Here is a 72089-nt window from a genome sequence, read left to right as displayed (position 1 = left end):
TGTCCACCCTCAGTTCCCTCTCCTTCCATCACCCCCCACCCCGCACATCTCTCTCCTCCACTGCCACCCTTCTCTCTCTCTTTTTTTACGATCAGTGGAAACAAGAAGATGCTCGGTGTATTCGGCACTTTGCTTCGTTCATCATTTCGTTGTTTTTTTTAAACTTAGCTTCATGTAAAACCCCCACCTCTCGCTCACTCTCTCGCTCACTCTCTCGCTCAATCTCTCGCTCACTCTCTCGGTCACTCTCTCGCTCACTCTCTCGGTCACTCTCTCGCTCACTCTCTCGCTCACTCTCTCGCTCAATCTCTCGGTCACTCTCTCGCTCACTCTCTCGGTCACTCTCTCGCTCACTCTCTCGCTCACTCTCTCGCTCACTCTCTCGGTCACTCTCTCGGTCACTCTCTCGCTCACTCTCTCGCTCAATCTCTCGCTCACTCTCTCGCTCACTCTCTCGCTCACTCTCTCGGTCACTCTCTCGCTCAATCTCTCGCTCACTCTCTCGCTCACTCTCTCGCTCACTCTCTCGGTCACTCTCTCGCTCACTCTCTCGCTCACTCTCTCGCTCACTCTCTCGCTCACTCTCTCGCTCACTCTCTCGGTCACTCTCTCGCTCACTCTCTCGCTCACTCTCTCGCTCAATCTCTCGCTCAATCTCTCGCTCACTCTCTCGCTCACTCTCTCGCTCACTCTCTCGGTCACTCTCTCGCTCAATCTCTCGCTCACTCTCTCGCTCACTCTCTCGCTCACTCTCTCGGTCACTCTCTCGCTCACTCTCTCGCTCACTCTCTCGCTCACTCTCTCGGTCACTCTCTCGCTCACTCTGTCGCTCACTCTCTCCCTCCCTCTTCCCTTCCCCACCCTTCACCGACCCTCTCCATCTCCCCTCTCCCTATGTCCCTAGACATTTACATAATCTGGCAAAATACCTCCCTCCCCTCCCTCCCTCCCTCCCTCCCCTCCCTCCTCCTGCTGCTGCTGCTGCTGCTCCCGGCTCGCTGTCGCCTGACTCGCAGCGCGAGTCCCCCTGTCACTCACGCAGCCACGTCCCAGGATTGTTGTTGTTGTTGGCCAAAGTAGGGGAGGGAGGGAGGGAGGGAGGGGAGGGAGGGAGGGGAGGGAGGGGAGGGGCCTGTGGATCGTGACGAGGGGGCCCCGCTACTCCCCAGCACCATCCCACCCCGGGAGAGAGATGCAGATGGGATGGGGGTAGGAAGGGGACGGAGAGAATGAGAGGATGTTCCATTTGCTGTTCTTCCCCGCACCTCCAATTAACACGAGTGGCTACGTACCGTGCAAAAGAAGTTCAACATTGATACACAGAGACACATAAACTCACACAGAGACCCATAGACTCACACAGAGACACATAGACTCACACAGAGACCCATAGACTCACACAGAGACCCATAGACTCACACAGAGACACATAGACTCACACAGAGACCCATAGACTCACACAGAGACCCATAGACTCACACAGAGACCCATAGACTCACACAGAGACCTATAGACTCACACAGAGACCCATAGACTCACACAGAGACACATAAACTCACACAGAGACCCATAGACCCACACAGAGACCCATAGACTCACACAGAGACCCATAGACCCACACAGAGACCCATAGACTCACACAGAGACCGATAGACTCACACAGAGACCCATAGACTCACACAGAGACCCACACTCACACAGAGACCCATAGACTCATACAGAGACCCATAGACTCACACAGAGACCCATAGACTCACACAGAGACCCACACTCACACAGAGACCCACAGACTCACACAGAGACCCATAGACTCACACAGAGACCCATAGACTCACACAGAGACCCACACTCACACAGAGACCCATAGACTCACACAGAGACCCATAGACTCACACAGAGACCCATAGACTCACACAGAGACCCACAGACTCACACAGAGACCCACACTCACACAGAGACCCATAGACTCACACAGAGACCCATAGACTCACACAGAGACCCATATTCTCACAGAGACCCATATTCTCACACAGAGACCCATAGACTCACACAGAGACCCACAGACTCACACAGAGACCCACAGACTCTTTCGCCCGCACCTCCGATTAGCACGGTTTGCTACGTACGGAGTGAAATAAATGCAACATGCAACATGCATGTCCATAGGGAAGGATGAGATTAGACAGCTTGGAGCAGCGCACGTAAGTGCGTTCGTGTGAGCATCGCCACTGGGGAGACAAAGGCGGCCGGGCGTGATGCTGGCCACCCACCCCCTCGTGTGCCACAGTGCCGGTAGCCTTCATAGGTGCTGCTGCTACTCGCTAACAGCACTTGCCCCAACAGTCTGTTGAGGCTACACGGGTGATCCTTGTCTTTGTCTGATGTGTGCGTGTGAGTGTTTAGATGTATGTGTGTGTGAGTGTTTGTGTGTGTGTGTGTTTGCATGTTTGTTTGTGTGTGTGAGTGTTTGTATGTGTGAGTGTTTGTATGTTTGTGCGTGTGAGTGAATGTTTGCCAATGACTGGTACCAGCGGTGTCAAGATCGGCCTCTGTGGAGGAGGCTCGTGAAGGACGCTACTGGGCAGTTGGAGGTAGTCGCCTTCCAACAACAACGGAGGGCGGAGGAGCGACGCTCACAACAACGAGTGGAGCGCCGGGTGGCTAAAGCACAGCAAGTTGGCACAGTAGGGGGCACAGGTGGTGCATCAGCCAGTCATCTCGGTCATCTCGCACCTGGGTTTGCCCCGTGACCTCCTGCCAGCGGGCGTTCGACACTTCGCGTGGCCTCAAGGTGCACATGGCCTGGCACAAGCGTCGTGGTGACGTCACCGCCACTTAGTGGCGAATGGCAGTTGTTGTTGTTGTGTGTGTATGTCTGTGTGTATGTGTGTATGTGTGCACGTGTGTATGTATATGTGTGTATATGTGTATGTATATGTGTGTATGTGTGTATATGTGTGTTTGTATGTGTGTATGTGTATGTATATGTGTATGTATGTGTGTATATGTGTATGCGTGTATGTATATGTGTATGTGTGTATGTATGTGTGTATTTGTGTATGTGTGTATGTATGTGTGTATGTGTGTGTATGTGTGTATGTATATGTGTATGTGTGTATGTATGTGTGTATTTGTGTATGTGTGTATGTATGTGTGTGTATGTGTGTGTATGTGTGTATGTATATGTGTATGTGTGTATGTATGTGTGTATTTGTGTATGTGTGTATGTATGTGTGTGTATGTGTGTATGTATATGTGTATGTGTGTATGTATGTGTGTATTTGTGTATGTGTGTATGTATGTGTGTGTATGTGTGTGTATGTGTGTATGTATATGTGTATGTGTGTATGTATGTGTGTATTTGTGTATGTGTGTATGTATGTGTGTATGTATGTGTGCGTATGTACATGTGTATATGTGTGTATTTGTGTATGTGTGTGTATGTGTGTATGTATGTGTGTGTATGTACATGTGTATGTGTGTGTATGTGTGTATGTGTGTGTATGTGTGTATGTATGTGTGTGTGTATGTGTGTATGTATGTGTGTGTGTATGTGTATGTATGTGTGTGTATGTACATGTGTATATGTGTATGTGTATATGTGTGTGTATGTATATGTGTGTATGTGTGTGTATGTACATGTGTATATGTGTATGTGTATGTATGTGTATGTATGTGTGTGTGTATGTACATGTGTATATGTGTATGTATATGTGTATGTATGTGTGTATATGTGTATGCGTGTATGTATATGTGTGTGTATATGTGTGTGTATGTGTGTGTGTATGTATGTGTGTGTATGCGTGTATGTATATGTGTATGTGTGTGTGTGTGTATGTGTGTTGAACTTCTTTCGCGCGGTACATTGCCAACCGCGCTAATCAAACATCAGCCCTGGGGAGACAAAGGTGGCCGGGCGTGGTGGTAGCCATCCATCCCCATCCTCGTCACGATTCATCCGCTCATCCGTCTGTCCAACCATCGCATAGTCCCACCTATTAATCTTTAAAAACAAATTTTAAAAAATCCACGTCACTCCTTCTCTCCCTCTCTCTCTCTCTCCTCCCATATCCCTAACTTCTCCAATTATCTCACCCCACCCCCCCACTCTCTCTCTCCACCTCTCTCCCCTCTCTCTCTCTCTGTTGTCTCTCTTTGAACCCTAGACTTATCATGTCCAACTCAATTACAGTGACTGATTAAATAGATCCAACGGAGGGAGCGGCCTTCAAAATAACAATAACGCGAACTGCTGCTGCTGCTGCTGCCAGAGTGAACGGTGATGCAAAGCGACTGACAGACGACGCTTATCCGAATCGGAATTGTTCGCATCTTCAAAGTAATCGCAAGAGAATCTCCCCCCCCCCATGCCCCCGCCATCTCTTGGCCCAGTCACGAATTATCTCCAAAACGTAAAAAAAAATGTTTAAAGAAAAAGCATTAATTTTTTGGGAAGAAATAAAAAAATGATAATCACAACCTCAGAATATTTCTTTCTAACAGGAGAATTCGTCAGGGACGTTGTTTGAAACTCCGCGGAATTTCGCAACGTGGAGGAAGGGTAAACACATAATTTAAAAGTTCACACGACGAAAACTAAACACAATTTTTGTTTTATCTTAACAGGCAAAGCCCACTTGAGGCATGGACTTATTTCTCGGGAGCGGCTCGCGCAAATGGTAGGTCAGCAAAGTGGCTTATCGCGTGGATATTTACAGCGACAACTTCAACTTAATAATCTGGAGACCACCCACCCCTCCCGCCCCTCCTCCTCGTCCCACACACAGACACACACAGACACACACACAGATACACACACAGATACACACAGACACACACAGACACACACACATACACACACAGACACACAGACACACAGACACACAGATACACACAGACACACACAGATACACACAGACACACACAGACACACAAACAGATACACACAGACACACACACAGACACACACAGACACACACACACAGACACACATACATACACACACAGACACACACACAGACACACACAGATACACACAGACACACACAGACACACACAGACACACATACATACACACACAGACACACACACAGACACACACACAGACACACACAGATACACACAGACACACACAGATACACCCAGACACACACAGACACACACAGATACACACAGACACACACAGACACACACAGACACACACACAGACACACACAGATACACACAGACACACACAGATACACACAGACACACACAGACACACACACACAGACACACACATACACACACATACATACACACACATACACATACAGACACACACAGACACACACACACACACACAGACACACACATACATACACACACACATACAGACACACACAGACACACACAGACACACACAGATACACACAGACACACACACAGACACACACACAGATACACACAGACAGACACACACACACGCGCCCGCGCACGCAAAACTGAAAATCATAACTCAGCCGTGTGAGTGACATTCTCAAATGCTACGCTCTCTCTCTAATCATACTCCTAAAACCCTCAACAAATTCGCGGTGATTTTTTTTTTTTACACTCACTCGGTCTTCATCACTATAATTTGCCCTCGGCAAATGGCTCAATTGGATAAAAACGAACGCCGCTTACGGACTTGAAGGACTGGCTCTGTTAATTTTATCTGAGTATCTGCTGCGGTGATTTATGAGCTAATGTTAACAATATTGCTCTTGGAGATGCGTTTCATTAATATACTGCTGGTGATGCTGCTGCTGCTGCTGATGATGCTGCGTGTTGCAGTGCAGTGCGTGCATAGCGCTCGCTCACCCACCCCCTCGTGTGCCGTGCCGGCCTTCATAGGTGCTCAATAACAGCACTTGCCCCAACAGTCTGTTAAGGCTACACGGGGGATATTTGTCTTTGTGACTGTGTGTGTGTGTGGGGGGAGCGGTAGTGTAGTGTTAAAAAAAAAACGGCGACTCCGGTTCGATTCCCGCTCACGGCCAACACCGGTGACGATTATCTGAACCGGTCTTGGGCCTCCTCTCCTAGGTCGACTCAGCCTCAAATGAGCGCCCGGTGCGGTGTGTAGTAAACATCGTCACTGGGGAGACAAAGGCGGTCCGGGCGTTGTGCTGGCCACCCACCCCTCGTGTACCGTGCCGGCCTTCATAGATGCTGCTTGCGAACAGCACTTGCCCTAACAGTCTAGAGAAGGCTATACGGGGGATCTTTGTCTTTGTGTCTGTGTGTGTATTGTCTGGTTAAGCAGGGTTGGTTAGTTGATCGATGTGAATTTAAATTACGCGGAACATAAAGTTCGCATGTTTTTTTTTATTTCCATACGCGGTGCCTGTGTGTATCTGCCTGGTACGCATCAGTAAAACAAACTCAGAAATAGAATTATCACCGCCATCAATCATCATCACATCATTATCAATCATCACCGCACCATCATGGCAACTTGCACATTCATCATCATCATCACCCACTTCATTGTAGCCATCATTATTAGCACCACCACCACCACCACCAATCATCATCGGTATCATTATCATCAATTGCATGATAATCATTATCACCACCCATTCCATTATTGACAGTCATCATAATGTCACCATCATCACCATCATCATCCACACCAATCATAAACAGCACCACTGTCAAGAATCAGCATCATCATCACTATCATCATCATCACTGTCATCATCATTATCATCACTGTCATCATCATCATCACTGTCACCAGTCATCATCAGCACCATCACCATCAACAATTCCATGATCAGCACCACCACGACTACCATCATTAACAGTGATCGGCATGTCTCGATCGTCATCATCATCATCATCTCCACCAATCATCATCAGCGTTTTATTAAATAATAAATATTTCAATTACAATTCCTTATAGGGGAAACACATACTAATTAACTGATTACTACGTAGTACATAATTACAATAACCTCACCTCCGCCACCTCTGATTTCTGCACCTGATTGGGTATGGTGATTGGGTGGTTCAGTTATTAAATAATACACTGATTGCTAATCTACAATTGATTTATAATCATCACAATTAACTCATTACTCATCTCCGCCTTGATCTCTGCACGTGATTGGGTTAAATGATGATGATGTCACCCTACTGCTGCTCTATTTAAGACCGGAAGCAAGTAGATTGCTTTACGATTCTGGCAAATTGCCTGATGATGCTGGATGTATTTACCAGCGAAACGTCGTACTACTCAAAAAATGCAAATGTTGTGCATTCACTCATCAACACACCGGTGGGCTAAAGTAGTGAACTATTTTGTCTTTTGTCAACGTGACGCATTTTTGTACTGCTTGGTCGTGTCGGGTGGTGGAGGGTTACGACACATTTATTAATATCGTGATCTAACCCAAACATACTTTACTATGGATCATCATCATGATCATCATAATCATCATGATCATCATAATCATAATCACCATCATCACCATCATCATCATAATCACCATCATCATCATAATCACCATCATCATCATAATCACCATTATCATCATAATCACCATCATCATCATAATCACCATCATCATCATGATCAGCATCATCATCACCATCATCATCATAATCATCATCATCATAATCACCATCATCATCATAATCACCATCATCATCATAATCACCATCATCATCATAATCACCATCATCATCATCATGATCATCATCGTCGTGATTTAATTGAGTTATTTTTCATGTTTTATTATTTTATTTTATTTTTATTATTATTTTACCTCCGTAACTTTACCGAAACAACCTAAGAGTATAATCACCATCATCACCATCACCACCATCATGATCCCTGTGGTCACAGTGCAATGAGTAGAACCACCATAGACACAAACGCACACAACGCGTCGGTCAGGAACCACGGCGTGCGTCACCTTCGAGAGCAAAAGCGTTTTTAGTCGGCGACGTTTCGGGCAATGGGCCTCTTCGCCATCCGTCCTGAATGTTGCAAGCGTTGGGATTCGAGGATGATCCTTCCCGCAATGTTTCATTCCTTCACTTCGGAGAACATCGGATTGTGTTTGTCAATCGCTCGCCGCTTTTGCGGCAAACGCCTCGCGCGTTCAACAACAACAAACAAATCACGCGGGATAGACGTAGAATGTGAATTGTTATTATATGTATATCAAATATGCTTATATATTTGAATCGGACAAAGATCCCACCCCATATAGCCTTCGGAAGACTGTAGGGGCAAGTGCTGTTTGCGATTCTAGATTTGAAGTTTTCGTGACTGCAAGGATTCATACTCTGGTATTTTCGGTAAAGTCACGTAGGTAAAAAAATAAAAAAAATAAAAATCACGACGTTTCGGAGGCAACACAAGCGTCCGTCTTCAGGTGGAACCGTCACAGCAAAATTAATGTATCACTTGATAGAGTAATTTAATCTAAATTTCGATTCAAAGCTTTCGTGACTGCAGGGATTCATCTTCTTGGTTCTTTCGGTAAAGTCACGTAGAAGGGAAGTAATAAAATAATGAAAAATAAAACATAATAAAACAATTCTCACGACGTTTCGGCTGCTTGCGTTGTGGCCGAAACGTCGTGAGAATTGTTTAATTATCTTTTATTTTTATTATTTTATTACTTCCCTTCTACGTGACTTTACCCAAAGAACCAAGAAGATGAATCCCTGCAGTCACGAAAGCTTTAAATCGAAATGTATTTTATTATGTTTTATTTTTATTATTTTATTACTTCCCTTCTACGTGACTTTACCCAAAGAACCAAGAAGATGAATCCCTGCAGTCACGAAAGCTTTGAATCGAAATTTGAGCGAGTAGCACTTGTGAAGGTCCGGATCGGCACACGAGGGTGAATGGTGGCCAGCACCACTCGCCCGCCCGGCTGCCTTTGTCTCCCCAACGCTGATGTTTAAGCATCGTCCTGATTAAAGGCTGAGTCGACCTTGGCGAGGCCCGGATAATCGTCGCAGGTGTTGGTGGTGGCCGTGAGTGGGAATCGAACTCGGGTCGGTGAATGTATCTATACATCTATATATATATACACCGTACACACACGCACACACGCAAACCTCTCGATACGTGTGCATACACTTCCCACACTCATGGGTGAGTGTGTGCGAGTTTGTGCGGGGAGCGGTGGTGCAGCGGTTAGCGCGCTGCGCTACGAACCCGGCGACCCGAGTTCGATTCCCGCTCACGACCAACACCGGTGACGATTATCTGAACCGGTGCTGGACCTCCCCTAGGTCGACTCAGCCCCCAAATGAGTAGCTGGTGCGGTGTGTAAACATCGCCACTAGGGAGACAAAGGCGGTCGGGCGTGGTGCTGGCCACCCACCCCCTCGTGTGCCGTTCTGGTCTTCATAGGTGCTCGCTAACAGCACTTGCCCCTACAGTCTGTTAAGGCTATACGGGGGATCTTTATGTGCGCGTCACTGCGGGGAGTGGTGGTGCAGTGGTTAGCGCTACGCTGCGCTACGAACCCGGCGACCCGGGTTCGATTCCCGCTCACGACCAACACCGGTGACGATTATCTGAACCGGTGCTGGGCCTCCCCTAGGTCGACTCAGCCCCCAAATGAGTAGCTGGTGCGGTGTGTAAACATCGCCACTAGGGAGACAAAGGCGGCCGAGCGTGGTGCTGGCCACCCACACCCCCTCGTGTACCTTGCCGGCCTTCATCGGTGCTACTCTTGCCCCGAAAAGCCTGTCAAGGCTATACGGGACCATCTTTGTCTTTGTGTGTCACTGCAATCAGCGGCCGGGCAGCACCAAACAATTGGGCCGATCACATTTTTTACAATCACAGCGCCGCATAATCTAACAACAGCATGCGGCCAATCTGGTGCGTAACGTCACAATACCCGCTTCTCAGCCTTCTACCCACCCTTCATTCACTCACTGCCGCGTCTCGCTTCCTTCCTTCCTTCCCGCCTTTCCTTCTCTTCGTTGGAATGATCACGCATTCAATTCACTCGTTCACTCAACAATTCACCCATTCCTCCCCCTTTCGAAGCGGCTCGCTCGCGTACCGTGTTCACGAATGGACACTCGTCCATATATTTATTCGCTCTTTCCAACATCGCACGCACGCATTCACTTATTCCATCAACCGATCGCTCTTGCATTCATGCGGGCATTCAAATGTTCATTTATTCAGTGAGTCACTCAGTCGCACGCTCGCTCATTCAATTAATTCAGTAAGCCATTCATTCAAACACCCATGAAATAATTCAGTAAGCCATTCATTCAAACACCCATTCATTAATTCAGTAAGCCGTTAATTCAAACACTCGTTCATTAATGCAGTAAGCTATTCTGTCAAACACTCATTCATTGATTCAGTAAGCTATTCATTTAAAGACTCATTCATTAATTCAGTCAGCTATTCATTCAAACACTCATTCATTAATTCAGTACGCTCTTCAGTCAAACGCTCATTAATTCAGTAATCCATTAATTCAAACACTCGTTCATTAATTCAGTAAGCTATTCTGTCAAACACTCATTAATTAATTCAGTAAGCCATTCATTCAAACACCCATGAATTAATCCAGCAAGCAATTCATTCAAACACTCATTCATTAATTTAGTCAGCCATTCATTCAAACACTCATTCATTCAGTCAGCTATTCCGTCAATCACTCACTCACGCACTCATTCATTTATTCAAATGACTAATCATGCATTCATTCAAGTGCTCGCTAACGCATTCCTTCCTCCAAGATGCTCAATCATTTCGTAATGAATTCCTTCAAACGTTCATTCACATGTTCATTAACTCCTTCGAATACTCCACTACTCACTCATTCGTATCGTCAAACGCTCATTCGCACACTAAGTCCTTCAAACACTGATTCACTAATTCAATAACTCCAATCGCTTGCTCGTTCAGTAATTTATGAAAACGTCCACATCATCCGTGGCCATTGTTGACAAAAATGGTAATAATCACATTTCATTTATAGAAAATTGCGATTTAAAACCCATCCACCTTCTTGCTTTGTTTACTTTTTTTCAATGACAGCCACGCCGAGTCGTATGGCTGTTTTTCAGCAGGATCCTGCCACTATACATTGAAAAATCGGCAGGAATTCATGGACCTTCGACTTTAGATACATATGCAAATTGCATAATTTGGACTTACAATCTTCATTTACGTTTATTTATTTACATTTTCTTTACGTATTTACCTGTTCTCGCACGCCAATCGGTTTTTGATTGTACTGTTTGTTTCTGTTGTAAATCGCTGATCAGCCCTTTACTGGACATCTTTGAAAAAAATAACTTTAAATCTTAACGGATTCCTCCTCCTCCATTCTAAATAAAGATTCTAATTCTGACATTGGCTGTTTGCTTTGCGATGTTGTCAGCCCAATTAACGATGGGTGTTTATGATTGTTTAGTTATGTCGGGAGCTAGAATCCAGAAAAAAACACACACATGCGAGGGAGCAACGCTCGATCTCACATTATCTTATCGGAACAACAGCGACCGCGAAATCTGTAGAGTTTCAAACAGTTTCGGTAAAGTCACATCATTACGGTTGCGAGGAGATGTTAACTACCTCGCCTGGTACACAGGAGGTCGTGGGTTCGATCCCGACCCTGATGCCTGTTGTATATTTGGAGTTTGCGTGTCTCTCTCTCTCATCATCATCACGGTGGCTAGGAGATGTTAACTACCTCGCCTGGTACACAGGAGGTCGTGGGTTCGATCCCGACCCTGATGCCTGCTGCTGTATATTTTGAGTTTGCGTGTCTCTCTCTCTCTCATCATCATCATCACGGTGGCTAGGAGATGTTAACTACCTCGCCTGGTACACAGGAGGTCGTGGGTTCGATCCCGACCCTGATGCCTGCTGCTGTATATTTGGAGTTTGCGTGTCTCTCTCTCTCTCATCATCATCATCACGGTGGCTAGGAGATGTTAACTACCTCGCCTGGTACACAGGAGGTCGTGGGTTCGATCCCGACCCTGATGCCTGCTGCTGTATATTTGGAGTTTGCGTGTCTCTCTCTCTCTCATCATCATCATGGTGGCTAGGAGATGTTAACTACCTCGCCTGGTACACAGGAGGACGTGGGTTCGATCCCGACCCTGACGCCTGCTGCTGTATATTTGGAGTTTGCGTGTCTCTCTTCATCATCACGGTGGCTAGGAGATGTTAACTACCTCGCCTGGTATACAGGAGGACGTGGGTTCGATCCCGACCCTGATGCCTGCTGCTGTATATTTGGAGTTTGCGTGTCTCTCTCATCATCACCACGGTGGCTAGGAGATGTTAACTACCTCGCCTGGTATACAGGAGGTCGTGGGTTCGATCCCGACCCTGATGCCTGCTGCTGTATATTTGGAGTTTGCGTGTTTTCTCCCCGTGGTCTCGTGGATATGTCTCCAGTATAGTTCATTGGGCCTAACCTGATAAAATTAATATTTTTTTTATTTAAAGCTTTTGTGACTGCAGGGATTCATATTCGTGGTTCTTCACCTGAGGACGGCTGCTTGCGTTGTGGCCGAAACGTCGTGAGAATTATTTTATTATGTTTTATTTTTTTTATTTCATTATTTCCCTTCTACGTGACTTTACCGAAAGAACCAAGAAGATGAATCCCTGCAGTGACGAAAGCTTTAAATCCATATTTACCCATTTTACTTGTCGGAAATGCTTTAATAATATAATTTACTTTTAGTGCATTGGTCGAGAATAAGCCTTTACTTACCTACATTCCACGCCAGTAGGAGTGGGGGAAGATCTAGGCGAGAGGGGGGGCGCGCCGGGGTCGGTCCTCCAGGCCTCTGCCGCACAGACACACAAGTAGATATGGTATATTACGATAATATTACGATGATACTACGATACGATATGAGATCCACAATGAATGTACCGTACATTTGTTTTGTTTTTCAAGCGCGATAATCGCTGCTCGTATAATTATTTTTCATGTTTTAATTCCTGAAAAATACGATTATTAAAGTGCACAATAATAATTAAGATGAAAAAACCCATGACTATTACTCATTCAATTCATGCTTTGTAAAAAAAACAATTACGGAGTAATTGATTGCATGTTGGTTATAGTAAGTCATTATTCCCATTGTGTATTCGATTGCCGTAATTATTTATCGTATAACGAACAGCATGTGCGTTATAAGCGTGATGCAACTGATGGAGTTGCAATGATAGAGCAACTTTTTCTACCCATGGCACATACTACGGGAAGTGAATTTGACGTGAAGGATGGAGAGAGAGAAGGAACGAACGAGAGAGGAAGGAGAGAAGAGAGAACGAATGAGGAATGAGAAGAAAAGGATGCTTCATGGAGCAGCGTCTGTTTTCAGAGTGGGCGGAGAGATGGGAGGGATCTCAGAGTGGGCGTTGCCGCACACACACAGGTCACGTGATTTACTGGAGGCTTGAGCTGGCTTAGATAAAGAGCTAGGGATCTAAGAACCAAGACTATGAATAGGGATCTACAGATGAAAGGGGAGGGACTCAGAGTGCATGGGGGTGGCGACACACACACAAGGCATACGATTAACTGGAGGCTTTAGTTGGTTTGTCTATCCCAGGGGTCAGCAAACAAAATAACACGAAGTGCCGTTTTGTTCATGGAATTCGGTAAAAAACACTAAATATTTCAAGAACCGCAATGCATCATTAGACCTCCTTTGCCAGTACCAAAATATAGTAATAGGGTTTTTCCATTTTTTCTGGCAAAAAACTGAAACCTTTTTAAAAGGAATCATGTGTGCATTAACCACAATACTTGTGGTCAAAATGCAAACAAAAAACACACTCTGATCATTTATGCATTGTCCTTGAAACTGATTGGTCCACACCAGAGACGACCAGAGGACCAATCAGTTTCAAGGACAATGTATATATTATCAGAGTATGTTTTTTCTTTGCATTCTGACCACAAGTATTGTGGTTAATGCAGTAACATGATTCCTTGTGAAAAGGTTTCAGTTTTGCTGCCAGAAAAAGGGGGAAAACCCCTATTATTAATAACCGCAATGCACTGTAGGTGAATACGAGATGGTGGTCTTGAACAAACAACGTCACGAAGCAGCGGTCCTTAAAGAGCCGCACTGCAAAGTTCTTGACCGCCCTGGTCTATCCCATAGAGAGAGAGAACTCAACGTTTAGTCCACATTTTTTATTTTATTTTACTTTTATTAATTTTAATTTTAAAAAAATGTACCTACGTTACTTTACTATGCACGACAGACAAATAATCCTTGGTCAACAACAAAAAAAGCATTTTTTTCTGGCCTGGACTTTTGCAGCTGTTCTAGACTAATTTCAGGGTGCTGATTACAAATCTGATCTCAGATTTGCTCTATCACATCTCATTTTTATGCTATCGGCATACCCCATTTTCATTGATTTTACCCGAAATTAACTCTGTCACTTATGATTGCAAGTTGTTGCGAGTCAGTGACTGCTTTAGTGTTAAAATATGGTGCTGTATTTTTAGGATAGTGTGTTTATAATATCATTTTATGTAGATATCCAAATTTATTTAACATTTTTCTTCTGCAGTTTGTATTGAAAATGCAATATTTGATATCTCAAAAACCTGATGTGATAGACACAAACTGATGCCAGATTTGGAGTCAGCACCCTTGATCCCTGGTGGGCAGTGTGGAACTGTTGTTTCTACCTGTATAAAAGTGTCATTAAACCCGCCACCACCCGACAGCCAATCAGTGAGGGGTCTGTCACGTTAACAGAACGTGGCCAATTCGTCACTAGTGCAGCACACCGTGTGTCGGAGAGCCAAGCCACAACATTTACAATCTGAGTACGACGTTTCGCCAGCATTTACAACTAGCTTCATCAGGCAACGGCCAGATTTGTGAAGAAGTCCACCTGTTTCGTTCCTTAAATAGAGGGGTAGATCATTGGAACCTCATTTTCCAGTAGAAAAATATGATAATTGGTTTTTTACCATTTTATCTGGCAACAAAACTGACGCCTTTTTGTTTTTTAACAAAGAGTCATGTTTGCATAGACCACAATACCTGCAGTCGGAATGCCTTTTGGCGTCATCTGGTCCAACACCATGTGAGACTAGGCTCTGAGGAAAGCTGTCTCGGGTGTGGACCAATCAACTTCAAGGACAGTGCATACGTTATCAGAGTTATGTTTTTCGTTTGCATTCCGACTGCAGGTATTGTGGTCTATGCAAACATGACTCCTTGTAAAAAAAAAAGGTGTCAGTTTTGTTGCCAGATAAAAGGGTAAAAAAAACAATTATCATAGAGGGGTAGATGTTATGACGTAACTTGTGCGCTCTTCGTGAGCAAAGTAGGGGAAGGGGGTTAATGAATGCATATAAATGACTATGGGTATCCATTGCCTTTTGGGTTATTAACGCAAAACCCATATATTAACCCACCCAATCCAAAAAACCTGTTTCATGGATGATTTTGGTCGCGAGAGCCTATCGGCAAAATCCAATATGGCGTGCATCGTCTCCGCTTGCGTCTAAAAAGTATATATTTTGTATCTTCCTAAAAGTATCGTCTGGTGTTGCTGCACGGTCTTGGTCCCTCCCGAACTAACAAACCCAACCGGTCAAACCCCACCGTGTTATTGGTCCCATCCGTAACAAACCCCCCAAATATATATATATAAATATCTATATATATAATATATAAATATCACGTCATATTTTTTGTCCCTTTCTTCCGAGCGCTCATAATCTGCCACCATTTTAAAATTTTCTGGGGTGATTCTGGCCCATGACTTTCCTCCCCTCTCCACCCCCCCAACCACCACCACCACCACCACCACCCTTTCCTTCCTTTCTTGCCAACGTTTTTATGTCATTAGGGTGGTTCTTTGTGTGTCGGTGCCTGGTGGCGGTGTGGTGTTGTTCCGTTGATGTAAAACATAGACCACATAGGGAGAGATCTGCTGCCACTGCCGCCACTGCCGCAGCATCCGCCGCACAAATTCCCTTTCAACCATCACGCAATTTTCTCCGGATAATGTCCTTAATTTCACCCGCGATTACCACCGATGTCATAATTCAGCCTCCACATGTGTGTGAGTGAGGGTGTGGGCGCACGTGGGGAGCGGTGGCGCAGCGGTTAGCGCGCTGCGCTACGAACCTGGCGACCCGAGTTCAATTCCCGCTCATGGCCAACACCCAGTGACGATTATCTAAACCGGTTCTAGGCATCCTCTAGGTCGACTCAGCCTCAAGTGAGTACCTGGTGCGATGTGAAAACATCGCCGCTAGGGAGACAAAGGCGGCCGGGCGTGGTGTTGGCCACCCGCCGTGCCGGCCTTTATAGGTGCTCGCTAACAGCACTTGCCCCTACAGTCTGTTAAGGCTATACGGGGATCTTTGTTTGTGCGCTCGTGTGGGGTTGGGGTGAGTGTTTGCGTGCGTGCGGGTTGTGTGGGTGTTGAAGTTGTCTTTCTGCTTGTGGGCGAAAGTAAATATGCATGTTGAACTTCTTTCGCAAAGTACGTAGTCTACCGTCCTAATCGGAGGTGTGTGGGTGTGTGTGGGTGTGTGTGTGTGTGAGGATGGTTGCGTGTATGTCTTTGCGTGCGTTTCTGTGTCTGTATGTGGGTTTATGTGTTGTGTGTGTGTGTGTGTGGGTTTATGTGTGTGTGTGAGGATGGTTGCGTGTATGTCTTTGCGTGCGTTTCTGTGTGTGTATGTGGGTTTATGTGTGTGTGTGTGTGTGGGTTTTTGTGTGGGTGTGTGTGTGGGTGTGTGTGTGTGTGAGGATGGTTGCGTGTATGTCTTTGCGTGCGTTTCTGTGTGTGTATGTGGGTTTATGTGTTGTGTGTGTGGAGTTTCTGTGTGTGTGTGTGTGGGTTTTTGTGTGGGTTTCTCTGTGTGTGTGGGTTTATGTGTGTGTGTGAGGATGGTTGCGTGTATGTCTTTGCGTGAGTTTCTGTGTGTGTATGTGGGTTTATGTGTGTGTGTGTGGGTTTCTGTGTGTGTGTGTGGGGAGTTTCTGTGTGTGTGTGTGTGTGGGTTTCTGTGTGTGTGTGTTGGTTTCTGTGTGTGGGGGAGTTTCTGTGTGTGTATGTGGGTTTATGTGTGTGTGTGTGGGGAGTTTCTGTGTGTGTGTGTGGGTTTCTGTGTGTGTGTGTTGGTTTCTGTGTGTGTGGGGGAGTTTCTGTGTGTGTGGGGGTTTCTGTGTGTGTTTGTTGGTTTCTGTGTGTGTGGGGGAGTTTCTGTGTGTGTATGTGGGTTTATGTGTGTGTGGGGAGTTTCTGTGTGTGTGTGTGGGTTTCTGTGTGTGTGTGTTGGTTTCTGTGTGTGTGGGGGAGTTTCTGTGTGTGTGGGGGTTTCTGTGTGTGTGTGTTGGTTTCTGTGTGTGTGGGGGAGTTTCTGTGTGTGTGTGTGGGTTTCTGTGTGTGTGGGGGAGTTTCTGTGTGTGTGTGGGTTTCTGTGTGTGTGTGTTGGTTTCTGTGTGTGTGGGGGAGTTTGTGTGTGTGGGTTTCTGTGTGTGTGTGTGGGTTTCTGTGTGTGTGTGTGGGTTTCTGTGTGTGTGGGGGGGAGTTTCTGTGTGTGTGTGTGTGTGGATTTGTGTGTCGGTGTGGGGGGGGGTGGTGTTGGCTGGGTCCACTCAGCCTCAAATGAGTACCTGGTGCGGTGTGTAGTAAACATCGCCACTGGGGAGACAAAGGCGGTCGGGCGTGGTGCTGGCCACCCACCCCCTCGTGTGCCGTTTTGACCTTCATAGGTGCTGCTACTCGCTAACAGCACTTGCCACAACAGTCTGTGTAGGCTACACGGGGGATCTTTGTTTGCTGTTGGCATGTATGTGGTTTTGCGTGGGTGTGTGTATGTAATATGGGTCTCTATATGAGACTGTGGATCTCCATGTGTCTCTGTGTATGTCCATGTGTCTCTCTATGCGCCCGTGTTACTGTGAATGTTGAACTTATTTTGTTGCGTAAGTAGCCAACGGTGGTCAGGAGAGGTGCGGAATAGCGTCTCGATATATGGGTCACCTTGCGAGTCTGTGGGTTTTGATGTATGTACACGGGTCTCTATATGAGTCTATGTGTATGCATGTTGCTGGGTCTCTATATGAGTCTATGGCTCTCTGTGTGTGTATATTGATGGGTCTCTATATGAGTCTATGGCTCTCTGTGTGTGTATATTGATGGGTCTCTATATGAGTCTATGTTTCTCTGTGTATGCATGTTGATGGGTCTCTATATGAGTCTATGTGTATGTATGATGATTGGTCTCTATATGAGTCTATGGGTCTCTGTGTATGTATGTGGATGGGTCTCTATATGAGTCTATGGGTCTCTGTGCATGTATGTTGATGGGTCTCTATATGAGTCTGTTTCTCTGTGTACGTATGTTGATGGGTCTCTATATGAGTCAAGTGTTTCTCTGTGTATGCATGTTGATGGGTCTCTATATGAGTCTATGTGTATGTATGATGATTGGTCTCTATATGAGTCTATGGGTCTCTGTGTGTGTATGTTGATGGGTCTCTATATGAGTCTATGTGTATGCATGTTGATGGTCTCTATATGAGTCTATGGGTCTCTGTGTATGCATGTTGATGGTATCTATATGAGTCTATGTGTATGCATGTTGATGGTCTCTATATGAGTCTATGGGTCTCTGTGTATGTATGTTGTTGGTCTCTATATGAGTCTATGTGTATGCATGTTGATGGTATCTATATGAGTCTATGTGTATGCATGTTGATGGTCTCTATATGAGTCTATGGGTCTCTGTGTGTGTATGTTGATGGGTCTCTATATGAGTCTATGTGTATGCATGTTGATGGTCTCTATATGAGTCTATGTGTATGCATGTTGATGGTCTCTATATGAGTCTATGGGTCTCTGTGTATGTATGTTGTTGGCCTCTATATGAGTCTATGTGTATGCATGATGATTGGTCTCTATATGAGTCTATGGGTCTCTGTGTGTGTATGTTGATGGGTCTCTATATGAGTCTATGGGTCTCTGTGTGTGTATGTTGATGGGTCTCTATATGAGTCTATGTGTATGCATGTTGATGGTCTCTATATGAGTCTATGGGTCTCTGTGTATGCATGTTGATGGTATCTATATGAGTCTATGTGTATGCATGTTGATGGTCTCTATATGAGTCTATGGGTCTCTGTGTATGTATGTTGTTGGTCTCTATATGAGTCTATGTGTATGCATGTTGATGGTATCTATATGAGTCTATGTGTATGCATGTTGATGGTCTCTATATGAGTCTATGGGTCTCTGTGTGTGTATGTTGATGGGTCTCTATATGAGTCTATGTGTATGCATGTTGATGGTCTCTATATGAGTCTATGTGTATGCATGTTGATGGTCTCTATATGAGTCTATGGGTCTCTGTGTATGTATGTTGTTGGCCTCTATATGAGTCTATGTGTATGCATGATGATTGGTCTCTATATGAGTCTATGGGTCTCTGTGTGTGTATGTTGATGGGTCTCTATATGAGTCTATGGGTCTCTGTGTGTGTATGTTGATGGGTCTCTATATGAGTCTATGTGTATGCATGTTGATGGTCTCTATATGAGTCTATGGGTCTCTGTGTATGCATGTTGATGGTATCTATATGAGTCTATGTGTATGCATGTTGATGGTCTCTATATGAGTCTATGGGTCTCTGTGTGTGTATGTTGTTGGTCTCTATATGAGTCTATGTGTATGCATGTTGATGGTCTCTATATGAGTCTATGGGTCTCTGTGTGTGTATGTTGATGGGTCTCTATATGAGTCTATGTGTATGCATGTTGATGGTCTCTATATGAGTCTATGGGTCTCTGTGTATGTATGTTGTTGGTCTCTATATGAGTCTATGTGTATGCATGTTGATGGTATCTATATGAGTCTATGGGTCTCTGTGTGTGTATGTTGATGGGTCTCTATATGAGTCTATGTGTATGCATGTTGATGATCTCTATATGAGTCTATGGGTCTCTGTGTATGTATGTTGTTGGTCTCTATATGAGTCTATGGGTCTCTGTGTATGTATGTTGATGGGTCTCTATATGAGTCTATGTGTATGCATGTTGATGGTATCTATATGAGTCTATGTGTATGCATGTTGATGGGTCTCTATATGAGTCTATGTGTATGTATGTTGTTGGTCTCTATATGAGTCTATGTGTATGCATGTTGATGGTCTCTATATGAGTCTATGTGTATGCATGTTGATGGTCTCTATATGAGTCTATGGGTCTCTGTGTGTGTATGTTGATGGGTCTCTATATGAGTCTATGTGTATGCATGTTGATGGTCTCTATATGAGTCTATGGGTCTCTGTGTATGTATGTTGTTGGTCTCTATATGAGTCTATGTGTATGCATGTTGATGGTCTCTATATGAGTCTATGGGTCTCTGTGTGTGTATGTTGATGGGTCTCTATATGAGTCTATGTGTATGCATGTTGATGGTCTCTATATGAGTCTATGGGTCTCTGTGTATGTATGTTGTTGGTCTCTATATGAGTCTATGTGTATGCATGTTGATGGTCTCTATATGAGTCTATGTGTATGTATGTTGTTGGTCTCTATATGAGTCTATGTGTATGCATGTTGATGGTCTCTATATGAGTCTCTGTGTATGTATGTTGTTGGTCTCTATATGAGTCTATGTGTATGCATGATGATGAATCTCACTGTCAGTCATCTGTGACTGGTCCAAGACATCAAAACCACTGCACACACTCGAGAACACGGTTTAATCGCGGGTGACTTCCACTCAAACCCAGCGCTCTCGTTCAACATCTCATTCATATGCTCGGGGAGAGAGGGGGAAATAGGCAAAAATGTGTTTTTTTATATCTAGCAATGTATAACAACACATCAAACGCGACCGCTTTTAAAGGCATCTTTTTTTTAGGTGCGTGTGTACGTCTGATGCGCGTATATGTTTTAAAGTAAAACGTACCATTTTATTTCAGGGAATTGAGTGACCGTTCGAAATGCATATTTAATGTCTGTCGAGTAAAAACAGCTCAGGCTCAAGTACTGCATAAATAGATCGTGAGTGAATATGTGTGTGTGTGTCTGTGTGTGTCTGTGTGTGTCTGTGTGTGTGTGTATGTGTGTGTAGAGCGGTGGTATAGCAGTTAGCGCGCTGTGCTACGAACCTGGCGACCCGAGTTCGATTCCCGCTCACGGCCAACACCAGTGACGATTATATTAACCGGTTCCGGGCCTCCCCTAGGTCAACTCAGCCTCAAATGAGTACCTGGTGCGGTGTGTAAACATCGCCACTAGGGAGACAAAGGCGGTCGGGCGTGGTGCTGGCCACCCACCCCCTCGTGTGCCGTGCCGGCCTTCATAGGTGCTCGCTAACAGCACTTGCCCCTACAGTTTGCTCAGGCCATACAGGGAATCTTGTCTTTGTAATGCAACATAAAGACAAAAATCCCCCGCTTAGCCTTAACAGACTGTAGGGGCAAGTGCTTTTAGCGAGCAGCACCTCGTGATCAAGGTCGGGACGGCCAACACCACGCACGGCCGATGTTTACGCACCGCACCATTGACTCATTTCAGGCTGAGTCCACCTAGGGGAGGCCCAGTACCGTTGCAGATAATCGTCACTGAGTGGCCAGGTGCGTGGTGCAGTGCGCTAACCGCTGCACCACCACTCCCCACGATGCGCGCACACACATGAGCGGGGAGCGGTGGCGCAGTGGTTAGCAACACTGCGACGCGAACCCGGCGGACCCGAGTTCGATTCGCGCGCGCGGCCAACATCGTTGACGATGAACCAGAACCGACTCGTCCTCAAACGAGAACCTGTGTGTGTGTACGCGCGGATTCGTGAACATCATCACCGGGGGAGACAAAGGCGGCCGGTGGGTGAGATTGACCAATACCCCAAACACACCACCCTTCGTGTACCCTTCCATCGGAGCTGGCTCGCTAACAGCACTTGCCCCAACAGTCTGTTGAGGCTATATAGGTGTGGGTGGTGGTAGTGGTGGTGGTTGTTTGTGGAGTGTTGGGGGGGGGTTCTTGTAGACTCGGGCAGAGAGAGAGAGAGAAAGGACGACAAGAGAGAGGGGGGGGGGGGCTAGGCAACCACATACAACAAAACACATAAGAGAGGCGACGGGCGCTTTTAGAGTCAGAGAGAGAGAGAGAGACACACACACACGCACGGGGCGAGATGAAAAAGAGTATGTCCGTACAGGTGCCTGTGCAGTGTGTGCGTTGCGTGCTACGGGTAGGTAGGGGAGGAAACGCATTACTTTATTTAATTTTTCAACGGAAAAGTAAACGGGCCCGATGTTTGCCTGCGGAAATGAGAGCGCCTGAAAGGCACAGGTGCTTGTGCTGCGTGCGTGCGTGCGGGCGGGCGGGGAGCGGTGGCGCGGCGGTTAGCACACTAGCGCAGCGAACACTGCAGCAGCAAGGGGCATATTGAAACCCTGGGTCTGGGCGCTTCCCCCCGAGGTCTAATCATCGCCACTGGGGAGAAAAAGGCGGCCGGGTTGTGGTGCTGGCTACCCACTCCCTCGTGTGCCGCCGTGCCCGCCTTCATAGGTGCTATTCGCTAGCAGCACTTGCCCAAACAGTCCGTGGAGGCGATACGGGGGTGCTTTGTCTTTGGGTCTGTGAGCCCTGGTCGTACAGCGTGTGATTGTGGGTTGGCTATGCTCTGTGTGACACGCATTGTCAGATTTGTGTTGTTGTTGTTGTTAATAATGTCTTTACTTTGTCACGGTGAGAACCACCTTCTCCTTCTGTGTGTGTGTGTGTTTGTTGCTTGGGGTGTGAGTTGGTTGTGCACGTGTGGACCTGCTTGCAAGTGTGAAACAAAAAAGACATTATCACGGGGGAAACAAAGGCGGTCGGGCGCGGCACGTGGCCACGCCATACCCTATTCCAGCTCACGGCCAAATACCGGTGACGATTATCTGAACCGGTTCTGGGCTTCCCCTAAGTCGACTCAGTCTCAAATGAGTACCTGGTGCGGTGTGTAAACATCGCCGCTCGATAGGCAAATGTGGCCGGGCGTGGTGCTGGCCAGCCCACCCCATCATGTGTCGGCCTTCATAGGTGCTCGCTAACAGCACTTATTTTTCTTTCGCATGGCATGTAAGCAACAGTTTGTATAGATGGCATAGTGGAATGTCAAGGTCCTTCTACCAATCCAAGGCGGTAGTAGAGAGTCTATGTGTCTGTTTACTGTGTTTGCGTGTGTGTGTGTGTGGGTGACTCTGCGTATATGTGTGTATGTGTGTCGTACTGCATGCCCAAGTAGCTTCTGTTTAGCCGGATAGAGGGAGCTAAACGAACACGGCACGGGCTGAAGAAGAGATGGAGCTGATGAGACATGCCCAAGACTGGTACCAGCAGTTTCAAGATCGGCCTCTGTGGAGGAGGTTCGTGAATGACGCTACTGGGCAGTTGGAGACAGTCGCTCTCCAACAACAGTGTAGGGCAGAGGAGCGACGCTCACAATAACGAGCGGAGCGCCGGGTGTCTAAAGCACAGCAAGTTGGCACAGTAGGGGGCACAGGTGGTGCATCAGCCAGTCATCTCGGTCATCTCAGTCAGTCGACCCGCGGCACCTGCTGGGTCTGCCCCGTGACCTCCTGCCAGCGGGCGTTCGACACTTCACGTGGCCTCAAGGTGCACATAGCGACGCTCACAACAACGAGCAGAGCGCTGGGCGAATAAAAGGCACCAACCTGGCACAGTGGGGAGCAGAGGTGGTACATCTGCCAGTCATATCAACTCGGGAACTCAAGGTGCCTGGGTCTGTTCTGTGAACGCCTGCTAGCAGCGAGCCTTTGACACTTCACGTGGCCTCAAAATGCACCTAGCCTGGCACAAGCGCTGTGGTCACGTCACCACAGCTTGCGGTGGTTGTCCTTGTAGGTCTGTGCATATACGTATGTAATCTGCAGACGTGTCTTCATGGTACGAGCGCCGTTTTATAATTACGACAATAAAACATCGGCAGTGTATATTCATATTTTGGTTTACACACCCACGCCATCAAAAATACAATTTAAATTGAATTACTGAACTAAATTAAATGTAAAACTCGTCTCACTACTTGCTACCGCATATTCTATGCTTTTTTGGCAGCCATTTTGAATTTATAGCAGTAAAGAAATGGCGGCCAATTAAAACGTGAATTGCTTCACGAATCCACAAGAGCCGCTGGATAAACCGATGAAAATGCGTAAGAAATTTCAGCGCTGAACTAAATTAGTCTGCGATGACTTTGTTCACTGCTTCCTGCCGTCACCTGTTTTCCATTTCCGATCGTTGCAACAACAACAAAAATGGCGGTCAATTAAAATGGAGGTTCACAAAACTCACAACACCACAGCGCGAAGATGACTAAAAGCCGTGAGGAACTCTAGCACTGCACTAACGTAACACCGTAAGGCATACCGCAGTAAACGTGCATTGTTGGGCCAACGAAACTCATAGATAATCATATACATAACATAGTCATACATTAAAGACAAGTCACAATAGTGTGATTGTGGCAACACAACCCAAACTATGGACCGCACAGCAAACACCCTGTGGTCTGCGCTCCATCAACGGATGTGTAGGAACAGCAGCACCACACGAACTCTCTCTCTCTTTCTCCTTTCGGTAAAGTCACGTAGGTAAAAAATGAAATTAAAATTAATAAAAAATAAAATAAAAATCTCTTTCTGTTGAACCACACTCGTCATGGCAGCAGCATCAGAACCTCTACATTGGCGTAGAGCTCATGAACATATTGCCGCTGTACGAAATAATGGAATATAATGGAATCGTTAGGCCAACGTTGCTCCAACGTTGCACGTTGACTGGGACAATTCTCTGCTGAATATTCATTTAACTTCTGGCGGCGAATTTCATTATTTTTTGCAGCATACCGGGTAGCCTGAAGGTCACAACGCATGGCGTTAAAGAAATAAAACGGCGTTTATGTTATATTTTTGGTTTATAAACCAACGCGAATCACTTAGGAAACTGACGCAAATGCATCAGGGATGTAATCCCCGAGGTAAACTGAACTCTTCAGGGATGCAATCGCCAAAGTACTTCCCGCGTCATACGCACATTACTCGCTTCAGCCATTTTGGATTTCAAACAAATAAACAAAAAATGGCAGACTAATAAAATGTGGTTTATCATCATTAGCCGCCGAGTAAATAACCTGAAATATTTATGGAATTCAATCGTACGTTCCATCCATTTTACATGCCTGGCAATGGCCTGAAATTCCAGTTCATGACCTTCCCATAACACCCGTCACTTTACGAGGCCTTGTGGTTCAACATCCCCACCACCAGCACCACCTCCCAGCCATTGCAAAGCGCTAAGATACTCTTAGTTTTTTCGGCAAAGTCACGTTGGTAAAAAAATGAAATTAAAATTAATGAAAGTAATAATAGAAATAAAATAATAAAAATCATAAAATAATAAAAATGTGATTTTTATTCTAGATTTGAAGCTTTCGTGACTGCAAGGATTCATATTCTTAGGGTTTTTTCGGTAAAGTCACGTAGGTAAAAAATTAAAATTAATAAAAGTAAAATAAAATAAAAATCACGACGTTTCGGAAGCAACACAAGCTTCCGTCTTCAGGGCTGTGACGGTTCCACCTGAAGACGGAAGCTTGTGTTGCTTCCGAAACGTCGTGATTTTTATTTTATTTTACTTTTATTAATTTTAATTTTTTACCTACGTGACTTTACCGACAAAACCTAAGAATGTGATTTTTATTATTTTATAAAATAATAAAAATTAGATTTTTATCATTTTATTTCTATTATGACTTTTATGAATTTTTATTTCACTTTTTTACCTACGTGACTTTACCGAAAAAACTAAGAGTATGAATCCTTACAGCCACGAAAGCTTCAAATCTAGAAGCAAACCGCTAAGATTGCTTTTATTTACTTTCGGTTTTTTTTCGGAGCGGGAGTGGGGAGAGGGGTGCGTGTTACATTTTCTTGACCGCGTAACAAAAAGGCTCGCAATTCTTTGTTTGTTATTTGTAAAAGTAAAATGTGGCTGTTGCTGCTGCTATTTTCCGTTTGTGACACTCGTTCCGGATCGCGGGGAGTTTGAACTTGTTTCACCAATTTCACGGTGTCGGAATGGCGTGGAACGAGGTGGTTGAGCATCTGGGAAAGAATGAGTCGCGTTCTTTCGTGATGGCTTTTGTCGCTGGATAGGAATTTAAAGGGGGGGGGGAGCTTTTTGAACAAATAGCTACGTAGTTCTTTTGTTGTCAAATCATTGGGACAGAACAGCTCCACCGTTAGGAAGAGAATGGCTGAGTGCTCTTATGAGAACCGACTGCTATTACTCATTTTTTTTAACTGTTTAGGGAAGACACGTGCGTTTGACTGTGCAATGCTTCTAAACGAGGGTATCTTCCTATATTAGTTATGACATTTTCAAATGCTGCCTTTTAATTGGTGGGAGATCTAAGCTCAACCAAACAGGCCCCTCAAGGACGCCATTAGGCTTTGTGAAGCATGCGTGTCAATCCCGGTTTGAGCCCAATGTAGTGAACCACGTCATTTACACAGGCAAATATAAAGGTTCCCTGTATAGTTTTTATTACGCATTGGCGAAGAGGGTTGAGGCTGATTGGACGAGAGGACCGATTTTAACCGGGAAATTAAACTCGCTCATCACACAGACACACACACACACAGCACGCTAACCACTGTGCCACCGCTCCTAACAAAGACAGGGCTTAACAGACTTTTGGAGCAAGTGCTACTTAGCGAGCACCTATGTAGGCCGTGGCAGTTTACGAGGGGGTAGGTGTGGCCAGCACCACACTCGGCCGCCTTTGTCTCTCCAAAATGTTGATGCTCATTTAAGGCTGAGTCGACCTAGGGGATGTTTAGGACAGGCACCGATATAATGTCACAGCCGTGTTGGTCGCGAGCGGGAACTATCGTTGCAGTTGATAGCGCCACACGCTGACCGCTACACGACTGCTCGTCACCTCGCACGCACACACTGTGTACACACACGTGTACACATACGTGTACACAGAGACAAAGATCCCCCGTATAGCCTAAACAGACTGTTGGGGCAAGTGCTATTAGCGAGTGGCACCTATGAAGGCCGGCACTGCACACCAGGGGTTTGAGTAGCCACCTTTGTCTCCCCAGTGGCGATATTTACAGACAGTACCAGGTACTCATTTGAGGCTGAGTCGCCCTAGGGGAGGCCCTAGACCGGTTCAGATAATCGTCACTAGTGTTGGCCGTGAGCTGGAAATCGACGAACTCGCTCCCCACACACACACACAGACACACACGCGTGTACACACAGACACGCGCGTGTACACACAGACACACACACACATGTACACACAGACACACACACACGCGTGTACACACAGACACACACGCGTGAACACACAGACACACACACACGTGTACACACAGACACACACACGCGTGTACACACACAGACACACGTGTACACACAGACACACACACGTGTACACACACACAGACACACACACACGTGTACACACACACACGCATATACACACAGACACACACACACGTGTACACACACACACACACACGCGTGTACACACACAGACACACGTGTACACACAGACACATACACGTGTACACACACACAGACACACACACACGCGTGAACACACACACACACGTGTACACACACACGTGTACACACAGACACACACACACACGCGTGAACACACACACACACGTGTACACACACACACACGTGTACACACAGACACACACACACACGCGTGTACACACACACACACGTGTACACACACACACGTGTACACACAGACACACACACACGCGCCCCTCCCTGTTTGTGTTCCCCATTCATCACTACGTGGCTTCCATTCACAAACAATATCCAAGAACAATCGAATATCGCAGTCATTGCCTCGCCCCCCCCCCGTATCACTGTCATGGTCGTATTCTACGGATCGTAACACGCAACTCCCAAAACACTTGCACACGCGATCAATGGAGTTAGACAGACCCTGGACATATCAACCCACACACACTCTGTACCCGATTATTATATAATAAGGGACCTCCAACAAAGACAAACATCCCCCGTATAGCCTTTGTAGACTGTTGGGGCAAGTGCTGTTAGGGAGCACCTGTGAAGGCCGGCACGGCACACGAGGGGGTGGGTGGCCACCCACCCCCTCGTGTGCCGTGCCGGCCTTCATAGGTGCTACTCGCAAACAGCACTTGCCCCAGCAGTCTACAAAGGCTATACAGAGGATCTTTGTCTTTGTGTGGCCACCCACCCCCTCGTGTGCCGTGCCGGCCTTCATAGGTGCTACTCGCAAACAGCACTTGCCCCAGCAGTCTGCTAAAGGCTATACGGGGGATCTTTGTCTTTGTGTGGCCACCCACCCCCTCGTGTGCCGTGCCGGCCTTCATAGGTGCTACTCGCTAGCAGCACTTGCCCCAACAGTCTGTTGAGGCTATACGGGGGATCTGTGTCCGTGTGTGTGTGTATGGACTCATCTAAATATCTGGATGATGATGATGATAATAAGACTTACATGTTTAAAAATGCATTACCGAAGCCTTCAGCAACAATTTCCTTTTTTTAATTGCTACGCGCTAAGAAGATAAATTATGAATATGGAACTCTGCATGACCTGTCCACACTGGCTCACTTCCTCAAGGGGCGGGTGGGGTGGAGGTAGAGGGGGGGCGGTGGAGGGGGGGGCGGTGGAGGAGGGGGGGTGGTGGAGGAGGGGGAGTGGTGGAGAGGGGGGGTGGTGGAGGGGTGGTGGAGGGGTGGTGGAGGGGGGTAGAGGGGGGGGGCGGTGGAGAGGGAGTGGAGGGGGGGTGGAGGGGGGGTGGTGGAGGGGGGGTGGTGGAGGGGGGGTAAAGGGGGGGTGGAGAGGGGGCGATGGAGGGGGGGGGGGAGAGGGGGTAGAGGGGGGGTAGAGGGGGGGTAGAGGGGGGGTGGAGAGGGGGCGATGGAGGGGGGGGGGGAGAGGGGGTAGAGGGGGGGTGGTGGAGAGGGGGTGGAGGGGGGGTGAAGGGGGTGGTGGGGGTGGAGAGGGGGTGGAGGGGAGGTGGAGGGGGGGGTGGAGGGGGGGTGGTGGAGGGGGGTCGGAAAAACAATTACATTCAGGTAGCAAGCCAATGTAAGTTCGTCCCAGCGATATTATTTATATAATATATATATACATTATGGCTAAGCGGGCTTTGGTAAACAGGCATGATTAATGATGCCATTAAAATTAAATTATACACGTGGCAAAGTGCCACTTTAATTGTAAGATATCCCTGGGCCGAGCAGAGGAAGATATACTCGCATTATTTCATTATTTGTTTGCATGCGATTATAAGCGCGCGCGTGAAGTGGGGAGCGGTGGCGCAGCGGTTAGCACACTGCGCTCCGAACCCGGCCACCCGAGTTCGATTCCCGCTCAGGGCCAACACACAGTGATGATTATCTGAACCGGTCCTGGGCCTCCCCTAGGTCGACTCGGCCTCGATTGAGTACCCGGTGCGGTGTGCAAAAAAACATCGCCACTGGGGAGACAAAGGCGGCCGGGCGTTGTGTTGGCCAACCCACCCCCTCGTGTGCCGTGCCGGCCTTCAGAGCTGCTACTCGCTAACAGCACTTGCCCCTACAGTCTGTGAAAGGCTACACGTGTGGGGGGGTGTCTTTGTCTTTGTGGTACGTTATGGGGAGCGGTGGCGCAGTGGTTAGCACACTGCGCTGTGAACCCGGCCACCTAAGCCCGCTCGCAACAACAATAACAACCTGATGATCAAAATCGGAATCCTTATTTAGACTGGACGTCGAAGATGACCCACTCATACTCTTCATCTGTGAGCCGGTCAGAAAATAACAATCCGTAATAACGGCTGGGGGGAGGGTGGTTTGGTTAGACTCCGTAAATATAAATGTGTCACTCGAAAGAGTGCTACGTGCTCAAGTCAGCAAGTAACAGCGACAGCGAATAGGTGCATTTTTCCCCCCTGGGTCCTCCCGTAGGTAGACTCAGCCTTAATACAACGACACGTTCCTTCGCAGCGGGCAGAAAGCTCGCGGTCACGTGACGCACTTCAACCAATCCGGGAGCGTACATGTTTGGGAGGGGCTATGCACGACAGACACATAATCCCTGGTGGGCAGCGTGGAACTGTTGTTCCTACCTGTAAACACATTGTCCTGCTGCGGAGGGAGCTGGTAGGAACGTTGGGTTGCTCGGTCAATGGCCAGGATCAACGGCGGCGTGGTGTATTCCGCAAATATGCCCGACTGTGAGGGCGGGCACAAGCCGGCGTGAGTAGGTTAAACGTTGAGTTTTATAAGGGCACCACGGGGTGACCAGCTTCTCCCCACCCAGCCCCACCCATCTCACCCTCCACCCAGCCCTACCCTCCCCACCCAGCCCCTCCCCACCCTCCGCACCCTCCCCACCCAGCCCCTCCCTACCCTCCCCTCTCCACCCAGCCCCACCCCTCCCATTTTTGGATGCACGACGGACGGACACAATAATCCCCTGTGGGCTGGTGTAACCAGGAGGTTCCTACCAGTAAAACAATAGCACCTGGTAAGGTTGTATGACCAACGAAACTCGAGAGGGGTGGTGGTGACAACAGTCCAACTGGCAGGTCTATGGTACACCTTAATAGGTGCTCGCTAACCATCAGCAACCTCGCCATGAAAAAAACACATTCCGCGTGTCACCTTGAGCGTTTCGAGGATTTTCTTTTCGAGCGGCTCCGCTCGAAAAGAAAATCAAACGACTCGACAGGCGGCAGAGTGAACCACGGGCGCTCGCCCAACTCGCTCGCTCATGCACGGTGGCCAGAAGATGTTAACCACCTCGCCTGGTACACAGGAGGTCGTGGGTTCGATCCCGACCCTGACGCCTGCTGCTGTATATTTGGAGTTTGCGTGTCTCTCTCTCTCTCATCATCATCACGGTGGCTATGAGATGTTAACTACCTCGCCTGGTACACAGGAGGTCGTGAGTTCAATCCCGACCCTGACGCCTGCTGTATATTTGGAGTTTGCGTGTCTCTCTCTCTCTCTCATCATCATCACGGTGGCTAGGAGATGTTAACTACCTCGCCTGGTACACAGGAGGTCGTGAGTTCAATCCCGACCCTGACGCCTGCTGCTGTATATTTGAAGTTTGCGTGTCTCTCTCTCTCTCTCTCATCATCATCACGGTGGCTAGGAGATGTTAACTACCTCGCCTGGTACACAGGAGGTCGTGAGTTCGATCCCGACCCTGACGCCTGCTGCTGTATATTTGGAGTTTGCGTGTCTCTCTCTCTCTCTCATCATCATCACGGTGGCTAGGAGATGTTAACCACCTCGCCTGGTACACAGGAGGTCGTGGGTTCAATCCCGACCCTGACGCCTGCTGCTGTATATTTGGAGTTTGCGTGTCTCTCTCTCTCTCCCCTCGTGGTCGAGTGGATTTCTTCTCCGGGTCCTCCGGTTTTTCCCTCCACGCGGATAAATCAACGTGCGCTTAGAGCGTTCGGCTGCTGCTGTACATTTCCACTTGATGATGATGAGGCCCACTTCGTTGAACTATCTCATTTGTTACGGCCCGGTCGCTTCTGGAAAATGAAGCAAAACAGTCGAGTGGGGTAAATTTCGATTGAAAGCTTTCGTGACTGCAGGGATTCATCTTCTTGGTTCTTTCGGTAAAGTCACGTAGAAGGTAAATAATAAAATAATACAAATCAAACATAATAAGATACAATTGTGAGAATTGTATTTTCTGTTTTATTTTAAAATAATAAAAATAAAACATAATAAAATACAATTGTGAGAATTGTATTTTATAAAAATCAAACATAATAAAATACATTTGTGAGAATTGTATTTTATGTTTTATTTTTATTCTTTTATTATTATTTTATTATTGTGAGAATTTTATTTTAGTATGTTTTATTTTGATTATTTTATTAAACTATATATTTCGATGTAAAGCTTTCGTGACTGCAGGGATTCATCTTCTTGGTTCTTTCGGTAAAGTCACGTAGAATGGAAATAATAAAATAATAAAAATAAAACTATTAAATACGTCTGTCGAGAAGACAGAGTCTGAATGAATTTCATTCAGACTCTGTCTTCTCGAAATTCATTCAGACTCTGTCTTCTCGACAGACCTGTTCTTCACCTGAGGACGGCTGCTTGCGTTGTGGCCGAAACGTCGTGAGAATTATTTTATCATGTTTTATTTTTATTATTTTATTATTTCCATTCCACGTGACTTCACCGAAAGAACCAAGAAGCCTAGTGGGGCTTAACTGATGACATTTATTGCATGAAACAGTTGAATTTTTGCAGGGCTCATGAGGACTCTGCAGGGCTGATTGACTGGTCATGCGGTTGTGTCGTGGTGTCCAGCTAAACCGTGAGGTTGGGTCACGGCCCATTAAACCCGACCTACCCTGTCTCTATTTGCGTGGTCACAGAACAGCGGCTGCTTTACAAGCCACGCCAGCGTGCACGCAGCCCCGTCTGTCGCTTTAGCACTGATCATGACGCACGGGTCTAAGTGGCATTGCGTGTCTCTGTGTCTGTGTGTGGTCGGGTGTGGTGCTGGCCACCCAAACCCCCCTTGTGTGCCGTTCCGGCCTTCATAAGTGCTACTCGCAAACAGCACTTGCCCCAGCAGTCTGCTAAAGGCTATACGGGGGATCTTTGTCTTTGTGTGGCCACCCACCCTCTCGTGTGCCGTGCCGGACTTGCATAGGTGCTCTTCGCTAACAGCACTTGCCCCAGCAGTCTGCTAAAGGCTATACGGGGGATCTTTGTCTTTGTGTGGCCACCCACCCTCTCGTGTGCCGTGCCGGACTTGCATAGGTGCTCTTCGCTAACAGCACTTGCCCCAGCAGTCTGCTAAAGGCTATGCGGGCGATATTTATCGCTGTGTCTGTGTGCTTGCTAACAGCACTTGCCCCAACAGTCTGTGCGAAGGAGGAGCGGTGGTGTAGCGGTTAGCGCGCTGCGCTAAGAACCCGGCCACCCGAGTTCGATTCCCGCTCACGGCCAACACCGGTGGCGATTATCTGAACCGGTTCTAGGCCTCCACATAGGTCGACTCAGCCTCAAACGAGTGCCTGGCGCGGAGTGTAAACATCGCTACTCGGGAGACAAATTCGGCGTTGTCCACTCCCTAAGGCTGACCTTGAGACCTCTGGTGTCGGTCATTGGCAAGTCCACTCAGCTCCACATCCTCCTGTACCATAATGGCATCTTCTCCTGCCCGTGTCGTGCCAGTTTAGTCCCCTCTATCCCGTCAAGCAGTAGCTGCTTGGCCATGCGGTGACTAGACATGCGAGCTACGTGACCCAGCCAACGCAGGAGTTCACTCTGTCCACATCTTTCAAGGATATGAATGTTTTAAACCGGCGTAGATGTTCCTTCAGAGTATGCACAACAAAGACAACAATCCCCTGTGTAGCCTGCAACAGACTGTTGGGGCAATTGCTTTTAGCGAACACCACTGGAGACTGGCACGGGTTGCCAGCATCACGCCCGACCGCCTTTGTCTCCCATAAAGCAATGTTTATACACATAGCACTAGGTACTAATTTGAGGCTGAGTCCACCTAGGGGAGGCCCAGGCTCTGTTCAGATAATCGTCACTGGTGTTGACCGTGAGCGGAAATCGAACCCGGGTCACCGAGTTTGTAGCGCAGCGCGCTAACCGCTGCACCACCACTCCCCACAACACACACGCGCGCACACCTACACACGCGCGCACACACACACACCTACACACGCACAGCAGCTGACATTAGTCAATTAGAAGGCGCACCGTGGCTCGGGACTCGAGGCTGAGATAGAGAAACAACAATAGGCCCAGCAGCCTTCGGGGGAGGCGCAGGGGGAGAGAGAGTGGGGGGGGCTTCCTTTGTGCAGAAATCACAGGACAGCGATCGATGGGGAAGAGAGGCCCTTTCATTTACCCTTTCCCTTTAACCCCTTCGCACACGGCCATAGCCCGTCTATCTCCCCCCTTCCACGCCGAACAATACACCGCGACTCTCTCTTCAGACACACAGCGCAGCTACGTTCAGGATTTCCACCGCCCCCCCCACACACTCCGGGACCTTCGTGCGTGAGCGCATGCCTTGCGGTGGCGGGGAGGGTGGGACCGGCCATGTGGTTTTGGGTAAAATGGCCGCCACGCCCGCCATTTTGTTCGTACGGAGGGCCGAGTGGGTGCATTGTAGCGGCGCTGCCCAGCTGGTGTGCGCGTCCCCTAAACGGTTAAATGCGTTTTTTTTTTTGCTGCCCATAGAATGAGGAGGCACGCCGCTATGCGGGCCACTCCAACTGATAATGTCACGGTCGTGACAAATATCGATAGTAGGAATTTACGTTTGTGTAGGCGAGTTTTAGGGGGAGGTGGGTGACACGCACACAAACCAAGCTGCGAGCCAAGGTCCTGATTTTTTTGGACATCTGAAGGACACTTTGGCTTTAGGTGAATTCTAATCGATAATATTTCTCCTTTGTGTGTTTGTTCGGTGCGTTTGTCGTTCTGTGTCTGGTTGTGGCTATAGAGTGACCTCTCACTCGAGCAGCCGACCAACGACCTTGTGGCACCTTCACGAACGACGTTTGCAAGAAACGTTGAATTCAGAGAGGTCAACGCGTGTGACCCCTTGTGGAGGAGGAGGCCCATTGGATGGACCTTGAGGAGATGTGGGTCCCGATACTCCCACCCTCTATCCCTCCACACCTTCTAAATTGACACAATTCCCAGAGAGATCATCCAGAGGTATAGATTAGAGATATAGATGTAGTGAGATTAGAGAAGAGATGTAGCCCAGAGTGAGAGATGTAGTGAGATGAAAAATCGAGATGTATTGAGATAAGACACGAGATATCGATGAGAGATATAGATAGTCAGATGGGACACGAGATATCGATGAGAGAGATGTAGTGAGATTAGAGAAGAGATGTAGCCCAGAGTGAGAGATGTAGTGAGATGAAAAATCGAGATGTATTGAGATAAGACACGAGATATCGATGAGAGATATAGATAGTCAGATGGGACACGAGATATCGATGAGAGAGAGATGTAGTGAAATGAGAGAAGATATATCCATACGATATCTACCTGGTGTTCATTGGGATTCATATCAAAGCCGATGTCTCCCCGGTGTTGTTTGGGGTTGTTGGGTGTGATTGTTCGGGGTGGTGTCTGACGTTTCGCATCACGGGGCTGGCAGCAAAATTCAGGAACCGAATATTTTCAGTTCGGGTTTTCCGGTTCAGTTTCTGGAAGAGGCTCCCAGCACGTGCCGCGAAACGTCGGACATCACACCGAACAACAATCACAGGTCAGGTGCTAAGGTCGTCTTCTGCTGCACAGGGAGGCCACAGCAGCAGCAGCAGCAGCAGCAGCAATCGTCGAGTCCTGTTGGTGTTCATCTTCACTGTTGGTGGCCTTGAGCAGGAATTTAACTCGGGTCGCCACGGTGGCGAGATGTTTACTACCTCGCCTGGTACACAGGAGGTCGTGGGTTTGATCCCGACCCTGACGCCTGCTGGTTATTTGGAGTTTGCGTGTCTCTCTCTCTCTCATCATCATCATCACGGTGGCTAGGAGATGTTAACTGCCTCGCCTGGTACACAGGAGGTCGTGGGTTCGATCCCGACCCTGACGCCTGCTGTGTATTTGGAGTTTGCGTGTCTCTCTCTCTCATCATCATCACGTTGGCGAGGAGATATTAACTACCTCGCCTGGTGTACAGGAGGTCGTGGGTTCGATCCCGATCCCGACCCTGACGCCTGCTGGGTATTTAGAGTTTGTGTGTCTCTCTCTCTCTCTCTCTCATCATCATCATCATCATTACGGTTGCTAGGAGATGTTTACTACCTCGCCTGGTACACAGGAGGTCGTGGGTTTGATCCCGACCCTGACGCCTGCTGGGTATTTGGAGTTTGCGTGTCTCTCTCTCTCTCTCCCTCCCCCCGTGGTCGCGTGGATTTTTCGTCCGGTTTCTCCCGTTTCTCCCTCCACATTTAGAGCGGACGTCACGCGTTTAGAACATTTGGCTGCTGCAATGAATGCCCGCGTGTTAAGCCGCTTCGTTGAGCTATCAATTGTAGCGAGGTGGGTTCTGAAAATCAAATAGCTCTACGGCTCACTGGGCCTTAGAGGGTAAGGTAAAAAAAAATGTTTAAACCTTCTTGGTTCTATCGGTAAAGTTACTTAGAATGGAAATAATAAAATAATAATAATAAAAGCATAATAAAAATGTTTTATTATGTTTTATTTTTATAAAATTAAATTATTTTATTATGTTCTATTTTTATTATTTTATTATTTCAATTCTACGTAACTTTACCGAAAGAACCAAGAAGGTTTAAACATTTTTTTTTACCTTACCCTCCATTCCAATAAAATAAAGTTATTTTATTATGTTTTATTTTTATTATTTTATTATTACCATTCTACGTGACTTTACCGAAAGAACCAAGAAGATGAATCCCTGCAGTCACAAAAGCTTCAAATCGAAAAATGTTTAAAGTTTAGGATTCATTGCGTGCGGGTGTGCTAACCGCTGCGCCACCGCTCCCCAACACCGCTCCCCACCACCACTAACAACGGTAGCAGCAACAGCATCAACCATCGCGAGCCGCACACGACCAACGTAGCTGTACCGTCTACGATCAGTGCCGGATTATCCTCGTAGCAAAAGTAGCTACACGTGTAGCTACGGGTTCGCACTTTGAAGGCCCCCACGGTAAAACGCTTACAAGCTATCAATTCTGGTTCACGTTTTAGTTTTTTGTTTGTTGCACCCGATTCAAGAGCCCAATGGCTCACAGGGCTATACCATCTTCTTGGTTCTTTCGGTAAAGTCACGTAGAAGGAAAATAATAAAATAATAAAAATAAAACATAATAAAATAATTCTCACGACGTTTCGGCCACAACGCAAGTAGTCGTCTTCAGGTGGAGAACAGGTCTGTCGAGAAGGCAGAGTCTGAATGGCACGCCCCAGGCTTGGAGCGACTATTTATGCTGGGATGGAGGGGCGAAGAGCGTCTTGATAAAATAATTTGCATATCAAGAGGAATTTAGCATATTTATGGGAAATGCAGATATGCGATTAGCACTACTTGTGAAATGCGTAGGAGGTTTGGCGCGGGGTTTAAAGTCATTATGCCCGTGCATCATGCAGGATTAGCAGCATCAAAGGGAGGGAGTAAGGTTAGAATTAGGGCTATACCAAATAAATGAAAATCTGACACTGATTCTGCACTTACTCTATCACTATTACTATAGTACTATACTGCCTTTAACTTTGATGAACGACTGGGTGTTTAATGTTACGATGTATCGTATTATCCGGCTGAATAGCAAATGAAAAAATACAATTACTTTACTGTGCAAGTAAAAAAATGCGTGTTTTAATATTTACGTGTTTTTTGTGTATTTAGGGCCCCTTCATAACAACTTATGCTTGAGGCCCGGCACTTAGCTTAATTTGGTACTGTCTACGATGCCAAGCCTCGACCTTGTCTCCCCGTCCCCTCGCCATCTCTCTGTATCTATCTCAGCTCTCTCTCTCTCCCTCTCTCTCACTCACTCACTCTCGCACTTTGAACTTACCCACCCATTACCGAACGCGCACGCCGCTCGGCAAATTGCTCTGAAAAGGCCACTCCGACCGGAGACCTTTAGCCGAAAAACTCCCCCAAGACACCATGAAATAGAAATATATATGTAATGTTTTAACAACACACGCACCGCACGTACACACAGACACACGCACACACATACACAAACACACACGTACATACATACGTACACAAATACATACACACATACATACACACACATACACACGCACGTACGCACATACACACACAGCACACACACAAACACACACGTACACACACATACATACACACATACATACATACACACATACATACATACACACATACACACATACACACATACATACACACGCACGTACACACATACATACACACGTACACACATACACACATACACACGTACATACATACACAAATACATACATACACACATACAAAGACAAAGATCCCCCATATAGCCTTAACAGACTGTAGGGGCAAGTGCTGTTAGCGAGCACCTATGAAGGCCGGAACGGTACACGAGGGAGTGGGTGGCCAGCACCACGCCCGGCCGCCTTTGTCTCCCTAGCGGTGATGGTTACACATTGCACCAGGATTCTCATTTGAGGCTGAGTCGACCTAGGGGAGGCCCAGGAACGGTTCAGATAATCGTCACCGGTGTTTGCCGTGAGAGGAAATCGAACCCGGGCAGCCGGTATTGTAGCGCACCACACACACAGCACACACACACACAGCACACACACACAGCACACACACATACAGCTTACACACACACAGCACACACACACACAGCACACACACATACAGCTTACAAGCAGCACAAACACAGCACACACAACACAGCACACACACAGCACATGCACAGACAACACACACACACAACACACCCATAGCACATAGACACAGAACACACACAGCGCACACAGTACACACACAGGACACGCAGAACACATGCACACACAGCACACAGAACACACAAAGCACACACACAGTACGCACACATAGCACACACAGCACACACAGCACACACACAGCACACACAAAGCACACACACAGCACACACAGCACACACACACCACACACAAAGCACACACACACAGCACACACACACAACACACACACAGCACACACACAACACACACACACAGCACACACACAGCACACACACACACACAGCACACACACACCACAGCACACACACAGCACACACACAGCACACACACACAGCACACACGCACAGCAGCAGCAGACCACAACAACCACAATAACAGCACACACACAGCACACACAGCACGCACACACAGCGCACACACAGCACACACACAGCACACACCCACAGCACACACGCACAGCACACACAGCACACACACACACACAGCACACACACAGCAAACAACACACCACACAACACAGTACACACAGCACACACACACAGCACACACAACACAGCACACACACCACACACAGCACACAGCACACACAACACACAGCACACACAACACACAGCACACACAACACACAGCACACACCCACAGCACACACACAGCACACACACACAGCACACACAACACAGCACACACACCACACACAGCACACAGCACACACAACACACAGCACACACAACACACAGCACACACAACACACAGCACACACCCACAGCACACACACAGCACACACACACAGCACACACACAATACACACAGCACACACACAGCACACACAGCACACAACACACACACACAGCACACACACAGCACACACACACAGTACCCACAGTACACACAGCACACACACACAGCACACACAGAGCACACACACAGCACACACAGCACACACACACAACACACACAACACACACAACACACACACAGCACACACAACAACACAACAACCACAGCACACACACACACAGTACACAACCACAGCACACACACAGCACACACACAGCACACACACAGCACACACAACACAGCACACACACACAGCACACACACACACACACAGCAAACACACACAGCACACACACACAACACACACAACACACACAGCACACACACACAGTACACACACAGCACACACACACAACACACAGCACACACACAGCACACACAACACCACAACAACCACAGTACACACACAGTACACACACAGTACACACAGCACAACAACCACAGCACACACAACACACAGCACACACACAGCACACACACAACACACACAGCACACACACACACACACAACACACACAGCACACACACACACACAGCACACACACAGTACACAGCACACACACACAGCACACACACAGTACACAGCACACACACACACAGCACACACAGTACACAGCACACCACACACACACACAGCACACACACACAACACACAGCACACACACAGCACACACAGTACACACACACACACACAGCACACACAACACCACAACAACCACAGTACACACACAGTACCCACAGCACACACAGCACACACACACAACACAGCACACACACACAGCACACACACACAGCACACACAACACAGCACACAGCACACACACACAGCACACACACAGCACACACACACACAGCACACACCCACAGCACACACAACACCACAACAACCACAGCACACACAACACACAGCACACACAACACACAGCACACACACAGCACACACAATACACACAACACACACAGCACACACAAACAGCACACACAGTACACACACACACACAGCACACACAATACACACAACACACACAGTACACACAACACACAGCACACACACACAGCACACACACAGCACACACACACAGCACACACAGTACACACACACACAACACACACAGCACACACAGTACACACACACAGCACACACACAGTACACACACACAGCACACACACAGTACACACACAGTACACAGCACACACAGTACACAGCACACACACACACAGCACACACAGCACACACACACAGCACACACAGTACACACACACACAACACACACAGCACACACAGTACACACACACACAGCACACACAGTACACAGCACACACACACACAGCACACACAGCACACACACACAGCACACACAGTACACACACACACAACACACACAGCACACACAGTACACACACACACAGCACACACACAGTACACACACACAGCACACACACAGCACACACACAGTACACAGCACACACAGTACACAGCACACACACACCACAACAACCACAGTACACACACAGTACCCACAACACACACAGCACACACAGCACACACAGCACACACAACACACCGCACACACACACAGCACACACACACAACACACACACAGCACACACACAGCACACACACAGCACACACAGCACACAGCACACACACACAGCACACACACACAGCACACACACACAGCACACACACAGCACACACACAGCACACACAGCACACAACACACAGCACACAGCACACACACACAGCACACACAACACCACAACAACCACAGTACACACACAGTACCCACAGCACACACAGCACACACACAACACAGCACACAGCACACACACACAGCACACACACAGAGCACACACACAACACACACAACACACACACACAGCACACACACAGCACACACACACAGCACACACACAACACACAGCACACACACAGCACACACAGCACACACACACACACAACACACACAGCACACACAGTACACACAACACAGCACACACACAGTACACAGCACACACACAGCACACACACACAGCACACACAGCACACACACAGCACACACAGCACACACAGTACACATACACCACACACACACAGCACACACACAACACACAGCACAACCACCACCGCACGCCACTCGCTCGCGAGCATCAACGTCGCCGTGTGTGACCTCCTGACCTCACTGCCCTCTCGCTCACCGAGAGTCCAACACTCGCCCAGTGCTGGTTATCTTTTTTAATTGGGGGGCAGGGAGTTCGTGGGGGGCTGGGGTGGGGGGAGTTTGGGGTGGGGGGGCTGAGTGGGGGGCTGGATTCGCGTCGTAATTTCTCGCCGGCTTGAGCGAGTAACGTCAGAGAGAGAGAGAAAGAGAGGAGGAGGAGGAGGGGATGGACTTGGTTATTAAGCTTTAAAGAGGTCAGCCGATATCAAGAATTCCTTATGAAGCCAAGCGGGCCATTGTGAAGGCGTGGCACCCGTGACCCCGTCTACACTCACATCCTCCCCCCGTAGACTCGCACTGACATTTGGTCGACTTCGTTAATGAAGGGCCCATCAGTGGCCTTCACAGAGGGCCATCTCACTTTGAGTTTGCTGTTGCGATTGTTTGAATGGAGAGTTTGTGGTGTGTGTGTGTGTGTGGTGTTTGTGTGCGGTTGTGTGTGTGTGGTGTGTGTGTGGGGTGGTGAGTGTGTGGTGTCTGGTGTGTGTGTGGTGTGTGTGTGTCGGGTGTGTGTGGTGTGTGTGTGGTGTTTGTGTGTGTGTGGTGTGTGAGTGGTGTGTGTGTGTGGTGTGTGTGTGGTGTATGTCTGTGTGGTGTGTGTGGTGTGTGTGTGCTTTGTGTGTGGTGTGTGTGTGTGGTGTGTGTGGTGTGTGTGTGGTGTGTGTGTGTGCTGTGTGTGGTGTGTGTGGTGTCAGTGTGGTGTGGTCTGTGTGGTGTGTGTGTGGTGTGTGTGGTGTGTGTGGTGTGTGGTGTGTGTGTGTGCTGTGTGGTGTGTGTGTGTGGTGTGTGTGGTGTGTGTGTGGTGTGTGTGGGGTGTGTGTGTGGTGTGTGTGTGTGTGTGTGGTGTGTGTCTGTGTGGTGTGTGTGGTGTGTGTCTGTGTGGTGTGTGTGTGTGTGGTGTGTGTGGTGTGTGTGTGTGTGGTGTGTGTGGTGTGTGTCTGTGTGGTGTGTGTGGTGTGTGTCTGTGTGGTGTGTCTGGTGTGTGTCTGTGTGGTGTGTGTGTGGTGTGTGTGGTGTGTGTGTGTGTGGTGTATGGTGTGTGTGTGTGGTGTGTGTGGTGTGTGTGTGGTATGTGTGTGGTGTGTGTGTGTGGTGTGTGTGTGTGGTATGTGTGTGGTGTGTGTGTGTGGTGTGCGTGGTGTGTGTGTGTGTGTGGTGTGTGTGTGGTGTGTGTGCTGTGTGTGTTGCGTGTGCGTGTCTATGGAGCGGTAGCCCGCTAACAGCACTTGCCCCAAATCTGTTCAGAGCTATACGGGGGATCTTTGCTTGCTTGGAGCGGTCAGCGCGCCACGCTACGAACCCGGCCATCCGAGTTCGACTCCCGCTCACGGCCACTAACACCGGTGACGATTATCCTGAACCGGTCCTGGGCATCTTCCCCTAGGTCGACTCAGCCTCAAATAAGTCACTGCTGCGGTGTAAACATCGGCACTAAGGGAGACAAAGGCGGCCGGGCGTGGTGCTACCCACGCTACCCACCCCGTGAGTGGGAAGCATGGGCGCGATCATGATTTGAAGCTTTCGTGACTACAAGGATTCATGTTTTTAGGGTTTTTTCGGTAAAGTCACGTAGGTAAAATATTAAAATTAATAAAAGCAAAATAACAATAAAATAAAATAAAAATCACGACGTTTCGGACGCAACACAAGCTCCGAAATGTGGTGATTTTTATTTTATTTTTATTTTACTTTTATTCATTTAAATTAATTTTTTTTACCTACGTGACTTTACCGAAAAAACCTAAGAATATGAATCCTTGCAGTCACGAAAGTTTCAAATCTAGCAGGAATCCGTACTCTTTGGTTCTTTCGGTAAAGTCACGTAGGTAGGAAATAATAATAAAATAAAAAATAAAAAATTTAAGTGCATTTAGTTGTTTTTCACTTTTTTATTTTATTATTATTTTCACCTACGTGACTTTACCGAAAGAACGATAGAGTATGCATACTGTAGGCGCTGCTCATTCGCAGCACTTGCCCATGACAGCCTGTTCAGGCTACGTGGGTGGGTGGGGGGGTGGGGGGTGATCTCCGTCGGTGTTTACCAAGCTCGGCCGCACAGATTTGAACCGCGTGGTCGGCTCTAAGCCGCCTACGCTGACTCTGCACTGCTGGTCACGGTGTGTGACCCGTAGAGACCCCCACCACCACCATCCCCACCACCACCATCCCCACCACCACCACCACCCCCACCACCACCAGCACCACCATCCCCACCACCACCACCACCCCCACCACCACCAGCACCACCATACCCACCACCACCACCACCCCCACCACCACCAGCACCACCATCCCCACCACCACCACCCCCACCACCACCACCCCCACCACCAGCAGCAGCACCACCCCCACCACCACCACCACCACCCCCACCACCACCACCACCCCCAATGGAGGTTCACGATCCGTCCCGGCTGATTTCGCTGCTCCATCGACGCGACGTCTCGCGCGCTCCGTCGCTCTCTCACACGTAGTTTTATTTAAACCCCCCCACTGCACCCCCCCCCCCCCACTGCACCCCTCCCCCCCACTGCACCCCCCCCCCCCCCCCCACTGCACCCCCCCCACTGCACCCCCCCCCACTGCACCCCCCCACCCACCTCGCTCTATGCGGGAGTGGTAGATGCGTTCCACAAAAAAGCGTGCACACGGAGCGATCGAGGGCTCGAACCTCGAGATCGCAGCGGTGGTGACTCAGTGACTCAGAGCTGGCCACGGTGAACCCCCGGCGGGAAAGACGCCCACACACAGGGCTCGAACCCAGACAACAGCAGTGATGGTCTATTGTCTCTGACAAGGTCATTATGAACTACCTGAGATAGTGAGAGAGACCCAGACCCAGGGCTCGAACCCAGGACCTCACCAGTGATGACTTAATGTATCTGATGAGGCCGTTATGAACCCTCTGAGAGAGCGAGAGACACCCAGACCCTGGGCTCGAACCCAGGACCTCACCAGTGATGACTTAATGTATCTGATGAGGCCATTATGAACCCTCTGAGGGAGTGAGAGACACCCAGACCCTGGGCTCGAACCCAGGACCTCACCAGTGATGGCTTAATGTATCTGAAGTGGCCGTTATAAACCCTCTGAGAGAGGCACCCAGACCCAGGGTTACAAACCCACGATCTCATCAGTACCAGCTAAGCATCTCAGACATGTCCATCATGTCTGGTGATGTCGAAAACGTTTTGGATTATCCATATTTGTTTGTTGTTGTACCGAGTTAGACTGATAACTTTAATATGAATTGTCTCACGGTTGTTATTGTTTGACTTGCATCCCACTGGGATTTTTGAACACAGCATTGATACACGGTGCTTTTTCTGGAAGACTTTGCTCTTTTTTAAATCCTTTATATTAAGTTCACTTGCTTGCTTGCTTGCGCGCTTACGACCGTGCAAATATTTCGGTCGTTTTTTAACCCACTTCCCGTGATCCAATGGAGCTGACATTTTGCACACAGACTCGTTGTGCGTGACAATTTATTTTCGTGAAAAAAAAATTCCATAACTTTACACTTTTTCGGAAGAAAAAAAATTATATGTAATTACCAATTGCTTAATGGTGGCAGGCAATCATCTGACCCATAGGTGGCAGCCATCTCAAGCCAGAGGACGAGAGGACTCTAGCCGCCACGCATACAAAGGATTTATAGTGAAAAACTTTGTTTTTACGGGTTAATTTTTTACCTGGATTTTTCTGTCACTTTAAGATGTTTTCTTGTTCACGTTTTTGTTTGCTGCGGCTGCAACCGATTCAAGAGCCGAATGGCTCACAGGGCTATACCTAATACATGAAACTAAAAACTGAACATGAACCCTGCGAGACAAAGAGAGAGAGAGAGAAACAACCAGACCCAGGGCTCGAACCCAGCGTCTCAGCACTGCCGGTTCAGGATCTCAGACATGGCCATTATGAACCCTGCGAGAGATACCCAGAGCAGCAGGAACACCCGTTCACAAAATAACAACAACAACCAAACCAAAGCATTGGATTCGTAATCCGCACTTCATCCGTGAGATACCCTTGAGCCCGCAGGGCCCATATCTAGCACCGTCATTAGATAATCCATCCCCCCATACCCCCCCCCCCCCGCACAAAGACAAAGATCCCCCGTAGAGACGTCTTTTTTAGTTGGGGCAAGTGCTGTTAGCGAGTAGCACCCGTGAAGACTGGCACGGCAACACGAGCTGGGGGGGGGGGTGGGATGGTGGCCAGCACCACGCCCGGCCCCCTTTGTCTCCCTAAGCGTGGTTTTACGCACCGCACCAGGTACTCCTTTGAAGCTGAGTCGACCTAGGGGAGGCCCAGGGCCGGTTCAGATAAATGTCACGGGTGTTATTGGCCGTGAGCGGGAATCGAACCCGGGTCGCCAGGGTCGTAGCGCAGCGTAGCGCTAACCGCAACACCACCGCTCCCCCACTCGCACACACACGCACTCGCACAAAGACAAAGATCCCCCGTATAGCCTTGACAGACTGTAGGGGCAAGTGCTGTTAGCGAGCACCTATGAAGGCCGGCACGGCACACGAGGGGGTGGGTGTCCAATACCACGCCCGGCCGCCTTTGTCTCCCTAGCGGCGATGTTTACACACCGCACCAGGTACTCATTTAAGGTTGAGTCGACCTAGGGGAGGCCCTGGACCGGTTGAGATAATCGTCACTGGTGTTGGCCGTGAGCGGGAATCGAACCCGGGTCGCCAGGTTCATAGCGCAGCGCGCTAACCACTGCAATACCGCTCCCCACTTACACACACACACACGTACACACACACACGTACAGACACACGTACATAAGTGAGTGTGTGAGTGTGTGTAAGTGTGTGTAAGTGTATGTAAGTGTGTGTAAGTAAGTGTGTGTAAGTGTGTATGTGTGTGCACGTGTGTCTAAGTGTATGTAAGTGTGTGTACGTGTGTGTAAGTGTGTGTAAGTGTGTATATGCATGTGTGCACGTGTGTGTGAGTGTGTGTGTAAGTGTGTGTAAGTGTATGTAAGTGTATGTAAGTGTGTGTAAGTAAGTGTGTGTAAGTGTGTGTGTGTGTGCACGTGTGTGTGTATGTGTGTGTCTGTGTGTGTGTGTGGGGAGCGGTGGTGTAGTGGTTAGCGCTACGCTGCGCTACGAACCTGGCGACCCGAGTTCGATTCCCGCTCACGGCCAACACCGGTGACGATTACCTGAACCAGTCCCGGTTCTCCCGTAGGTCGACTCAGCCTCAAATGAGTAGCTTGTTTTGGGGGTGTGTGGCGATCCACCCCCTCGTGTACCGTCCCTGCCTTCATAGGTGCTTGCTAACAGCACTTGCCCCTACAGTCGGCTAAGGCTACACGGGGGCTCTTTAACTTTGTCTTTTTTATATATAAGAAATTATTTTTCCCTAAATTTCGATTTAAAGCTTTCGTGACTGCAGGGATTCATCTTCTTGGTTCTTTCGGTAAAGTCACGTAGAAGGGAAGTAATAAAATAATATTTTATTATGTTTTATTTTTATTATTGTATTTCTTCCCTTCTACGTGACTTTACCGAAAGAACCAAGAAGATTAATGTTGTCCTACTTTATTATATCGGGGCCGGTTGCGAGAAACGGTCGCTGGGATTTCGGGAGGACCAAGCAAAGAGAAAGGTGGGGGGGTGGGTGGGGTGGGGGGCTATGTGGTGTGGGATTAGTGGGGGGCTTAATAACACGAGATTCCTATCGGAGGAGGCATTGATTTTCTTTTTGGAGTGGGGACAAGGTGGGTGGAGGTGGGTGGGGGGAGCAAAACGATACGAAATAAAATGCCCTCGTGTTGAAATGAGACGAATATCCCCCCACGTGCCCCCCCCCCGAATATCCCACCACGTGTCCCCCCGAATATTTCCCCACGTGACCCCCCAAATATCCCCGACGTGCCCCCCCACTCTTCACCCCCCCCCCCCACCTCTGCCTTATCAGATGCCCGCGTGTCCACAGAGCCGTGGGACGTAATCCCCGGGACACATTGCACCTCCTGAGTGGGGAGCTAAGGGGAGAAGAGAGAGGGGGGGGGGGAGAGAGGGGAGAGAGGGGGGAGAGGGGGGGGATAGAGAGGGGGGAGAGAGAGAGTGAGTGAGCGAGAGAGTGAGCGAGAGGGTGAGCGAGAGGTGGGGGTTTTACATAAAGCAAAGTTTAGAAATGTAAAATATAAATTTACGAAATGATGAACGAAACAAAGTGCCGAATACACCGAGCATCTTCTTGTTTCCACTGATCGTAAAAAAAAAGAGATAGATGGGAAGAGAGGGGAGAGTGGAGAGAGGGGAGAAGAGAGTTGGGAGAGTGGAGAGAGGGGAGAAGAGAGGGGGGGAGTCTTCACTTTCTTGTGTCGCGTGGGTGGTGGAGGAGGCGGCGGAGGGTTTTCATCGTGGGCGGTGTCCGGGCAACGTTGGGCAGAGCAACGTTGTGTCTCTGTGTGTGTGTGTGTTGTTGTGTCTGTGTGTGTGTGTCTGTGTGTGTGTCTGTGTGTGTGTCTGTGTCGTTGTGTCTCTGTGTGTCTGTGTGTTGGGGAGCGGTAGTGTAGTGGTCAGCCCGCTGCGCTACGAACCTCGCGACCCGAGTTCGATTCCCGCTCACGGCCAACACCAGTGACGATTATCTGAACTGGTCATGGGCCTGCCCCTAGGTCGACTCAGCCTCAAACGAGTATCTGCTGCGATGTGTGTACAACATCGCCACTGGGGAGACAAAGGCGGCCGGGCGTGGTGCTGGCCACCCACCCCCTCGTGTGCCGTGCCGGCCTTCATTGTTGCTACTCGCTAACAGCACTTGCCCCAACAGTCTGCAGCCTAGTGCGCTAACCACTGCGCCACCGCTCCCCCGGAACCCAAATGGGGCACACACACGGATCCACACCCAAGTCTCGTTCTACATTACCGTCGAAATCAAATGCACATGGTGATTCGATTGACTTAATTGAAGTAAGATGAGTTATCCGCATCTACATAATTGGCCTTATTGAAATCCACAATCGTTGTAGCCGCTTCAGGTTAATTGTTCTTGTGCATGGACCGCGTGTCGTTTTTGAGTGTGTGTGCCCCTGTGTGTATGTACCAATAGATGCCTCGGTCAGTGTGTGTGCGTGTAGGGCGCTTGCTAACAGCACTTGCCCCCAAGAGTCTGTGCAGGCTATACGGGGGACCTTTTGTCTTTGTGTACACGTCTGTGTGTGTGTGTCACACTGTGTGTGTGTGTCACACTGTGTGTGTGTCACACTGTGTGTGTGTCACACTGTGTGTGTGTCACACTGTGTCACACTGTGTATGTGGGGGGAGCGGTGGGGGAGCGGTTAGCGCGCTGCGCTACAAACCTGGCCACCCCGGTTCGATTCCCGCTCGCGGCCAACACCGGTGACGATTTTATCTGAACCGGTCCTGGGCCTCCCCTAGGTCAACTCAGCCTCAAATGAATACCTGGTGCGGTGTGTAAATATCGTCACTAGGGAGACAAAGGCGGCCGGGCGTGGTGTTGGCCACCCACCCCCTCGTGTGCCGTGCCGGCCTTCATAGGCGCTCGCTAACAGCACTTGCCTCACCAGTCTGTTTAGACCAGGGGGAGAGAGAGACACGCAAACTCCAAATATACAGCAACAGGCGTCAGGGTCGGGATCGAACCCACGACCTCCTGTATACCAGGCGGGGTAGTTAACATCTCCTAGCCACCGTGATGATGATGATGAGAGAGAGAGACACGCAAACTCCAAATATACAACAGCAGGCGTCAGGGTCGGGATCAAACCCACGACCTTCTGCGTACCAGGCGAGGTAGTTAACATCTCCTAGCCACCGTGGCACCCCAACTCAATGCGTCTCTCCTTCTCGCCTGTGCTCTTCACAGCGGCACCCCCAGACTCAAACTCAATAGTCCACACCTCGTGTTGAAACGTCATGGGACCGCCTTTGCCGGTACCAAAATATGGTCATGGGGTTTTCCCCCCTTTTCTTAGATGCTCACCCCGAGCTCTCGTTACTCTGATAGTGCCATTGTCTGTGTGCTGTACGCCTTTTGGCGTCCTCTAACACCGTTTGAGACGAGGCTCAAAAGAAAGCTGTCTCTGGTGTGGACCAATCAGTTTCAAGGGCAACGTCATATATTATCAGAGTTATGTTTTTTTGTATACATTCTGACCACAAGCATTGCGGTTAACGCAGACATGATTCATTGTAAAAGGTTTCAGTTTGGTGATTTAACATCTTAACACAGCTGTTTTGTCGCCAGAAAAAAGGGGGAAAAACCTATTATGGTGTTGACTCGTTCAGCCAGAGACAAAGGTAGAGATACCCCTCCCCCGGATAGCCTCAACAGACTGTTGGGGCAAGTGCTGTTAGCGAGTAGCAGCTATTCAGGTCGGCACGGCACACTAGGGGGTGGGTGGCCAGCACCACGCCCGACCGCCTTTGTCTCCCCAGTGCCGACAACTGTTTTACACACCGCACCGGGTACTCGTTTGAGGCTGAGTCGACCTAGGGGAGGCCCAGTATGGCGCCACACACACAACACACACGCTCATACAACACGCACACACACAACACACACACACAACACACACACAACACACACACAACACACTACACACACCATACACACAACAAGCACACACAACACAACAAACACACACCACACACACACAACACACACAACAAACACAACACACACACCACACACACAACACACACACAACAAGCACACACAACAAACACACACACAACACAAACGCAACACAAACGACCGCGTTATCGGCACCGTTCAAATAATCCCTCCCCGCCCCCCCTCTCCCCGCATGCCCCACGTCGGACACTTTCGCCTTAACAATCCACGTGGAATCCTTTTGATTCCCTTTTTGTGGTGCCGCTTGTTGTCTGCTCGTTGTTGTTGTTGTTGTATTACTTGTGTGTGTGTGTATTTACCCGTGACAATGAAACATTGAGTGTCTCAACAAACACTGCAGCCCCCCCCCACCACCACGAGCCCCCCACGAACCCCCCCCCCCCCCCATTTCACGACGATCACCCGCAGAGTAAAATGGCACGAAATGAAAAGTGGCTGGCGGTAATGCTTATTTATATATTTACACTTATTTAAATTAAAAAAAAACATCGCGCCGCAAGTGGGTGTAACGAGGTTTGAATTCTGAATTTTTTTTATTTTTTTTATTTTATTTTCACACATATCTCTACACTGTGTATGATCAGAAACAGGATATGTTTCCTGTCATATGCCGGAGAAATCCGATTAGTTATTAAGCTCTCCGTTTTCACAGATCTTCCAAAAGATGTCCCCTATCGAGATGAATCGACCCAAAAACACATATCTGTTTTTTATATATATATCCCGATTGCTTCCATCATAAATCCATCTATCGTCTATTGTTAGAAAAATAAATGACTCGATATTTGTTGCAAAGGCACTCAAAGTATCTGCAGCTACGGCTCCTATCCCCATTCATTCGCACGGCCCTGAGCCACTTGGTGGAAATTACACGTTGCCATGGCAAGGCCCAGTATATCCATAGCATGATTTTTTAAGTATACATATATATACACAACTACTGCTCTGTTAGTCTACCCTGGAAGAATAGGGATGGTGATGCTGATAGTGATGACGGTTGTCGTGGGGATGATGGAGATGAAGATCGTAGTGGTGGCTGTGATGATGATGATGGTGGTGGTGGTGATGACGGTGGGTGTGGTGGTTGTGGTGGAGGTGATGATGGTGGTTGTGGCCATTTCGATGATGATGACGATGGTGACAGTGGTGGTGGGGATGATGATGATGATGGTTGTCGCAGTGGTGGTGGTTGCAGAGATAATAATGATGATAATTGCGGTGGTGGTGGTGATGGTAGTGGTGGTGGTGGTGATGGTAGTGGTGGTGGTGATGGTAGTGGTGGTGGTGGTGGTGCTGTTAGTGGTGGTGATGGTGCCAGGCACGTAGCCTGGCACAAGCGCCGTGGTGACGTCACCGTCACTTAGTGGCGAATGCCGATTGTTGGTCATGGTGATGATGGTGGTAGTGATGGTGGTGGTGCTGGTGGTGCTCGTGACGATTGTGGTGGTGATGGTGGTGGTGCTGGTGACGATGATGGTCGTGATTGTGGTGGTGGTGATGCTGCTGCTGTTAGTGGTGGTGGTGGTGACGGTGACGGTCGTGATTGTGGTGGTATTGGTGGTGCTGCTGGTGATGGTGACGATGGTTTGAATCGACCCCTGACCGTGCACTGAACTCCACGACCCTGTGACCGTGGCTGAGCGTCTCTGAGCACGGTGATAGGCGGCTGGATTATCATCTGGACGCGATTGATTTATTGGCAGGCGTTTGATTTGCCGTCGGCTCTAACTTACAACTCAAGAATCCGAGCGCCGATAGAAGTGAGGGGTCTGGCGGGGGGAGGGGGGGATTGAAGAGCAAATCCACCACGGCAACAATCCGATTTCCCCAAAATCGCAGACGCCGGCTTTAGCTGGCTCTTGGCCTCACCTCGACAGCGGGAAACGGATCTTCAGAAAAATACAGGAGGGGCGGGCCGGGGGGGGGTAGCGAACTCGAATAAGTCAAGAGGAAAGTGGAATAGTGGTCCTGCTATTCGAGATAGGGACGTGAATTTGATGCGAATTTAGGGGCGTAACGGTGCAGAGATGTTAACTACCTCGCCTGGTGGACAGGAGGTCGTGGGTTCGATCCCGACCCTGACGCCTGCTGTTGTACATTTGTAGTTTTCGTGTCTCTCTCTCTCTTATCATCATTACGGTGGCTAGGAGATGTTAACTACCTCGCCTGGTATACAGGAGGTCGTGGGTTCGATCCCGACCCTGACGCCTGCTGCTGTATATTTGAAGTTTGCGTGTCTCTCTCTCTTTCATCATCATTACGGTGGCTAGGAGATGTTAACTACCTCGCCTGGTGTGCAGGAGATCGTGGGTTCGATCCCGACCCTGACGCCTGCTGTTGTAGATGTGTAGTTTGCGTGTCTCTCTCTTTCTTATCATCATTACGGTTGCTATGAGATGTTAACTACCTCGCCTGGTATACAGGAGATCGTGGGTTCGATCCCGACCCTGACGCCTACTGCTGTATATTTGTAGTTTGCGTGTCTCTCTCTCTCTCTTTCACCCCTGTGGTCGCGTGGATTTTTCCCTGGGCCCGTCGGTTATTTGGATGCTGCTATAAATGATGAGCCACTTCGTTGAGCTATCATTAGTGAGAGTAGCCAGGTCGCTTCTGAAAAAGAGCCATATAGGCACAGTGGGGCCTTACATGGTAAATATATATTTTTTAAATAATACAGCTTTTTAGGCTTAGATCGCGTAAATACAATTTTACGCGATCTAACCCAAAAACAAAATATATTATGGATGATATTGCTCGCGAAACGCTACGTGTTAAACAAAAAAAATAGTTTTTAGTTTTTAGTTTATAAACATGCACTAACTTATGAATTGGAGTTTGTTGGGAATATTGGATTGGCTGTTTCAGGAGAAACCCATTAATTTTCTGATTTAATCACAAGTCTGCACGATCACCCCACTGAACACCATCAGATGTCTTTTCATCTCCGGGGTATTTACCAAAACAAGTAAGAGTCTACAACTAGCAATTCAAGAGCCCTTGAAGAGCATAAAAACACCAATGCTGCTGCTGTGTCATCACCCATACATACAGCTGGACTGTTAGGTTTTTTTCGGTAAAGTGACGTAGGTAAAAAAATAAAATTAAAAGTTAATGAAAGTAATAATGGACATTATGATTTATTATTTTATTTTATTTCCATTATTACTTTTATTAACTTTTAATTAAAAAAATTTTACCTACGTGACTTTACCGAAAAAACCTAACAGTATGAATTCTTGCAGTCACGAAAGCTTCAAATCTAGAACCTACAGCTGTGTTGGAAAATGTTTTTTTTTCTCAGAGTTTGAACGCCGAATTAGATCGATGATAATGGACGACACGCAGAGGTTTATTAGTAATTAGAGAATATCGAATCTTCACCATAGCCAATATAAATCAACTAAAACGTGTGCGTCTGTTGCATCATGCACAGGGACTCCTCTCTTTACGATCAAGTTCGGTTCCAGAGGTTTGTTTGTAAGTCGATTTGTTCCTAAGTCCAACTTTACTCCTGTCGATTACAAACATGCTGTACGGCGTGCACACTAAACACGGGGAATGGCTTTAAACGTTGTGTAATCTCCTGTAGGTGTAGATGCCACTGGTTCTTCATATTCTGCAGATGTAGATGCCACTGGTTATTCACGTTCTGCAGATGTAGATGCCAATGGTTCTTCATGTTCTGCAGATGTAGATGCCACTGGTTCTTCATATTCTGCGGATTTAGATGCCATTGGTTCTTTATGTTATGCAGATGTAGATGCCACTGGTTATTCACGTTCTGCAGATGTAGATGCCACTGGTTCTTCATGTTCTGCAGATGTAGATGCCACTGGTTCTTCATATTCTGCAGATGTAGATGCCACTGGTTATTCACGTTCTACAGATGTAGATGCCACTGGTTATTCACGTTCTGCAGATGTAGATGCCACTGGTTATTCACGTTCTGCAGATGTAGATGCCACTGGTTCTGCACGTTCTGCAGATGTAGATGCCACTGGTTTTTCACGTTCTACAGATGTAGATGCCACTGGTTATTCACGTTCTGCAGATGTAGATGCCACTGGTTCTTCACGTTCTGCAGATGTAGATGCCACTGGTTCTGCACGTTCTACAAATGTAGATGCCACTGGTTTTTCACGTTCTACAGATGTAGATGCCACTGGTTATTCACGTTCTGCAGATGTAGATGACACTGGTTCTTCACGTTCTGCAGATGTAGATGCCACTGGTTCTTCACGTTCTGTAGATGCCACTGGTTCTTCACGTTCTGCAGATGTAGATGCCACCGGTTCTTCACGTTCTGCAGATGTAGAAGCCACTGGTTCTTCACGTTCTGCAGATGTAGATGCCACTGGTTATTCACGTTCTGCAGATGTAGAAGCCACTGGTTCTTCATGTTCTGCAAATGTAGATGCCACTGGTTATTCACGTTCTGTAGATGTAGATGCCAATGGTTCTTCATGTTCTGCAGATGTAGATGCCACTGGTTCTTCGCGTTCTGTAGATGTAGATGCCACTGGTTTTTCACGTTCTACAGATGTAGATGCCACTGGTTATTCACGTTCTGCAGATGTAGATGCCACTGGTTCTTCACGTTCTGCAGATGTAGATGCCACTGGTTCTTCACGTTCTGTAGATGCCACTGGTTCTTCATGTTCTGCAGATGTAGATGCCACTGGTTATTCACGTTCTGCAGATGTAGATGCCACTGGTTCTTCACGTTCTGCAGATGTAGATGCCACCGGTTATTCACGTTCTGCAGATGTAGATGCCACTGGTTCTTCACGTTCTGCAGATGTAGATGCCACTGGTTATTCACGTTCTGCAGATGTAGATGCCACTGGTTCTTCACGTTCTGCAGATGTAGATGCCACTGGTTTTTCACGTTCTACAGATGTAGATGCCACTGGTTCTTCGCGTTCTGTAGATGTAGATGCCACTGGTTTTTCACGTTCTACAGATGTAGATGCCACTGGTTATTCACGTTCTGCAGATGTAGATGCCACTGGTTCTTCACGTTCTGCAGATGTAGATGCCACTGGTTCTTCACGTTCTGCAGATGTAGATGCCACTGGTTATTCACGTTCTGCAGATGTAGATGCCACTGGTTCTTCACGTTCTGCAGATGTAGATGCCACCGGTTATTCACGTTCTGCAGATGTAGATGCCACTGGTTCTTCACGTTCTGCAGATGTAGATGCCACTGGTTCTTCACGTTCTGCAGATGTAGATGCCACTGGTTATTCACGTTCTGCAGATGTAGAAGCCACTGGTTCTTCACGTTCTGCAGATATAGATGCCAATGGTTCTTCATGTTCTGCAGATGTAGATGCCACTGGTTCTTCACGTTCTGCAGATGTAGAAGCCACTGGTTCTTCACGTTCTGCAGATGTAGATGCCAATGGTTCTTCATGTTCTGCAGATGTAGATGCCACTGGTTCTTCACGTTCTGCAGATGTAGATGCCACTGGTTCTTCATGTTCTGCAGATGTAGATGCCACTGGTTCTTCACGTTCTGCAGATGTAGATGCCACTGGTTCTTCACGTTCTGCAGATGTAGATGCCACTGGTTATTCACGTTCTGCAGATGTAGATGCCACTGGTTCTTCACGTTCTGCAGATGTAGATGCCACTGGTTATTCACGTTCTGCAGATGTAGATGCCACTGGTTATTCACGTTCTGCAGATGTAGAAGCCACTGGTTCTTCACGTTCTGCAGATGTAGATGCCACTGGTTCTTCACGTTCTGCAGATGTAGATGCCACTGGTTATTCACGTTCTGCAGATGTAGATGCCACTGGTTCTTCACGTTCTGCAGATGTAGATGCCACCGGTTATTCACGTTCTGCAGATGTAGATGCCACTGGTTCTTCACGTTCTGCAGATGTAGATGCCACTGGTTCTTCACGTTCTGCAGATGTAGATGCCACTGGTTATTCACGTTCTGCAGATGTAGAAGCCACTGGTTCTTCACGTTCTGCAGATATAGATGCCAATGGTTCTTCATGTTCTGCAGATGTAGATGCCACTGGTTCTTCACGTTCTGCAGATGTAGAAGCCACTGGTTCTTCACGTTCTGCAGATGTAGATGCCAATGGTTCTTCATGTTCTGCAGATGTAGATGCCACTGGTTCTTCACGTTCTGCAGATGTAGATGCCACTGGTTCTTCATGTTCTGCAGATGTAGATGCCACTGGTTCTTCACGTTCTGCAGATGTAGATGCCACTGGTTCTTCACGTTCTGCAGATGTAGATGCCACTGGTTATTCACGTTCTGCAGATGTAGATGCCACTGGTTCTTCACGTTCTGCAGATGTAGATGCCACTGGTTATTCACGTTCTGCAGATGTAGATGCCACTGGTTATTCACGTTCTGCAGATGTAGAAGCCACTGGTTCTTCACGTTCTGCAGATATAGATGCCAATGGTTCTTCATGTTCTGCAGATGTAGATGCCACTGGTTCTTCACGTTCTGCAGATGTAGAAGCCACTGGTTCTTCACGTTCTGCAGATATAGATGCCAATGGTTCTTCATGTTCTGCAGATGTAGATGCCACCGGTTCTTCACGTTCTGCAGATCTAGAAGCCACTGGTTCTTCACGTTCTGTAGATGTAGATGCCAATGGTTCTTCATGTTCTGCAGATGTAGATGCCACTGGTTCTTCGCGTTCTGTAGATGTAGATGCCACTGGTTTTTCACGTTCTACAGATGTAGATGCCACTGGTTATTCACGTTCTGGAGATGTAGATGCCACTGGTTCTTCACGTTCTGCAGATGTAGATGCCACTGGTTCTTCACGTTCTGTAGATGCCACTGGTTCTTCATGTTCTGCAGATGTAGATGCCACTGGTTCTTCACGTTCTGCAGATGTAGATGCCACTGGTTCTTCATGTTCTGCAGATGTAGATGCCACTGGTTCTTCATGTTCTGCAGATGTAGATGCCACTGGTTCTTCACGTTCTACAGATGTAGATGCCACTGGTTATTCACGTTCTGCAGATGTAGATGCCACTGGTTATTCACGTTCTGCAGATGTAGATGCCACTGGTTCTTCACGTTCTGCAGATGTAGATGCCACTGGTTCTTCACGTTCTGCAGATGTAGATGCCACTGGTTATTCACGTTCTGCAGATGTAGATGCCACTGGTTCTTCACGTTCTGCAGATGTAGATGCCACTGGTTCTTCACGTTCTGCAGATGTAGATGCCACTGGTTATTCACGTTCTGCAGATGTAGATGCCACTGGTTCTTCACGTTCTGCAGATGTAGAAGGCACTGATTCTTTATGTGCTGCAGATGTCGATGCTAATTATCTTTAGTGTCCGTGTCTCCTCTCTACTCTCTTGACAAACTAACCAAGAGATGCCTGCACTGTTGTTCTCTTCTCCTCTTCACAAATCAACGTGTAACAGGCAACAGCTGCAACTGGACATACGGACAGGTTTGTTCGTATCTCTGGAAGTTCGCAAGTCGATGAGTCCCCGTACGCATGCAAAATGCAATGTCAGTGCCTCGAAATAACACCACCAGATGTTCGACGTCCTCTGTTGGTATAGCCATTGGCGGACACACCCTGTGCCGTGGAGGACTGACAGATGTGGCGGCCGCTGCCTCACTGCCATCTGCGAGTCGCACAGCGACAGCTCTCCGGAGTCGAACGCCAAAAGGTTTAGCGCGGTGCGGCGCGGAGCGGTGAATTCGGTTGACGCGCGCCAACGTCTCGCGAAGCAAACTAATTGTCGGGTGAGGGGCCTAGCGAGACATCCAATTTGCATATATTTGCGCACATGCAAATGAGCCAACGGGTTATTTGTGGACTCTCAAGGCTTCGGTGATGGCGTTTCGGTAGTTTTTGTTTTTCTTCCTCCACCCGCGGCGAATCGCCACGTGCTTTGTCTCGCCGGGGTTGATGGTGACGCGCGTGTTTACAGACGGACGTACGGACAGAGAGAGAGAAGAGACGGAGAGACGGACGTACGAACAGAGAGAGACAGAGAGACACAGACGGAGAGAGAGACAGAGAGACACAGACGGACAGACGTAGGGAAGGGGAAAACAGAGAGACAGACAGACGTACAGACAGAAAGAGAGAGAAAGAGGCGGACAGACGCACGGACAGAAAGAGAGAGAAAGAAACGGACAGAAAGACAGAGAGAGACAGAAAGAAAGACGGACAGATAGACGGAGAGACGGCCAGTGTATGGGGAGTGTCATCTTGTATTTATTTATTTAGTTTTTCTCTCTCGCTCTCTCTCGCTCTCACTGTGCTCGTCTGCCCATCACTTGACAATATGTACGTCCGGTCAACCATGCCTAAGAATTACGGCGAGTGTTGATACCGCGTTTATCCGGACCGCCCTGATAGCGGCGGGAGAAGAATTGAGGATGTTTAGCCCTAACGCCATCACCAGCGGGCCGAGATAAATCGCTGTCACTCCACGTGGGATTACGCAGAGATGGACAGGCTGAGAGGTGTGGGGGCGGTAGGGGGTGGGGGATGCGAGGGGGGAGGAAGGGGGGGGGGGGTCGCTTGTATGAAGAATAAATAATAAACAGCAACAGCCCCGGTGAACGTCGGGGATGCGTTCGTGGACAAGGGCGATGACGAATAACGAAACGGCGCCAATCGAAGCGATGTTCACGCGGTGGAAGGGAAGGACAACAAACCAAGTGTAGGAAGCAGCAGAACAATAAGACGTAGCGATGAGATAGAACAATGAGACGAGATAGAACAATGAGACGTAGCAACGAGATAGAACAATGAGACGTAGCGACGAGATAGAACAATGAGACGTAGCGACGAGATAGAACAATGAGACGTAGCGACGAGATAGAACAATGAGACGTAGCTACGAGATAGAACAATGAGATGTAGCTACGAGATAGAACAATGAGATGTAGCTACGAGATAGAACAATGAGACGTAGCGACGAGATAGAACAATGAGACGTAGCGACGAGATAGAACAATGAGATGTAGCTACGAGATAGAACAATGAGACGTAGCGACGAGATAGAACAATGAGACGTAGCGACGAGATAGAACAATGAGACGTAGCGACGAGATAGAACAATGAGATGTAGCTACGAGATAGAACAATGAGACGTAGCGACGAGATAGAACAATGAGACGTAGCGACGAGATAGAACAATGAGACGTAGCGACGAGATAGAACAATGAGACGTAGCGACGAGATAGAACAATGAGATGTAGCTACGAGATAGAACAATGAGACGTAGCGACGAGATAGAACAATGAGACGTAGCGACGAGATAGAACAATGAGACGTAGCGACGAGATAGAACAATGAGATGTAGCTACGAGATAGAACAATGAGACGTAGCGACGAGATAGAACAATGAGACGTAGCGACGAGATAGAACAATGAGACGTAGCGACGAGATAGAACAATGAGACGTAGCGACGAGATAGAACAATGAGACGTAGCGACGAGATAGAACAATGAGACGTAGCGACGAGATAGAACAATGAGACGTAGCGACGAGATAGAACAATGAGACGTAGCGACGAGATAGAACAATGAGACGTAGCGACGAGATAGAACAATGAGACGTAGCGACGAGATAGAACAATGAGACGTAGCGACGAGATAGAACAATGAGATGTAGCTACGAGATAAAACAATGAGACGTAGCGACGAGATAGAACAATGAGACGTAGCGACGAGATAGAACAATGAGATGTAGCTACGAGATAAAACAATGAGACGTAGCGACGAGATAGAACAATGAGACGTAGCGACGAGATAGAACAATGAGATGTAGCGACGAGATAAAACAATGAGACGTAGCGACGAGATAAAACAATGAGACGTAGCGACGAGATAGAACAATGAGACGTAGCGACGAGATAGAACAATGAGATGTAGAGACGAGATAGAACAATGAGACGTAGCGACGAGATAGAACAATGAGACGTAGCGACGAGATAGAACAATGAGATGTAGCGACGAGATAAAACAATGAGACGTAGCGACGAGATAGAACAATGAGACGTAGCGACGAGATAGAACAATGAGACGTAGCGACGAGATAGAACAATGAGACGTAGCGACGAGATAGAACAATGAGATGTAGCTACGAGATAAAACAATGAGACGTAGCGACGAGATAGAACAATGAGATGTAGCTACGAGATAGAACAATGAGACGCTAGATGAATGTTGAGCAGCGATTTTGAGCAGTGGCAGACACAATGGGGAGGTGGGGCAGGGGAGAGATCGCTCCCACCCCCCCCTCCCTCCTCCACCCTCTATACACCCCAAAAATCAGTGTGTTATTAACATGGTCACACCCCGGTTAACGTCGGGGATGCGTTCCTGAAATGTGCGACGGCGAACAACGAAACGACGTCAAATGAAAGAGCGAATTACAGGGTAGTAGTAGTAGTAGTAGCTGCTGGTGGTGACCCAATTATTAAACCCCCCCCCCCCCCCCCCCCGGTCCGTGAAAAAAGTTGTCTTCCACGAAACCTGTCGCTGGTGCCATGAAGGCTGTGAACCATCGTCACGCGAACTCCGGCCACGCGCGGCTTGTGGGATGGCCATCGAACGAAGACGGCCACCGCATCGCCGCGCTCTCCGCGGCCGTCTGGAACGCTCTTGCTTCCGATATACGGAGGCCACTGGGAGCTTTGCACTTTTCAATCATCGTCGAGATTGGCAAACTCGTTTATTGAGAACTGCTTTCTGTGTCTAGTTTGTTGTCCTTGGCCTGCACCTCCGATTAGAGTGGTTGGCTAAGTTCAAAATACACGCGTAAATAGACTCACACACAGACCCATAGACTCACACAGAGACCCATAGACTCACACAGAGACCCCTAGACTCACACCGAGACCCACAGACTCACACAGAGACCCATAGACTCACACAGAGACCCATAGACTCATACAGAGACCCATAGACTCACACAGAGACCCCTAGACTCACACAGAGACCCATAGACTCACACAGAGACCCATAGACTCACACAGAGACCCATAGACTCATACAGAGACCCATAGACTCACACAGAGACCCCTAGACTCACACAGAGACCCATAGACTCACACAGAGACCCACAGACTCACACAGACCCATAGACTCACACAGAGACCCCTAGACTCACACAGAGACCCATAGACTCACACAGAGACCCATAGACTCATACAGAGACCCATAGACTCACACAGAGACCCATAGACTCACACCGAGACCCACAGACTCACACAGAGACCCATAAACTCACACACAGACCCATACACTCACACAAAGACCCATAGACTCACACAGAGACATATAGACTCACACAGAGACCCATAGACTCACACAGAGACCCATAGACTCACACAGACACCCATAAATTTTCACAGAGACCCATAGACTCACACAGAGACCAATAGACTCACACAGATACCCATAGACTCACACAGAGACCCATAGACTCACACAGAGACCCATAGACTCAGACAGAGACCCATAGACTCACGCAGAGACCCATAGACTCACACAGAGACCCATAGACTCATACAGAGACCCATAGACTCACACAGAGACCCATAGACTCACACCGAGACCCACAGACGCACACAGAGACCCATAAACTCACACACAGAGACCCATACACTCACACAGAGACCCATAGACTCACACAGAGACATATAGACTCACACAGAGACCCATAGACTCACACAGAGACCCATAGACTCACACAGACACCCATACATTTTCACAGAGACCCATAGACTCACACAGAGACCAATAGACTCACACAGAGACCCATAGACTCACACAGAGACCCATAGATTCACACAGAGACCCATAGACTCAGACAGTGACCCATAGACTCACGCAGAGACCCATAGACTCACACAGAGACCCATAGACTCACACAGAGACCCATAGACTCACACAGAGACCCATATACTCACACAGAGACCCATAAATGACGTCACGCGATTTTGGACGATTTTTGACCACCCCCCCTTACCCCCTTCGTCACACGGCGTCACAAAAAGTCAGACCCCCCCCCCCTCAAATATGACGTCACAAAGCTCTGCCCCCCCCCCTAAACCATATTTCCATTTTGAAAATAAACCATGCCTCAAATCGCTTTAAACTATTGTCATTGTCGTGCGTATTTAATGTGGCGCTGCACTCTGATGTTGTAGGAGAAAACATTCATTAAAAAGTCTATTCAATTAAGTAAAACGTGTTGTCTATATTTATTTAAAGTTGCGCATTTTGATGTGACGTCTCATGTATCACCCCCACCGCCCCCCCTCGTCACACATCGTCACAAATGTCTGACCCCCCCCCACCCCCCTAGGTGCGTGACGTCATTTATGGACGGTCCCTTACACCGGTGGCGATTATCGGACGGGGTCCCTCTGACTCTCCGCCCGATCCACTCGGCCTCAAATAAAGTATCTGGCGTGGTGTGTATGACACGTAGACACCGCGGGAAGACAAAGACGGCTTGGCACCGATCCGGCCACCCCCCCCCCCCTCCCTCGTGTACCGTTCCCGGCCTTAGCAGCACTTGCCCCAACAAGTTGCAGGATGACCATCATTGTATTGCTTCATCAGCGTCGTTCTTGTCAAGGAGTTGTTGCGGGTGGTTACACTCGTAAATCATTTCCTAGACCAATATGATGTAATTACCGTGGTGGTGATAATCGTCGCGAGTTTGAAGCTCTGGGCCTGGGTGTCTCTCTGTCTGTCTCTCTGTCTCTCTGCAGGTCCATAATGGCCATGTCACTGGACCAGTGCCAATGGAGCCGAGGCCCTCGTTTGGAGCTGTGGGGCTGGGTGTGTTGTCTGACTGTCGCTCTCGCTCGCTCGCTCGCCAGGCAGGTTCACAATGGACGTGTCAGTGGTGTGGAGCCAAAGAGACCCCGCTTAAAACGATGGGCTTCAGGCACTCGTGATTTAACAACAAAAAAAGATCCCAACTCAGAAAGTTCGCGTCGTCTTTATAGACACCCACACACACAGACAACCACACACACAGACAACCACACACACAGACACCCACACACACAGACACCCACACACACAGACACCCACAGACACAGACATCCACACACACAGACACACACACACATACAGACAACCACACACACAGACAACCACACACACAGACAACCACACACACAGACAACCACACACATAGACACCCACACACACAGACACCCACACACACAGACACACACACAGACACCCACACACACAGACACACACACACACAGACACCCACACACACAGACACCCACACACACAGACATCCACACACACAGACACCCACACACACAGACACCCACACACACAGACACACACAGACACACACACACACAGACACCCACACACACAGACACCCACACACACACACAGACACACACACAGACACACACACACACAGACACACACACACACAGACACCCACACACACAGACAACCAACCCTCGGAAGCCACCAGTCCCTCACCCCCAAATCCATCCCCATCCCACCCAGCCCCAACCCCTGAACTTCCCACCCTCTCACGACTGCCCCCCCCCCCCCACACACACAATCAGAATCTTTACCAGAAGTTATCAGGGAGCCCTTCCCCACCTCTCGCCCCGTGACCGGTAACGAAACGGGGCCCCAAAGTTGCGGCCACGGCACTGCGGGTCGTCGTCCCGGATCCACCGCTCGCTCGTCCGGTTACAACAATCCAGGCGGAGGCTGGAGACTACACGCCCCTACAGGGCCTCGTCTAGCGGGCCTCCTCGACACGAAACCCTCTAGAGTACCAGTGGTTCTTAACCTGGGTTCGATCGAACCCCAGGGGTTCGGTGAGTCAGTCTCAGGGGTTCGGCGGAGGTTAAGACACACGCTCGACTCGTATGATTCGTGATGACGCGTCCGGCTTGGCCATCATTGGCTGCAAGTGAGCACGCACCAGTAAAACGTGTACCTATGTTTTTGAATTTGAAAAAAATCATATTTTATTTTTCCAATTAAGAAGGGTTCGGTGAATGCGCGCATATGAAACTGGTGAGGTTCAGTACCTCCAACAAGGTTAAGAACCACTGATCTAGAGCAGCGCTTCCCAACCTTGTGGAGTGCGCGCGGGACTACGTTTGAACCTACAAACATTTCGCGGAACCACCGCACGCCACTACGAGTGGTAGTGGGAGTAAGTCGTGGGAAGTTGTACGCTTCATTTGGCGAGGGGGTGTTAGTTATTTTGTCGTTGTTTTGTCCGCGGAATCAGCTATCGTGGTAGTAGTGGTAGCCTTGTGGACCTCTGGAGGTTGTATAGACGCAATACCCTGACCGGGCCATTGGGCAGCAGCAGTCCATGGGGTCTGAGGGCCCAGGTTGAGGCCACTCCCGTTGTGAGGGCCGATGGGCCATCGGTCTGTGTGGACGAATTGCCAGCGAACGTGATCAGAGTAAAACTACTCTTTGGTTAAATTTCGATTTAAACTCTTAGGTTTTTTCGGTAAAGTCACGTAGGTAAAACATTTAAAAAGTAAAATAAAATAAAATATTTTATTTTATTTTTGCAGTCACGAAAGCTTCAAATCTAGCATTTTCGATTTAAAGCTTTCGTGACTGCAGGGATTCATCTTCTTGGTTCTTTCGGTAAAGTCACGTGGAAGGGAAATAATAAAAATAATAAAAATAAAACATAATAAAATAATTGTCACGACGTTTCGGCCACAACGCAAGCAGCCGTCCTCAGGAGAATTATTTTATTATGTTTTATTTTTATTATTTTATTATTTCCCTTCTACGTGACTTTACTCTTTTGTTCTTTCGGTAAAGTCACGTATAAAGATAAAACAATAAATTAAATACTAGCATACGACGTTTCGATTGCAACACAAGCAATCATCATCAGGTATAAATGAAATAGAAACACAAATCTAGTATACTTAGAAATGTAATGTAATACAACAGAGAGTCGGATAACATAACAGTCAACACCCTACCTGGTTGATTACAGAGTAAAACACCAAAAACAAAAGTCATTATTTAATTCATGTTGTTTAAAGATATTATGATAACGAAAATTATAGAGGTATTGTAAATGTTATATTATTGGGTCTGTCGCTAAAGTCACGTAGAAAAGTTAAAAGAAAAATTAACAAATAACAAAGTAGTAACACAATAACAAAGCGTAGTTTTTTATTATTTTTGTCATTTTCTTTGAACCTATCTACGTGACTTTACCAACAGACCAAAGAATGTGAATTCCTGCAATCACGAAAGCTTCAAGTCAAGCTTGTAAATGTTATCAATATTAAATTAAAAAATATTTGTTTCAAATATCGTATCACCTCTAAAGTGTCCACTCCGTGCCTTTGTCTCACACTCTCAGTTGAATTTCTCGTCCCCATTTACTCGGCAGCACCCAAAGATTTGTCCCATTTGTGTGTGTGGGGGGGGGGTAGGTTGGGGGGGGGGCACTCAGCCCAAATGGTCCCAATGAGGATGGCACCTCAATGTGGAGTGGAGACCGGCTTCGGTATTCACGAAATCCCTGGGCCCCATTTCCAAGTCCCACTCCGTCACTGTCTACAGAGGCATTCTAGAAGTCTCCTCTTAGGGATGTTTTCGTCTCCTGGTCTACCGCTCTGGCCGGGCTGTCGCGACGCATCCACCGTCATTGGCTGTCCTAGCCCATGGACAACACGCGCGTTGAACACCATGTGAGCCAAAGCGACTTTGCCCATCGTCAGAGCGATCTCGAATCGCCTGGGTGACCCTCTGTGGCTTTGACCCAACTAACCATCGTGACATCACGTGGCAACAACAACAGCGGCAGCAGCAGCAGCAGCTCGCTTGCCCGTGCCGAGCCCCATCGACTGCAAGGATTTCAAACAATTCCGCGTACCAAGCGCGCCCTCTCCCGGAGGAATGCGACGCGAACAGCCATGCAGCTATATTCTTAGTTTTTTTCGGTAAAGTCACGTAGATCAAAAATTAAAATTAATGAAAGTAAAATAAAAAAATAAAATAAAAATAACGACGTTTCGGAGGCAACACAAGCTTCCGTCTTCAGGTGGAACCATCACAGCACGACTGCTGCATCAAGTAAGAGCAATTCCAAGATAACAATCCTTGTATATATACTGGTTGAGGGCACGCAGCTGCTATATGCAGCTCTGGGAACACTGGGAGGCATGATGGCGCCAGATTTGTTTTGCTGCCAGAATTGAGTTGACCAAATATCATAATTGTAAGTCGAGTAAAACCTTGGATTGCGAGTAACTTGGTCTGCGAGTGTTTTGCAAGACGAGCAAATTTTTTGTATAAATTTTAACTTTATAAACGAGCGAGGTCTTGCAATACGAGTAGCACGTGTGTACGCGTTGTCTGCCGAGCGTCACGTGATCACAACTGATATATACGAGTGCTTTGATATACGAGTGCTTTGGATTAGAAACACGTTTCCGGATAGAATTATGCTCGCAATCCAAGGTTTTACTGTTTATTTTTATTGTATTGTGTTGATAATGATTACGATGATCCTCGTTTGCCAGAAGCCACCTGGCCATCACGAAAGATAGCTCAACGAAGTGGGGCTTGGAATCGTGTGGGAATGTTACACAGCAGCGGCCAAATGCTCTAAAAGGCGCGACGTTGATTCTACACGTGGAGGGGAAACACCGAATGAGCCGGAGAAAAACCCCCACACGACCACGGGAACACAGAGAGAGAGAGAGAGACACGCAAACTCCAAAAAATATACTTTTCTAATATTTTGGCTGCGATAAATTTCCACGTGATGAGTCCACTTTGTTGGGCTATCACTTGTGACAGACACGGCGCTTCTGAAAAAAAATAGATACAAACTCAGTGGGCCTTACCCGGTAAAATAAATACAAATATTTAACATTTTGATTTAAAGCTTTCGTGACTGCAGGGGTTCATATTCTTGGTTCTTTCGGTAAAGTCACGTAGAAGGGAATTTTTATTGTTTTATATTTTTATTATTTTATTATTTCCCTTCTACGTGACTTCCCTTCTACGTGACTTTACCGAAAGAACCAAGAAGATGAATCCCTGCAGTCACGAAAGCTTTAAATCGAAAAAAAAAATTTAGTTTAATACAGGCGCCAGGGTCGGGATCGAACCCACGACCTCCTGCGTGCCAGGCGAGGTAGTTAACATCTCCTAGCTACTGTGATGATGATGAGAGAGACACGCAAACTCAAAATATACAGCAGCAGCAGGCGCCAGGGTCGGGATCGAACCCACGACCTCCTGTATACCAGGCGAGGTAGTTAACATCTCCTAGCCACCGTGATGATGATGAGAGAGAGACACGCAAACTCCAAATATACAGCAGCAGGCGTCAGGGTCGGGATCGAACTCACGACCTCCTACGTACCAGGTGAGGTAGTTAACATCTCCTAGCCACCGCGGTGGAGACTCTTGCGTGTGACGTCACACAACGACGGAGGGGCGGGGGGCGGGGCGGTGGGGGGAGGGCTCAAGACTAACGACGGAGCCGCAGCCAAAGGTGGGAAACGGAACGCGTCCAAGGGCACGAACAGTGCGGAGATGGAGCGGTGGAATGGGGGGGGGGAGCCGGGTGGATCGTTACACCAGCATGGGGGCGGGTGGGAAGGAGGGAAACCCCCATGAGACCCCTCCCCCCCCTTCCCCCCTCCCCCCCACTTAATCCAAGAGTTTGCATCCTGGCGCCTGCCATAGGAATTTGGAATTTCCATCTGTTGGGCATCGCCCCTTGCTCGGCAGTGTCACCAGAATTTGGGGTTTTTATCCGCGGGCGGATGATGCCCAGAGTCGAGCCGCGGACTTCAGGCTTTGCTGGCTCGAACCCTATAGCACGAACATGATGAACCTGCTGAGAGAGAGACACCGTGCCACAGGGCTCGATCCTATGTCATCTCGTTGTCTCAGTGCCTCTCTCTCTTTTTATTTTTTTACGATCAGTGGAAACAAGAAGATGCTCGGTGTATTCGGCACTTTGTTTCGTTCATCATTTCGTAAAATGTTGGGTTTTTTTGTTTTGTTTTTTAACGGGGCTTTATGTAACCCTCGCTCTCTCGCTCTCTCTCTCACTCTCTCTCTCGCTCGTTCTGTCGCTCATTCTCTCGCTCTCTCTCTCGTTCTGTACGTAGCCCCCCTCGCAGTCCGACGGCCTCCGACGGGTAGCCCATAACTGCATGCAGAGCTCCCCGTCATCTGCCACCGAGCACACGGCCTCCTCCATCGCCCACTGCTCATTGAAGGCCGGCACGGCGTGGGTCAGCCGCGCATGGCGGCACTCCAGCCACACCCTGGCTCCGACCAGAGCGCGGAAGACGCCCAGGCTGCCATCATGGACATCCTGAGAGACACCTCGCCGCAGGGCTCAAACCCAGGTCCTCAACGTCGTTGGCTGAGTGCCGGTGACAACGCGATTACGAAACACCAGAGGCAGACAGAGACATCCAGGGTTTGGAGTCTTGAATGCCACTGCTCTTGACTCAATGCCGACAACATAGCCATTAAGAACCCGCCGAGAGAGAAAAAGGCACCCTGAACAGGAACATCTCCATCGTTGGCTCAAGTCCATCAACGGTAATGGGCATCGCCCCATACTCGACAAAGAAAAAAATATATAAAACAATAAAATTATCACGATGTTTCCATTGCAATTTATTGGTTTATATTTTGCCATCGAAACGTCGAGAGAATTTTATTGTTTAATGTTTTTATTATTGTATTGTTTCCCTTCTACGTGACTTTACCGAAAGAACCAATAATATAATGTCCCTTGAGTTTGGTTTATATGGGGAGATGCTGCTGATGATGTTGATGATGATGACAATGATAAGGATTCATCTTCTTGGTTCTTTCGGTAAAGTCACGTAGAAGGGAAATAATAAAATATTAAAACTTAAACATAATAAAATTAATCAAAAAAAATTTATTTTTATTTTATTTTTTTATGTTTTATTTATTTTATTTTATTATTTCCCTTCTACTTGACTTTACCTAAAGAACCAATAATATGTCACTTGAGTTTGGTTTATATGGGGAGATGCTGATGATGATGATGACAATGATGATAATAAAGATGATGATAAAGACGATGATGATGATAATTGCAATAATGACGACGACAAGAGCGGGCTTGCCTACGCACGCTGCTAAAGAAGTTCCACGTGGTACAGACAGACATGCGGAGAGGCACCACCACCACCACCCCCACCACCACCACCAACACCACCACGCCCGGAGTTGTATACCCGGAGGTGCGTCGCGTGTGGAGGGAAAGTCGCGGTGAGTTACACCCCCCGCCCCACCACAGCCCCCCCCCACCACAACCAGACCCCCCCCCCCCCCACCGTACAGCCCGCAGTCGTGACTAAAACAAAACTTGGACCGCATCTCCGATTTGCCTGGGGGTGCCATACGTGTCATCCTTCACCTCATTCTCCCCCCCCCCTCCTCTCCACCACCTCCACCACCTCCTCCACCCCCCCCCCGCCTCCTCAACCTCCTCCTCCACCACCTCCCTCCTCGTCTTGCGGTGATTTGTGGAGGGCATTAAGGCGTGGGGCGTGTGCGTGCGCGCGTGTGCGTGTGTGCACCTAGCACAGGTGGTGCATCAGCCAGTCATCTCGGTCATCTCGGTCAGTCGACCCCGTGGCACCTGCTGGGTCTGCCCCGTGACCTCCTGCCAGCGGGCGTTCGACACTTCACGTGGTAGCCTCAAGGTGCACATGGCCTGGCACAAGCGCCGTGGTGACGTCACCGCGACTTAACAGACTGTTGGGGCAAGTGCTGTTAGCGAGTAGCAGCAGCACCTATGAAGGCTACGGCACTGTGGCACACGAGGGGGTGGGTGGCCAGCACCACGCCCGGCCGCCTTTGTCTCCCCAGTGGCGATGCTCACACAGCGCGCTAACCGCTACAAAGACAAAGATCCCCCGTATAGCCTTCACAGACTGTAGGGGCAAGTGCTGTTAGCGAACACCTATAAAGGCCGGTATTGTGGCCCACGAGGAGGTGAGTGGCCAGCACCACGCCCGGCCGCCTTTGTCTCCCCAGTGGAGATGCTCACACAGCGCGCTAACCGCTACACACAGACACACACAGACACACACCCGCCCGAGTTCGATTCCGGCTCACGGCCACCAACCAAAGCCGTTTGGGGGGGGGGGTGGGGGAGACAAAGGCGGTCGGGCATGAATCAGGACCCCCACCACCACCACCACGTGTACCGTCCCGGCCTTCATTAACACTGCTACTCGCTCACAGCCCTCGGCCGCCAACAATCCGCTAAAGGCTCCCCGTTGAAGGCGACGCGGGCGGGCGGGTGATCTTTCGTCTATCCACACGCGTGCGTTGTAAGTATGTCATTCACAAAACCCTTCTTTTGTTAAATACTTCCGTTCCTGTGGGTACGGGTAGTGGGTTGGTGGGTGGTGGGTCTTCATAGCTCGCTCAAAGCTTCTACATCCGCCCCGCCGTCTCCCAGAAATGAAAATCGTCCAACACTTCACTTCCCATTCATCTCGCCCGCCGACGTATCAGATGGCCAAGCGACATTCATCATCGCCACCATCATCAATCGCACCGTCGCCTGATTTCCGACCGCAGATCGAGGCCACATCCTGCACAACGTATCGAGTGTCGCTTCTATTGAAAAAGAAAAAATATTTAATTTGTTTTAACCAGGCCAAGGGCCGCTTTAGATACCAGGCCCTCGTTTTCGGAAGTGAACTTTGGCGATCACAAACGGCGATAGCCAAAGTGGTCCCATCATCATCACCATCATCATCACCATCATCATCACCATCATCATTACCATCACCATCATCATCACCATCATCATCACCATCATCATCACCATCATCATCACCATCATCACCATCATCATCACCATCATCATCCCCATCATCATCACCATCATCATCATCTGGACATTTATAGCGGTAGCCAAACACTCGAAACGCGTGATGTTGATTATAATCAACAACAAAAGAACATTTTTTTCTGATCAACAAAAAAAAAGTTTTTTTCTGGCCTGGACTTTTGCAGCTGTTTTAGACTAATTTCAGGGTGCTGATTCCAAATCTGATCTCAGATTTGCTCTATCACATCTCATTTTTATGCTATCGACATACCCCATTTTCATTGATTTTACCCGAAATTAACCCTGTCACTTATGATTGCGAGTTGTTGCGAGTCAGTGACTGCTTTAGTGTTAAAATATGGTGCTGTATTTTTAGGATGGTGTGTTTATAATATCATTTTATGTAGATATCCACTTTTATTTAATATTTTTCTTCTGCAGGGCGTGATCTAACAATGGCTACAACATCCGAAAGAAGGAAATGCGGTAATGACCCAGATATCTTCTGCTACATCTATGGCAGCTTCACTTTGCAGGATCAAAGGCGCAACATCAATACCTTTGTCAAGAAGGTTTATCTTGCTTACTTTAAAGTACGACTTGGAGACCAAGACAAAAAATAGTGTGTAAAACCTGTGTTGAAACTTTGCGATCATGGTCTAAAGGAAAGAATGCTAAGCTGAAGTTTGGTGTGCCAATGGTGTGGGGAGAACCTACAAACCATTTGCATAACTGCTACTTCTGCCTTGTCAATGTGAAAGGTTTCAATAAGAAAAACAAACAACACTTACAATACCCAGATATCCCATCTGCCAGACGACCAGTTGAGCACTGTGAGGACATACCTGTGCCTGTATTTACTGAGCTACCAGAGATTGATGTTGAATTTCTCAGTTGACCTGCTTCTACAGATGATGATGATGATGATGATGCTCAGATCAAATATACGCCATCTGATGCAGATTG

This window comes from Lampetra planeri, chromosome 51, assembly GCF_965212315.1.
Source record: "Lampetra planeri chromosome 51, kcLamPlan1.2.h2, whole genome shotgun sequence".
Classification (NCBI taxonomy): Eukaryota; Metazoa; Chordata; class Hyperoartia; order Petromyzontiformes; family Petromyzontidae; genus Lampetra; species Lampetra planeri.
The sequence above is the reverse complement of the archived record's forward strand: the minus strand, read 5'-3'. Positions refer to the sequence as shown.